Raw genomic sequence first — 72,089 nt, 5'->3', positions numbered from 1 at the left:
AAATGCACGCATGGAGCCGTAGAAGCGAAGCTAGGAAGGTGTGGCTGGGTCCGCAGGTGCGGACAATCTCTCACAGAAGTGATGCCAAAGGATTGTAGGTTTGATCATTTTCTCATTTTGGGAGTTGTGGAGCTCTGCTAAGGGCGGATTTTGGGAGATGTTTGCTGCAATTTAAGAGGTAAGTGAAGTTTATTGAATTTTGATGATAGATATTGATTACCCATATATTATTACACATAGTTTATCTGAATTTAAGGTGACATTTGGAGATTTTAGACTATGTTACTGGAAAGTGAGATTTGATATTTTGAGGGTCGATTGTGGTTAGAATTGGATGAAACACACATATTTGGACTCGTATCGTAATGGGTGTTCGAAATTTATGAGTTTTGTCGGGTTTCAGGGTGCGGGCTTGGGGTTGACTTTGCATATTTGATTCAATATCTTAGCTTTATCATATAAAATTATTTCTGATGGCTTCTATTGATGATATTAAGTTGCTTTGACTAGATTCGAGTCGCTCAGAGGCCGGTTCACGTGGAAATAGCTTTTTGGAGTATTGATCCCCGCATTTTGAGGTAAGTAACATATCTAAACTTGTATTTGAGGGTAATTATCCCTAAGAACTAGATAATCGAGATGCTTTGGGAGTGACGCGCGTTTGTGTGCACCGGGATATTTGTGATCCATGTGGATTTTATTCTATCATGAGACTTGTTTTGCGCTCATGCCTCATTACACTCATGGTTTCTATACCTGTATGATTATTTCGGATCTGATTCATGTTAGAAATTATGTTTAGGCTATGTGCTTATTTGTTTGAGACATGATAGGGCTATTCTTGTTGGTTTGAGCTTTTTGCCTTAATTTTACACATACCCTCAGTCATGATACTATAATATCTCCGTCTAAGTATTTTCTTAATTTGATTCCTCACATGTTCTTGGTACATCATATGTATAACACTATTGAATTGAGTATTGTGTGATGTGGTTAACTAAGCCTTGAGCAGTTGATGACTGAGCATGGGCCATAGAGCCTAATTGGTAATGTTTTTTAGGTGATGTGTATTCCAGGCCCATATTGGGCTAATGTCACGACCCGGAATTTTCACCGTCGGGACCGTCATGGCGCCTAACATTTCACTTGCTAGGCAAGCCAACGTTAGAGAATTATTAAACCAAATCATTATTTCCATTCAGTAAATAACAATAATTAGCTATGATAAAATATAATAAGTGTGGAATAATATAAAGACTATATCAATTACTACCACCCGGATTTGGAGTCGCAATTCACGAGTATTCTAGAATTTACTACAAGTAATAGTCTGAAAGAAATACAACTGTCTGAATGAAAGAAACAGTAGAACAGAAAATATAGATGGGGACTTAAAGGTCTGTGAACGAAGACAGATCTACCTTGAGTCTCCGTATAGCGGTCCAATAGCAATATCTCGATCAACCCGAGCCGGTACCAAAATCTGCACAGAAAGTGCAGAGTACAGTATCAGTACAACCGACCCCATGTACTGGTAAGTGTCGAGTCTAACTTTAATGAAGTAGTGACGAGGCTAAGGCAAGGCACCTACAAATCAACCTGTACAGTTTAACAATGTATATACAAATAACAGTAATAAAGAATTAGACAGGAGATATCGGGAGGGGGAAACATGATGGGGGAAATATGAGATAAAGAACTACAGCAGAATGATAACTGGAACAACCAATATATTATGAATCAACAGGAACATGAATACAGTAAAGAAAAAATGCACAGCATCACCCTTCGTGCTTTTACTCTCAATCTCACTATAGATCAATAGAAACGGCACGGCATCACCCTTCGTGCATTAACTCTCATATCATGGCACGGCATCACCCTTCGTGCATTAACACTCACAATATGGCATGACATCACCCTTCGTGCTTTTACACTCACAATATGGCACGACATCACCCTTCGTGCTTTTAACACTCTCTCTCTCACCATAATGTAATGTATAAATAACAATAGGGAGATAGAATAATAAGTACAAGCCTTACTTCAACATTTGGTTCCACAATATCAATCTCAACTTTGAAATAAATTCTCAATTATCACCAGAAAATATGTAAACATGATAAGAACGATTAAATAACACTAGTATAAACACGTAGCAATTAGGCATAGGAAAGAGACAATATAAGAAAAATGGAAGAAATATGGAAAATAGGTAAATTGGCGGCGCATATGTACTCGTCACCTCACATATACGCCGCTCATATAGAAAATAGTCTAAGGTTCCTAATTCCCTCAAGTCAGGGTTAGACACAACACTTACCTCGCTTGCAACCAAATTCAAGAATCCAATAAACCTTTGCCTCGTGCATTCGTATTCGAAATCCTCAAATCTAGTCATAAACAATTCAATATACTCAATATAAATCGTAGAAATTAATTCCATATAAATTTACAAATTTTTCGGATTAAAATCCAAAATTCATGTTAAAATTCGACAGTGGGACCCACATCTCGAATCCCGGCAAAACTCACAAAATCTGAACACCCGTTCCGATACGAGTTCAACCATACAAACATTTTGGAATTCCGACATCGGATTGACCTTCAAAACTCCGTTTTACATTTTTGGAAGAATTTGTAAAAATCTGATTTTTCTTCCATAAATTCACGGATTCATGATGTAGATGAGTATAGAATCATGAAATATAATAAATATAGGATAAGGAACACTTACCCCAATGCTTTCCCGTGAAAATTGCCTAAATATTCGCCTAAATCGAGCTCCCCAAACTCATAAATGAGTAAAAATGGCTAAACTCCCCGTTTTATGGGGTCTCTGACGTTTTCAAGCGCCACAGGTAGCGTGACGCGCTGCCTGTGGCGCACTTTCCAGAACACCAAAAATTTCCAGCGCCCCACGCTACCCTGGGCGCTGGCGGCTACGTAAATCCTTTCCCGATACGGAAATGGGCATAACTCTCTCATACGATGTCCGAATTCGACGATTCTTTTTGCTATGGCTCCAAAATTTCAATACGGATCTAATGCTTCCATCAAAACTGAATTTGGGACTCATTTTATCAATGAGATACCATTTATTCTTGAAGAAACGACGTCAAAACGTTCTTGAAATGCCCAAATTAAATTCCGTTAACCATCTGAAATCCACCCGAGCCCTCGGGGCTCCAAACCAAACATGCACACAAGTCTAAAAATATCATACGAACTTGCTAGCGTAATCAAATCGCCAAAATAATACCTAGAACTACTAATTTAGCACCAAATCAAATGAAATTCTCAAGAACACTTTAAAATTTCTGTCTTCTCAAATGGACGTCTGAATCACGTCAAATCAACTCTGTTTCTCACCAAATTTCACAGACAAGTCTTAAATATTATAATGAACCTGTATCGGGCTCCGAAACCAAAATACAGACTCGGCACTAACAACGCCCAACATCAATCAATTCTTAAAAATAATTAATTTTTATCAAAAACTCATAACTCGAGTTGGGGACCTCCGAATTCGATTTCAGGCATACGCACATGTCCCATAATTCGATACGGATCCACCGGGACCTTCAAAACATGGATTCGGGAACATTTACCAAAATTGTGACCGAAGTCAACTAAATCAAATTTTAAGGTATAAATTCTTATTTTCATCAGTTTTTAACATAAAAGTTTTCCAAAAATACGCCCGGACTGCGCATGCAAATTGAGGAGGGTAAAAATAAAAATTTTAAGGCTTAAGAGTACAGATTCGAGTTCTAAAATATAAGATGACCTTTTGGGTTATTACAGCTAAGTAATACTGATTTGGGGCGACTTTTGCACCACGTCCCACTATTGGGCTAAGTGATATTGATTAGCGCCTAGGCTAGGATCTGCCCCTCCGGAGTCTGATATTACAGTGAGCGCAGGCACAGGGATATATGTGCTTTGGTGATGGGCATTTGTGTCAGACACCCGTACAGTGTTGAGTGATTGTGTGTGTGATGGTGAGGGAAGTTTGAGTCAGGCACCCGTACAGTGCTGAGTGGTTGTTTGTATGCTAGAGATGGGTATTTGAGTTAGGCACCTTGACTGTGCTGAGAGTGAGTGTACTGGATAATTTCACTGTGATATTTTTTCACACGACATGTATATTTCACTGTGAAGGGCATTTATGCCAGGCACTCGTACAGTGCAGAGTGTAGCTATGTGTGATGGTAAAGAACCTTGTGCCAGGCACCGTGAGTGTGCTGAGTGTGGTTATTCTTGATGGTTCACTGTGGTGATATTAAATTGATATGTATATTTGACATGTCAGCATAGAGATGTACTTTCCTCATGCTAGCCAATAGATGAAACATTTTATCCGTGTTGGGCTTTAACTGTTATATTTGAAAAGCATGTCTAAATGCCTGCAATATGAATGAGCTGAATATGATATCATTGATTTAATTACTTATATTGTTTCCTTTACATCCTGAGCTTTTACTGATTATTGATATTGGTCTCTGATTATTTCTTCTGTGCTCGTCATTGATTTCAGCCAAGGTTAGGCTTATTAATTATTGAGTAGATGGGATCGGTTGTACTCACACTACAATCTACACATAATTACTTATATTGTTTCCTTTACATCCTGAGCTTTTACTGATTATTGATATTGGTCACTGATTATTTCTTCTGTGCTCGTCATTGCTTTCAGCCAAGGTTAGGCTTGTTAATTATTGAGTACATGGGATCAGTTGTACTCATACTACAATCTGTACATCATGTGCAGATTTAGGTACTTCCGGATTTCTAGAGTTGTGTTGGTGCCATCTTTTTGGTAGACTACGAGGTAGCTATTATATCGTCCGCAGACCGAGAAGTTCTCTTTCATTTATCTGTGTTATTATTGTTCTATTGTTCAAACAGTTGTATTGAGGATTTGGCCTTATATTTGATATTCATTGGTGCTCATGTACTCGTTGACACTAGTTCATTGGGATGGTTGTAGTAGTATTACTGTAATGAAGACCTTGCTCTAACCCTTCAATCGCCCAAATCCAAGCCAAACATTATCCAAGGAAGTCAACAATGCTTTAGGGAGCGATCCCAATCCATAAAGCTTCGATCTGTAAGAATTCCCAAAAGTCAACAAAAATTAATCGAGGCCCGCATGTCCGAAATGCGAAACCAATACCAGAACTCGACCCATAACTTGTCGGGTCCAAATATATAATTAATTTCCAAAATCGAGTCCAAATCGGTACTCAAATTTCCAAATACACTCTCTTAAAGTGTAGAGAAAAATCTCAAATTTCTTTTCAATAAATTCATGGTGAATCAATATATAAAACCAAATCCAAGTAAAAATTCCTTACCTCCAATGTAGTAGTGAAATTGCTCTTCAAAATCTCTTCTTCTCAAAGTTTAGGGCTCAAAATATGAAAGAATGAGGAAAATCTCGAAAATGGCAACTTATATATTCTATCCACCAGTACTCTTTGTCATCGCGACACAGGCATCGTGATCGTGATGCACAAACCAATGCTGCCTCTGACCCTTATACGCCAACACAAAAAATACCATGCGAACGCGAAGGGCAACTGGCCTCTCAACTACGCGAACACGAGGGACCAAACGCGAATGCGGAAGGCTACTGCCCGACCTTCTCCAGCCTTCGCAAATGCGAAGCCACACACGCGAACGTGATGGCAATCTCCCACAACACTACGTGAAAGCGAACGTATACTCGCGAACACGATGCACTAATCACCATCGACCAAAACACTCTACGCGATAGGGAAGCTCCTTCCGCGACCACGAAGCTCATCAGATACACCAGAAAATCAGCAATGCAAACTCATCCGAAATGATATGAAACCACACTGAAATTTTCAAGCTCCTCGGGACCCCATCCAATCATACCAACAAGTCTAAATACATCTTCCAAACTTATCCAAAGGATCGAAACATCACAATTAATTTCAAAACCAAGAATTGAAGATCAAAATCCTTATCTTAACTTTCAAACTTCGCCGAACTCGTCTGAATCATATTTAGACACTCTGGATCACAATCAAACTTTGCACACAAGTTCTAATCAACTAAATGAACCTAAGCAAGGTAGGTCTCAAAATCATAATAGGAGTCCTATAATACCGAAGTCAACTTCCGGTCAAACCTATGAATTCTCCAATTTTTTAAATTGCCAACTTTCGACAATGGAGCCAAAACCTTCTAGGAACATCACATACGGCCAAGTCCAAAACCTCCATACAAATCTATTGAAACCAAAAGTCAAACCTTGGTCAATATAATTCTCCCAGCTTTAAGCTTCCAAATTAAGAATCATCCTTCCAAATCAATCTTGAACCCGTCGAACATCGAAACTAACCATACACGCAAGTCATAATGCATCATATGAAACTATTTAAAAATAAAATACTAAAACTCAAAACGACCGATCGGATCGTTACAATAAGTGCCACAATTGAACTTGTGTGCTGGATGCCTATGAGGCTATCATAACTTAGCATAGGATAGACATGGTCTAAACTTGCATTGACTAATTCGAATGGGCAGATCACAAGAATTGGTAATCTGCCCAAACCCAGCCCTAGCGATGAGCCTCATAATGGGCATGAGTTTGTTGTATTGAACTCTCAATTTCCCTTGTCCCAATTCACTCCCTAGCGACACGAGGCCATCGCGAGTTTGTTGTAGTGCCAAGGCAAGTCATCCAGCAGCGAGGCTATTGCAAGAAGCACCTGATGCTTCACTTTCTTTCCTTTTCTCAACTATAGCCTTCATATCCGTTGCCAAAAGTTGCAAGTTTAACAATGCATTTAACACGATATAACCCTCATCTTAGATTTAATCAACATACATATTTTTGCAGGGCGATACACTTCTGTGATGTAAATATCCTTCTGTCCCATTCTATCTAATCACTTTCATTTTGGACTGTCTCAAAAAAATACCTTTCTATATATAAAAATAATTTAATTTTGTGCTTCTCATTTAACTCACAATGACATTGTTGATTAGCCAAAAAATCTCATGAGCATGTTTAAAACCAAGAATTTTAAAAGTAACTTTTTATATTTTAAATTTTGTGTCCAATCAAACACCTTCAATTCACATAAAATAGGATGGAGCGAATATATTTTTCTTTAGCATTTAGTAATTACTTAGTATATTATTATGTAAAATATTTTATTAATATTCTAGATACTTAAGTTAGTTTTTCTATATTTTGTGCTTTAGAATTTATAATTCTTAAAATTAGTTTTCCATTAATTTTTTATAACATACATTTATAATTTTTATTTGCATTTTTTATAAAAGTATTTGAAAAAAAATTTTGTGGAGCTCACGCACCATGCAGGCATGCTGCTCTATACATCCACCTTTTAAAACACTGATATTTATATACGCCAAATGACCTAGTAAGTAGGGTAGTTATGTTCTGCTTGAATGAGAGAGCGATTATATATATGATACAAGCAATATCCGAATCTTTAATTAGCGGAGACTTGCTTAATTAATCGATGGGTTTTATTAATATTCATGTGGTATAAAACGTATGAGTTGAAATAAAGTATAAAACAGGAAACTATACAACCTTATAAGAATGTCGTTGTGCAATTTAATATAATAGAAGAGTAAATGTTGTTTATCGACTTTTTCTATGATGTTCGAGAATGATTAAATAGATTGCGTTATAAATCCATTGAATGTGGATGTCACTTTCAATATATGTAGATGTTATCTTCGTAACTGTCTTTGACAAATTCAATACCAAACGAATGAGTTCATTAATACATGTAACTTGAGAAGAGATTTGTAACCTATAAATAGGATGTTATTCTCCTATGAAATATACATAAGAAGTATACTTGAAATAAGACGAAAAGTTCCCTCCTCCTCTCTACATCTCTTATCTATTCTTGTCTTCTTCTCTTTTAGTGTTTTAGTTTATAATTATAATATTTATTTTATAACACGTTATCAGCACGAGTCTCTAACTATAGGTGTTGAGTTGATATTCTTTCCGACTCAGTCTGGCCGTATTTGAAGCTAGAGGTTTCGGCATAAGAAATTCAATTTATAATAAAATTATAAGCAGATAATGAGGTACGTTGCTGGCCTCAAGTTATATTTACTTTGATTTTGCTGGCAGGATACAATGCTATCATTAGATGAATTAGGTACGCATACTACATGGTAAATTAATCTTTAATCATATATTTAGCTCTAAAAGCGTGACTATAAAGTAAATAAAGAAGATGGGATACCGATGGAATAGAATCATTATACACGACCACGATTCTTCGATTTTATTCACTTCTAATTGAATTGCATGATAGTTTAATATATGCATGTAGTAAATTATATTCGATAATAGTTTTGGGTTTCTAAGGTAGTGCTTGTATTTTTTTTTCATAAAAAAAAAAATGACTGAAATGGGTTAATTTATCTCATAGGTTTTATACATAAGTTTACCGATTTTTATAGCACTGCAGAAAGTAGAGTCCTTCAATAACTTAGCTATTCTCTGACTCTAGAGACAAGTTAACTCAATAAATAAAAGTCACGAGAATGTAAATCTTTAATTAAGAGTATTTAAGAATTTAGAAAACCGTTGTTCACATAGATGTTTTGACAAATACATTGATCTATGATAAAAGACTTTATACGTGACTACAATTTTCATTAATCTATGCAAATGATAGCAATTAATTGCATCTTAATGATCTTTTATTTTATTAAGGGAGTATGATCATCATATTTATTTGGATCTCAACATTAGATATATATCTCCAATAAGTTCCAAAGGCATTGGTTTGTGTCACATGTGTTCGTTTCATTAGCAAATATTGGTTACATAATTATAATAAATATATGACATTTAGAGTAATAATTAATATTCTTAAAGATTCATTATGACTAAGCATTTATGCTTATAACTGCTAAATTAAGTGATAATATATTCAAAGTATTGTTAATTATGATTAGTTGTTATGATCATTAAAAGTGATAATATTTTCAAATGCTAAATTTATTATTGATGAAGACGTGTTAGAGAATTATTCTCTATGTTACATGCCTCAAATTTGCTCCAGAAGTAGCAATATTTCGGAAGAGGTGTTCAGACACCGGATTTGAGTCCTGGTGCATTATGATGATAAGACATTGGTTTTGAGTCCCAACGTATTGTGGCTTAACATATTTTTATGAGGATAAGACATTGAGTTTGAGTCCTAATGCACCACATTAATGATATAATGATGACTGAGGCAAAATAATATGCTTTTAATAAAGCCCGTCCCTCTAGATCTGCTCCATTCCCTGAAGTAAATATGATAGCAATAGATCAAAGTCTGAAAGAAGACTAAATAATTATCGGGGCTGCATGAATATACGTGGACGTGACAATAGACGAAATAATAATCGCCATCATGATTTTAATTATAAAATGGAGAACAATAAGGGTTCTCATATTAAAATTATCCTTCAAAATGTGAAGGTAATATTTACCATGATGTGGTATGAAAGGGCATTGGATACAGGAATATAGTACACCTGAACATTTTGCGCAGTTTTAATCAATCCTCTATCAAAATAAAGAAAAATAAATGCATACTTAACCTTACAAAATGATATTAAGGAGGGCCATAAAAATAAATATGATAAATGATAAGGCAACACAATAAGCTTATGCTGAGAAATCACGAGACATATTCAGATGATTATGATATATTCCAAAAGTGAATGTGACCGTATGAAATAAATTCATGAACATGGATACGCTCTTGATTGTTGAAATCTCACAACTCACCTCTAAAGAGGTTTGAGAGAAATAAAGAGGATGAATATCATTATATGGCCGCATGATTATGGCATTGGTCGTATACCTATTTTACGTCAAAAATATTTTGCCAGGCATTATTAAATATTATTAAAGGGCAAAAGTAAAGCAAAAAACAGGTCTTTCTTATAATGATTTTGACCATGACAATAATGATAATGACTTTCTTCTAGAAGGAGATGTTTCGCCATATGGATGGTAACAAATATGAATATGAACATGCGGCTTGTACTATATAAGTAGTATAGTTGGATTGCATGCCATAGTAAACTAGGGGTTACTAATAATTTTAATATTTGGCATGGCCGTTTGGACCATCCCGGATATAATATGATTCGCAAAATAATTAAGAATTCACATGATCATTCATTGAAGAACAAGAAGATTCTTCAAACTAAAGAATTCTCTTGTGCTGCATGTTCTCAATGCAAGCTGATTATTAGATCATCAATAATTAAAATTGGGAGTGAATCCCCTGCATTTTTGGAACGTATATAGGGTAATATATGTAGCCCATACACCCTCCATGTGGACTATTTAGATATTATATGATTTTGATAGATGCATCTACAAGATGGTCACATGTGTGCTTGTTGTCAACTCGAAATTTGGCATTCCCGAGGTTGTTGGCCGCATTAATACGATTAAAAGCACGATTTCCAGATTATGCGATTAAGACACTTCGTCTTGCTAGTGAGTTTACATCACATGCCTTTAATAATTCTTGTATATCAACTGGTATAACAATTGAGCATCTGGTTGCTCATGTTCTTACTCAAAATAGTCTAGCAGAATCATTGATCAAATAATGCATCCAATTAATTGCTAGACCAATGCTTATGATAACAAAAAAATTCATCTCGACATGGGGTCATGCTATATGCATGCACCAGCTCTTGTATGGATCAGGCCACAAGTTATCATAAAGTCTCCCTTTTACAATTGGCTTATGATCAGGAGCCAAATATTTCTCATCTTAGAATATTTGAATGTGTGATATATATTTCAATTACTCCACCACAATGCACAAAGATGAGTCCTCAAAGAAGATTGGAATATATATTGGTACACCCAACATTAGGGGAGAAAATGAGCAGCTGGAATAAGAGACAGATTAAAATGCATCGTCTCCGAGATATCAAATAAAGTTTTCATCAGGGGGAGTATAATACGCGTTGTACTCTTTTTTCCTTAACCAAGGTTTTGTCCCAATTGATTTTCCTGGTAAGGTTTTTAATGAGACGGCACTCAATGTGTATTACAAGATGTGTGTACTCTTTTTCCTTCACTAGGTTTTTTTCCATCGAGGATTTTTTTTAGGAAGAATTTAACAAGACACATTATCTATGGACATTCAAGGGGAGAGTGTTATAAATTCAATGTATGTGGATGTCACTTTTAATGTATGTAGATGTTCTCTTCGTAACTGTCTTTGGCAAATTCAATACCAAACGAATGAGTTCATTAATACATGTAACTTGAGAAGAGATTTGTAACCTATAAATAGGATGTTATTCTCCTATGGAATATACATAAGAAGCATACTTGAAATAAGACGAAAAGTTCCCTCCTCCTCTCTATATCTCTTATCTATTCTTGTCTTCTTCTCTTTTGGTGCTTTAGTTTATTATTATAATATTTATTTTATAATATATTGTTCGTTAAAAAATATTATTGTTTGGCCAAACAATGTGTGAGAGAGAGAGAACCAACTAATTATAATATGAGATAACTAATAAATTGTAGGAAAATTCAGGTAAGAATTACAATATTTCTACTCTTGGATCATAGTTTAGTTTAGTGGAGATGGTTCACTTGCATGAGGTTGAGTATAGAGCAAGGTCAATATTTTATATAATTTGTTAGCCCACCAACATTCATTCATTAGAGAGGTCACACACACAAATATTGTTAGGTCGTGTGTTTATTATCCAAGCTGTTGGAGACAGAGGAAGAAGAGAGGGATGGTCCTTATCTAATTTGTTGTTTATTTATTTTATGTCTTTATTTTATTTAATTTTTCCTTTAATTTGTCTTATTCATACTGCAAGTCTTTGTTTTGTTGCTAATATGTCTGATCCTTTTTAAAAAAGAATTGGATTTATAAAGGACAAAGACGTTACATCTGGTTAAAGAGTCCCTTTCTAGGGTCTTTTTAATGTATTAAGAGATTCCCTCGAATGTCTGATAAATAAAAAAGTTTATTCTTTTGCTTTATTTTAAAAGAAGAAACAGAACAAAATCATTCTCTCGAAGATCTTATGAAAAGCATGGAGTATTTCCTTTTCGTTGTACCAATGTTTATGCAGTTTGAACACATTTGTATATCTTGAAAAAAAAAAAGAGAAAAAGAAAAAAAAAAAAAAAGCCTTGAAAAATTAGCTGTATTCCAAAGGTAAATTCTCAAATAATTTAACCACTATAAATTTTGTCGTATTATCCACCTAAAATTGATAAATTTATCGGAAAATTGTGAAATATTTAGTTAAATGTTCTTTATCTCAATTAATTTATTATTGAATCCAATTTCATGGTGGAACAATCTTCAACAATTATATGATAACATAAATGAAACATTTAATATATTTGGCATGAAGTCCATATCAATATAATTAAAGTTTGAACGAGAAAATAATAGAATGGAGTTCCACATGGAAGCATTAAGTTGATATAAAGGAGAAAAGAGATGTATAAATATATGTTAGTGATAATAATCCCACTACAAACATGTATATTTAAAAGTAAAGAAGAAAGAAGAAAGAAAAATAGGTGGTGGGACTTGTAGGTTTCCAAACAACACTACCACATCATATGGATTATAAGACACCACAACATAGTGATGTCAATTGGTTGACTAGGATGTTGATTGAAACAATCTAACTACATTTTCATTTATGTTGTGCAAAACAATGGGCTCATAGTCCATTAACTTTTGGTGCTTTTTTAGAGTTTCAATTGTATGGAGTCTTTCGCTAAAGTTTAAGTTATGTAATCAATGCGATCTAATTAGTTATAATAGATATTATTTTATTTTCTAGATTATTTATCAATTTTAATGGGGAAATAGTTACTCATTAGTATAGGCCATTAATGCAAACAAATCTATGGTTTATCTCCAAAAATAATCCCATTTCCTTATAGTTACAAATTTGGATTCGCATTAAACATTCATGATATCATAACAAAATTGTGGTTTCCGCACAATTTCATCTTATTATTTCATCGCAGGTCTGAAGACGTTATGACAATTTTAAACAAGCGTAGAAATATAATAATAGAAATGTGATTCTCACCTTTAAAATTTTAGTAATTTGTAACATAAACCAACATTTCTCAGTTAAAGAGAAAGAAAGAACGAAAGAATATTACAAGTTAAGGTTAGAACTGGGTCAACACTAGTGCAAGTAAATCCTGGTAATTATCTTTTTCTTATTGTAGGAGAGGATTAAAGTTTTATTCTACTCTAAATATCTTCGATTGTGTTATTGACCGGAAAAACAAAGAGTGTCGTGCAAAAAAAGTTCCACAAGAATATTTCAGGTAGAACCACCAATATGATATTAAAGCTTGTCCACATTTTTCTCCACATTACAATAATTAAATGATTGTCTTTTCTTTGATACATTCCTAAGTTGACTAGAAAAGATTAGATATAATCAAATGAGAATCATGATTCTTCAATATTCTGTCACTTTACCTTCTTTTGGTTGTTGAACTTTCCCAAACATAATGATGAAAAATTAGGGTTTTTTCTTTTATTTTCTAACCTTCGTTTCTTAATGAAAGTAAGATTTTGAATGATGGTAGTGGTAAGGTAGAAGAGAGAAGGATTTATTAGTCAAATAAAAAAGTAATACAAAGTCGAGCTCAATTATTAGCATGCAACGCAAATGTATTGGCATTAATCAGATTTTTACCAAAGGAGCTTCCTTCTTTTTTTTCACCACATGTCCTCAAAGGGACCTCAGAAAAAACTTCTTTCAATTAAATCGTCTACCCCACCCCCCTCCCCCCCCCCCCCCCAATTGACACTGTTCGTGAAATTCAAAACTAGCTTTTAGAATTAGTCAGCTAAATTTCAAAATTCAAGGAAATCAAAATTAGAAGAATCATATAATTATCTACTTTGCAATGACATTCACTAAATCGTTTAACAAATTAGGAAAAGGCAATTATTTATCAAAATTGTTATCAGCTGCAACTTCCCCATAATTTGACCTTTTCATGGCTCCAATTATTTCCTATGTTTTCTTTTTCTTTCTTTCAAGTTTCAAGAGCTGTTGTTTGTTTTATTAGACTAAAACAACCTCAAAATACTTTAAATATGGTGTGATATTGTCCGCTTTGGATTAAACCTACATGATTTTGTCTCACACCATTAAGAGTTTCCAATACATTATAAGTAAAAACAAATTCTGCTTTTCATATATATGGGACTTTGTTCACATATACTCAATATATCTTGGATTATCAAACTTATTCCTAATTACTTAAATAAATGATTATAATATAATATATTAGAGTTACAAATTCTAGTAAAGTGATATTCTAAGTCTTTTATACAATAACCAACACTGTTATTACCAAAATTAATCTAATCAGAAAAATGATTAAGTTAAAGAAGATACCTAGTCCAAGCCAAACATGCATTCACAATGTCGTTTTTTTTTTTTTTTAAACTCTTAGCAACTACTCGTAGTGATATATATTTTGGGAAACTTTGGTAATGAAGTTACGAGTTGTGGTGAAAAGTACAAAAAGAGTAAAATGTTTAAGAAAAGTGCCAATTAGCATCTTTTTGTTAAATGAATATTATTGTTTAGAATTATTCAACTTTTATTACTCTTAAAGCGCATAAAACTTTTGACATAACTACCAATGTTTTACAATGACATTTCACTCAATCATATGATAAATATAATTATTGATAGAACAAAACCTGACCGGCGAACTAGCTAGTTCAACTAAACCAACAGATATCTTTGTTGTTATATTTATTACGATTATTTTTCTGCATCGTTACCTTAAAGATTGGCACTATTTGTTTCCTTAAAAATCATGGGTTATAAAGTAATCTAACGGCCGATCAGTTTGGCTTATGTAAAGAACACATACTTGTGTCACCATTAGCTTGTACTTTGTAAGATATCACTTTAGTGGTACCTTGGTTGAATCTCCCAAGCACTAATTAAAAAATATAACGTTAACAGGGTCAAATTTTAGTTGGCAACATAATCTTTGTTTTTCTTACACGGAACTTAGATTTAGCATATCATGTTATCCCTTTTTACTTTCTCTTTGTGGAGGCTGATAATTATGGGAGTGGGAATTTATACTTTATACTTGAGTGGTCGTGTGTATCATATAAATTTATATGTTGTTTTATATATTACTTCACTTTTCTCTCCCTTCAATGTGAGATTTTCTTCCGGTGACATAGTCACTCCTTTGTAAGTTTGCATGCCTAGAAGTCTGTCAGTTCTTCTCCTTGACCCATCTTCATCAGCTCCCGCTCCGTCCATATACCCTCCTTAGGGAATCTGTTGTGATTATTCCACTATTTTACTGCAGGAGTCCAACTCTGATATTATATTAGTCACAATACATGCCAGCATGTGTTTGGCCCAACATGCCTCGTAAATTTGTCCCTAAGATTATATCATCATTAAACCCAAAAGCACCCATACCATGTAAACTTGTGTTTACCTTTCGGATTCGAGATTTGCCTAAACTACTATGTGCAATCCCTTTTTCAGAAGCTTGCGAACCTAAAAACTTGTTAGTCCTTCTCCTTAACCCGTCCACATTTTCCTGCCTTTCGCCTGGGTACAAGAGTAGTGTGTACGGGTAAAATCGGGGATAAAATTATCCCTGATTTCCCGATGACGAAATAGGAAACAACAATGTTCATCGCATGCTAAGGCAAAGATGAGGGCTCCCCAAATCAGAGGTCGGGACAAATGACGCACCAAGATTCGCACATGGCCAAACATGAGAGGAATCGAGCTCGAGCAGAAGAAAGAATCAAGGCTAAAGGGAAGACGGTTAGAGAGAATGAACGAGGGGCCGAAATATCCACCATCAAACCGGATATTACGGCACAAATCTCGCCCGATATCAACTGTGGATCATAATTTACTAGAAGAGAAGGATTTTTACCTTATTTAGATTTGTACTAGGATTGAAACTCTCCTACTATATAAAGGGGAATTGTTCAAAGTGTTCTTCAGATACTCATTTCTTTAGTTGCAACCAAGCTCATCTCGAAGGCTCAATCGGAATCACTTTCAGTGTTCAACTGAAAGTCAGGCTTAACTGTTCCATCATGTTCGATTAGATCATTTTGGTTTCTCTTTAATTTAATTATTTGTTGTTCTTAGATCATTCGGGTTAAATTAAAGTATGTATCCTTTAAACCGCGTATAAATTTAATTGTTACTCATTTTAAGGGTAAACAGTTTGGTTCACACCATTGGGCTAAGGATAATAGTGGTAATTTAATACGAATCTCTATAACACATCCTATTTTACACTTGCTCTTTGATGTTTAATTTCAGGTCTACTCAAAATGTCAAATTCTCAGTCAGCTCACTTGAACGTTGAAGCCGAGTCAGGCCACAATGGTGAAAATAATAATGTGGTCCCAAGCAATAGCATGCCCCCTTGCTGGCGTTCCAATCACAGACCCAGTCGACACCCATTCACAAGTTGATATCAGTATCAACCAACCAACTAACCACGAAAATAGCATTCCCGGGGCACCCCCGCCATCGGTTCGAGAAGCACCCGAAGGGGGAGTTGATGGAGTAGCTTACGATTGATTTTTGAAATGTTACAAGTTCAACAAGTGGCAATAGCACAACTGCAGAGTCAAAATCACGCACAGAACACGGTCGAACCTGAGCAGGTTGGAGAAGATGCTCGAAGAGACGAATGGATTATGACAGAACCAGATGGGTTCGGACCCGGAGAGACTTTCGAGGTGATGAAAACGCTTGAAGAACTAACAAAACAGGTGGAATCCGGTGAAAAGAAGATAGAGGCAAATAATAAGAAGGTAGAGACTTACAATTCAAGAGTCGATCAGACCTCGGGAGCGCCTCTAATATTGAAAGGACCGGATTCCAAAATGTTCATTTAGAAACCTTTTCCCCTGAGTGCGGCATCGAAACCAAATCCGAAGAGGTTCCGAATGCCCTATATTCCCAAATATAATGGGATCACAGATCCAAACGAGCATGTAACCTCCTACATGTGTGCAATAAAAGGCAATGACCTCGAAGACGATGAGATCGAGTCGGTATATTTAAGTAATTTGGGAAAACCTTATCCAAAGAAGCGATGATATGGTACCATAACGTACCTCCAAATTCTATTGATTCATTTTCTATGCTTGCATATGCCTTAGTTAAAGCCCATGCCAGCACTACCAAGGTTGAGACGAGGAAATCAGACATGTTCAAAGTCAAGCAAAGGGACAACGAAATGCTTAGGGAGTTCATGTTGAGGTTCCAGATAGGACGGATGGACTGTCACGACAAAATATTCTCACCTTCGAGACCGTGATGGCGCCTAACATTTCACTTGCTATGCAAGCCAACGTTAGAATAATATTAGCCATTTTAAAACAATTTTTAAAATTTAATTAATAACAAAGAAACAAATGCGAAAATAAAGTGAATAATCCATAATAATAGCGATGTCTGAATACCATCCCAGAACTGGTGTCACAAGTGCACGAGCTTCTATAATAATACAAAGAAGGGTCTGAATATAATAAAGTTGTCTTAAAGAAAGCACACAACTAAAATAAAGTAGAAGGGGACTTCAGAACTGCAGACGCTGTGCAGTTATACCTCAAGTCTTCTCTGGGTAGCTGAAATCCGAGCAAGTCTATGGTACGCCGACCAACTCCAAAATCTGAACAAGAAGTGTAGAGTATAGTATGAGTATAACTGACCCCATGTACTCTGTAGTGCTGAGCCTAACCTCAACGAAATAGTGACAAGACTAAGGCAGGTCACTTACATTAACCTATACGCAATAATAGTAATAACAACAATAATAGAAATAAAACAGATAACTCATTTCAACAGTTGAATCCAACTCGGCAGGCATAACCAATTATTATTTCAATCAATTTTCGTTGCGGCGTGCAACCCGCTCCAACAATATAATTCTTCAATAAATTGCCGTTGCGGCGTGCAACCCGCTCCAACAATATAAACTTAAATATAATATGTTGCGGCGTGCAACCTGCTCCAACAATATAATTTAACAACTCTTAAATATGATAAAAATACTCCCATAAATACCACTTTCAGTAAGAAATTATTAGGCAACAAAGCACACAATATTTATAAATTATTTAGGAAACAACTAATGATAAGTAGCAATTCATTGTGTAAATCAGAGAGAAAATAGGCAATTTCATATTTAATATGCTAAATGTCAAGTAGCAATTAAGACACATAAATAAAATAAGCATGTAACAATTATTGCATAAATTCAAGAATTAATATTTGACAAGGAATATGACAGAAATAATTATTATAACAATTAATTCATGTCTTAAAATAATTTATGATTTTTAAATAATTATACAAATAATTAATTTGACGGTGTATAGACACTCGTCACCATGCCTATACGTCGTCCACGTGAATTTCACATAACAAATAATTCAAGGGATCTATTCCCTCATGTCAAGGTTAACCACGACACTTACCTCACTTTGCAACCAAATTCAAGATTCCAATAAACCTTTGCCTCGCGAATTCGTGTCCTAAATCCTCAAATCTAGTCATAAACAATTCAATATACTCAATACAAATCGTAGGAATTGATTCCATATGAATTTACTAATTTTTCGGATTAAAATTCGAAATTCATTTTAAAACTCGACCGTGGGACCCACATCTCGAATCTCAAAAAAACTCACGAAAACCGAACACCCGTTCCGATACGAGTTCAACCATACAAAAATTATCGAATTCCAACATCAGATTGGTTTTCAAATCTTTATTTTGCATTTTTGGAAGATTTTATAAAAATCTCAATTTCTTCCATCTAAATCCAAAATAAATGATAAATATAGACATGGATTTATGAAATATAATCACTATATGATAAAAGAACACTTAGCCAGTTCGAAATCGTAAAAAAACCCTTTGAAATCACCCCTAAACCGAGTTCTAATTGAGGGTTTGTGAAAAATATGGGAAAATCCCGTTTGGGTCTGTTTTAATCACTGGGCGTCAGGACTTCTTCGCGTTCGTGAAGGGCCTGTCGCGTTCGCGAAGTGCTACAGCCTAAGTGGCCTTCACGTCTGCGATCCATCCACGTTTTCACGAAGGCTGCTCCCCCTGGCCTCCGTGTTCGCGAGCCAATACTCGCGTTCGCTTAGAAGAAATAACGATTCCCCCCCCCCCCCCAAGGTCACAAGCTTGCGCTTTCGCGGGCAGCTGGTCGCGTTTGCGAAGGGTAAGACCCTTATTGCTCTGCGTTCATGACCCAGCTATCGTGTTCGCGATGAAGAAAATTCCCTTATCCCAAACTACTCTTCGCATTCGCAAGAATGGCTTCGCGTTCGCGAAGCCCGCGACACCAGAAACCAGAAGAACTCCCAAAAACTAGATATTTTTTTTCTAAGAACTAAGGTCTGTAGGCTATCAGAGACTCATCTGAGTCCTCGGGGCTCCAAACCGAATATGCACACTAGTCCAAACACCACATACAAACTCGCTCGCATGGTAAAAATACCAATTTAACACCTAGAATTACGAATCGGACGCAAAATCAAATGAAATTTTTAAGAAAATTTTAGAATTACTATTTTAACAACCGGACGTCTGAATCACGTCAAACCAACTCCGTTTCTCCCCAAATTTGACAGACAAGTCATGAATAGAGTAACGGATATATACCGGGTTTCGGAACCAAAATACAGACCCGGTATCAACAAAGTCAAACATTAGTCAATTCCTTTAGTTATTAAACCTTTAAACTTCTAAATTTCGACAACATGCGATAACTCGAGTTAGGGACCTCCGAATTCGATTCCGGGCATATGCCCAAGTCCCAAATCACGATATGGATATACCGGAACTATAAAAATACTGATTCGGGTCCGTTTGCTCAAAATATTGACCAAAGTCAACCCAATTAAATCTTAAAGCTCTATTTCACATTTTAATCAATTTTTTACATAAAACTTTTCGAAAAAATTTACGACTATGTACGCAAGTCGAGGAAAGCTGAATGGTGATATTTGAGGTCTCAGAAAATAGAAATAATTATTAAATTTAAAGATGACCTTTTTGGGTTATCACATTCTCCACCTTTAAAACAAACATTCGTCCTCGAACGGAATTAGAAAAGTACCTGAGCTGGTGAAAATGTGTGGATATTTACTCCTCATGTTGGACTCGGACTCCTAGGTAGCTGCCTTAACCGACTGATCTCTCCATTTCACTCGAACTGAAGGATAACTCTTTGACCTCAACTGTCGGACCTGCCGGGCTAGAATAGCTACCGGCTCATCCTCATAAGTCAAATCTTTGTCCAATTGGAGTGAGCTGAAGCCTAACACATGGCACGGATCACCGTGATATTTCTGAAGCATGGACACATGGAACACTAGATGAATTGCTGATAAACTAGGTGGTAATGCAAGCATGTAGGCTACTTCACCCACCCTTTCAAGAATTTCAAAGGGTCAAATATACTTAGGGCTTAACTTTCCCTTCTTTCCGAATCTCATTACGCCTTTCATAGGTGAAACGCGAAGTAATACTCTTTACTGTCGCCATAGCGCTTTTGCCTAGATTGAGTTATGCGAAGTCGATCCTGAATAATCTTGACCTTATCCAAGGCATCCTGCACCAAATCGGTACCCAACAACCGAGCCTCTCCCGGTTCAAACCAGTCAACTGGCGAACGACACCGTCTCCCATATAATGCTTCATATGGAGCCATCTGAATGCTCGACTGATCGCTATTATTATAGGCAAACTCCGCAAGTGGCAAGAACTGATCCCAAGAACCTCCAAAGTCTATAACACAAGCGCGAAGCATATCTTCCAATATCTGAATAGTACACTCTAACTGTTCGTCTGTCTGTGAATGAAATATTGTACTCAACTCAACCCGCGTGCCTAACTCACGATGTACAGCCCGAGGTAAACTGCGTACTTCGATATGAAATAATAGACACGGGCACACCGTGAAGGCGGACAATCTCATGAATGTAAAATTTCAGCTAACCGCTCTGAAGAATAGGTAACTACCACTGGAATGAAATGTGTTGAATTGGTCAACTTGTCCACAATGACCCATACTGCGTCGAACTTTCTCTGAGTCCATGGGATCCCAACAACAAAATTCATAGTGATACGCTCCCACTTCCACTCAAGAATTTCTAACTTTTGAAGCAAACCACCAGGTCTCTGATGCTCGTACTTGACTTGTTGACAATTTAGACACCGAGCAATATATGCCACTATATCCTTTTTCATTCTCCTCCACCAATAATGTTGCTGCAAATCTTGATACATTTTGGCGGCACCTGGATGAATAGAATACTGAGAATTGTGTGCCTCTTCAAGAATTAATTCACGAAGTCCATCCACATTAGGCACACAAATACGACCCTGCATCCGCAGAACTCCATCTTCCCCCACAACAACCTGTTTGACTCCACCATGCTGTACCGTGTCCTTAAGGACAAGCAAATAAGGATCATCATATTTTTGCTCTCTGGTACGCTCATATAAAGAAGATCGAGCAACTGTGCAAGCTAGAACCCGACCGGGTTCTGAAACATCTAACCTCACGAACTGATTAGCCAAAGTCTGAACATCTGCAGCTAACAGTCTCTCACCAACCGGAATATACGCAAGGTTGTCCATACTCACAACCTTTCTACTCAAAGCATCGGCCACCACATTAGCCTTCCCGGGGTGATATAAAATGGTGATATCATAGTCTTTCAACAACTCCAACCATCTTCTCTGCCTCAAATTGAGATCTTTTTCTTTGAACAGATACTGGAGGATACGATGATCAGTAAATACCTCACACGAGACATCGTAGAGGTAATGCTTCCAAATCTTCAGTGCGTGAACAATGGCTGCCAATTCTAAGTCATGAACAGGATAACTCTACTCGTGAACTTTCAACTGTCGTGATGCATACGCAATCACCTTACCATCTTGCATCAATATTGCACCAAGACTAACGCGAGATGCATCACAATACACCATATAAGATCCTGAACCTGTGGGTAATACCAACACTGGCATCGTAGTCAAAGCGGTCTTGAGCTTTTGAAAGCTCAACTTACACTCGTTTGACCATCTAAATGAGGCACCCCTCTGTGCCAAGAGATAATCTATATTAGGTGGTGTCATTTTTTCTACTTATTCGTTTCCTTGCAGTATTAATACAGATATTTAGTAAAAAATTTCGACAAAGAGGTGTCGCCTGACACGGCTTCGTTGAAGGTGCATCCGCCCATGTATGGTTAGATGGGGTCCCAGGGGCTTCAGGTGCGGATCAGATTGGAATCGGATCGAGTTTTGGACTTAATGAATTGCAGAAGCTTAAGGCTTCTGGTGCGATCACACCTGCGGGATTTTGGCTACAGGTGCTAGACTGCAGAAGCGGCCCAGGGCTCGCAAAAATAGTTGGGGTTGAGGCTGGATGGATTCGCAGGTGTAAGGAATTTACCGCACCTGCGAGCTCGCAGATGAGGGTAAAGGAGCGTAGAAGCGAAGAGGAGAGGAGGCGTGATTTTTTGCAGATGTGGAGGTTCAAGCGCAGGTGCGAAACTTGTTTCCCAGAAGCGTATATGGGTCATGGGATGAAGACGCGCAAAAGGGGAGAAAATCCGCAAAAGCGAACTCATAGAAGCGGATCCTTGTTCGCAGAAGCGAAAACGCTGAAGGCGGAGGGTGTTCGCTGATGCGATCTTTGACTGCACCTGCAGGAGCGCATATGCCGTCAAGTGACCGTAAGTGCGATGATCGTTGGGCATAAATGAGTTTTTTATTTCGGGACATTGCCCATTTCTCTCACATTTTTACTTGGTTGGGCAATTTTTAGAGCTCTTGAAGAGGAGATTTTCATCATCTATCATGAGGTAAGTTATTCCTACTTGTTGTAAGTTAAATACATCAGTTATATATGGATTTTAACATGAAAATTTATAGAAATTATGGAAATTTTTGGATTTTGACCACGAAATTGGACATGGAATTGGGAATAAATTATATATTTGAGTTTGCGGTGTTATGGGTAACGTTTATCTTCGAATATTTTCGAAATTCGAGTATGTGGGCCCGAGGATTGACTTTGTTTACTTTTTGAGTGAAGTTGGGAATTGATATAAATTGATTAATTATGAGTGTTGAGTATATTTTTATTGGTTTGCATGTTATTTGATTAGTTTAGAATTGATGAGCATCGGTTTGAGGTGTTAGAGAGGCGTTGGAGCTGGTTATGGAACTTTGGAGCAAGGTAAGTTTCTTTTCCTACCTTGTGAGGGGAAAAACTACCCCATAGGAATTAAATTGTTATGTGCTATTAGTTGTGGGCGTAACGTACGCGCGAGGTGACGAGAGCTCGTACGTAGCTAAAAGCATGTTTATGTGCTGGTAGACCTAGGACTTTATCATGTAATATTTGAATTATTTGAACTCAATTTGATAGTTTAATTACTTGAATTTATAATTGAATTTGATTTGGGAATATATTAGGCCGAACATTACCACTTTGTGTTGTTTGGCGAGATATTTAATAAATGGTAAAAGTCATGTATACTTTATGTTCATGTACCTGTGTTGTAAATATGTGGCTCGTAATTTGATAAGTTTTTTCCTTTCATGTGGATTGGGACGAACGCCTCGGTAGTATATTGAGATGCATTTATGGTTCATGTTGGTCGACCCTCGGCAGTGTACACACCACTCTTGATCGGGCCATACGACCTCGACAAAATAATGCGTGATACTGCTAGTAGTCCGAATATTTGTGAGATTTCCCTTTATTGAGATCTGGCAATCACATGACATGCCTCTTTGTTTGAGATAGCGCATGATGTCCCTTACCCGTTCAGTTAGTCTTTGATTCTTCTATTTGTTGAGATAGTAGTTGAGAATTGAGAAATTTATGTCGTCATCACGTTGAGGATTATGTTAGTAACAGATATTACCTCACCATTGTGTTTCATATCTGTTTATAATTTATTATGTTATTTTATTGGACCACTAGTAAGTGTCGATGTCGACACCTCGTCACTACTTCTCCGGGATTAGGCTAGATACTTACTGGGTACGCGTTGATTTACGTACTCATACTGCACTTCTGCACTAAATGTGCAGGATCTAACAGGTTCATTTGGTGGTCATCTTGGCGCGTAGGCGCAGCTACTAAGGGAACTTTACGGTGAACTGCATTTCATGCTACGTGTCGCAGCCCATAGAGTCTCCATCATATTTATTTACTTTATCCTATCTGATTTACTTTCCAGAGAGATGGTGTATCATTATTTTACTCCTTAGTAAATGCGCATTCACTTGTGATACCGGATTTTGGGATTTTCTTGCTGATGTTAATGATTTTGCTCTAATATTATCACCTTTTAATTTATGTCTTACTAAAATTGTATGCACTTATGATTTTAAAAGTAATGAAATGAATAATTGGTTAGATGGTTCACTGTTGGCTTGCCTAACGGCGACGTTGGGCACCGTCACGACCTATAGTGGGTTTTGGGTCATGACAGAGATGATTTGTACATGTGAAGAGAATGGACACAGCTGCCCCAGTAATGAGATGCGATAGGTTAACTGTGGTGGCCATAAGGAGAGTAGAGGTAGGTCAGAGAAGTCGTAAGGGGAGGTGATTAGGCAAGACATAGTGCAACTTCAGCTAACCGAGGACATAACCTTTGATAGGAGGGTATGGAGCTCGAGGACTAGGGTAAAAGGTTAGTAGGTAGTTGAGCGTTTATTTTCCATACTAATAATATTCATATTGCTCTTATATTCTTTTAGGCTTAATTTTCTTTTACCAAATGTGGTTTTGTTTCTTACTCCTATCTCCCTATTCTTGTCTCTTTCGCTTCGGTTTATCTAGTATTGTGTTGTTCGTATTATTGCTTTTCCCATATTGTTTTTGTGCTAAAGGTTTATCGAAAATATTTTTTTTGTTTAGCCACATAGGTAAAGATAAGGTCTACGTACACTATACCCTTCCCAAACCTCACTTGTGAGATTTTCACTGAGTTTTTTTGTTGTTATTGCATCTTAAATCGTGGTATCTCTCTGAGCACAAATTTGCCATGCATATTCAACTTGAGCTATACTCAATTGTGTTTCTTGGGTACGTTTCACAATTTAATCTTCTGTACATTTTCCTCTTTTATGACTTTTGTAATATTGTCTTGTAAAAGAGCATCATTCTATATTATTTGAACTACTAATTACCAAATACATCTATTTCCTCCATAAGAATCTATGATTTTATAGGGATCGAAACTATATCCCTCAATTTTTTGAAACAGAAAAGGAAATTAAAGTCTCGTTTAATTCAAAATCTTGAAAAAATATTTTTGCGAAAGAAATCAAGTTTTTATTTTTAAAACAATGTCTTCTTATCAAACTCAAAGAAAAAATAGTTTATCATATTCTCTTAAAAAAAAGCTTTTCAAAATAATTTTTCCCCTTCAAAAAATTGAAAAATGATTTTCTTTCTTGAGTGCTAATGTGCTATTATCACTAATACCATCATGTGCGATAGTTTTCCAGACAAAAAGTAAGAGGTTGACCATAGGATTAATAGGATATCTAACTATAATTAGCTGACTTTTGGTTACTACTAAAGTTTTACCTTCGGACAAAACAAAGAAGCCGATTTTAAGCGAGGTGACTTTAATAGGTTTTATCATTGTAACGACCCGATCGGTCGTTTTGACTTCTAGAACCCCGTTCTTCTAATTAAGATTCATCGTATGTGCTTTTACTATTTTATGACTTGCGGGGATGGTTAGTTAGGGTTTGAAAAGGTTCGGGTTGAAATCGAACACTTAGTTCCTTAATATTGGCTTAAAAGAGTTAAATTTGACTTGGATCAATATTTTTATTAAACAACCTCGGAACCGGAATTTGACAATCCTAATAGGTGTATGATGATTTTGAACTTGGGCGTATGTTCGGATCGGGTTTCGAATCACCCGAGAGCGTTTCGGCGCTTATTATTGAAAGTTGGCGCATTGAAGGTTTTCAAGTTCTTTAAATTTGGTTTGAAGTAGGATTCGGTATTATCGAGGTCCATTTGGGATTCCGAGCCTGGGAATAGCTCTGTATGGTGATTTGTGACTCGTACGCAAAATTTAATGTCATTCCGAGTAGTCTAAGTATAATTCGGTGCGTTCGGAGTAAGTTGAAAGAACATAAAGTTCATAAGTTGATTCAATTTGGTTTGGAGTATGATTCTTAATTTTGATATTGTTTTACGCATTCCGAGGGTTCAAGCGAGTCTGTTTTATATTTACGAACTTGTTGGTATATTTGGGAGAGGCCCTGGGGGCCTCGGGTGTTATTCAGACTATACGCGGATCAAGTTCGGGCTTGAAAGAATTGCTGAAGCAGCAGGGTTCTGGTGCAATCGCACCTGCGAAGAACCTACCGCAGGTGCGAGCTCGCAGAAGCGAGCTAGTGACCGCAGAAGTGGCCAGGCGTGAACTGGTCATTGGTCACAGAAGCGGAGAAGGAGCCGCACCTGCGAACACGCAGGTGCGAGAGGGTTAATCGCAGACGGGGACGGGGATCGCAGGTGCGGCACATTCGCCGCAGAAGTGGGCTCGCAGAAGCGATCCTCCGCCCACAAAAGCAAGAGTGGCAGACCTGGGCATGGTCCGCACCTGCGAGCATTTATCCAAATAAGTGGAGCCGCAGGCGCGATAGTGTGATAGCAGGTGCGAAACCACTGAAGGCAGTGAGGTTCATTTAATGTCGGGACTTAGGCTATTTTGGCTCATTTCTTTCATCTCTTGGGCAATTTGTGAGCTATTTCAAGAGGGATTTTCACCTAGATACTAAAGGTAAGTAATTCCTACCCAATATAAGTTAAATATATAGGTTGTGGGTAGATTTTAACATGTAAAATTATGAAAATTATGGGTTTAGTTTAAAAGCCTATGTTTTGGATAAAAATGAGATTTAACCACGAAAATGATTATAGAAAATAGGTAAAAATTATGTATTTGAGTTCGTGAGGTTATGTGTAACATTTATATTCGAAAATTTCTGGAAGTCGGGCACGTGGACCCAGGGGTGAATTTTAGAAATCTTCCAATTGGGGTTGGGTAATTACTCTAATAGCTAAATTATTAACTTTTGAGCATACATTGATTAAATTATGTAATATTTGGCTAGCTTCAGATTGTTCGACACCAAGTTGAGGCCTTAAAGTGAATTTGTGGGCCGGAAAATGAGCTTTGAGACGAGGTAAGTCTCTTGCCTAACCTTGTAAGAGGAAATTTACCCCATAGGTATTTTAAATTACTCTTCGCTTCTAATTGTGGGGGCTACGCACGCACGAGGTGACGAGAGTTCCTACGTAGCTACTAATTATGCTTAAGCACGGGTAGTTTTAGGACCCAAATCATGAAATACTTGTATTGTTTGCACTCTACTTGTTAATTTAAGTGCCTAAATTATATTGAAACTTGATAAAGGATTAATAAAGGCCGAATTTCACTTACCTTGAGTTTTGGCGGGTTACTGGACCGTTAATAGAAATTGTGCTTCCTTGTGTATTAGGCTTGTAATAGCTTTTAAATCGGATGTTCATAGAGTATTCTCTCTTCTTGTGGAGCGGGCTAAACGTCTCGACAGGATAATAGATGCATCTATGGTTTGTGCCGCTCAACCCTCGGCAGAGTGCACATTATTCTGGATCGGGCCGTACGACCTCGGCATAAATCGTGCGTGTTAATACTTGGAGCCCGAATACACTTGATATTATTTTTATAAATTGAGAGGTTATAAGTTATTTATTGGCCCGAAATTTATTTGGAGTTAGTATGTGTTGAAGACTTTTGGAATTTACTATCAGTTAAAAAGTCAATTAATCACTGCTTGCTATTGTGTTAGGATTATTATTCACATATTCCATGCCTATTTAGCATTCTTGTATTTTATTGTTGGCCCATAGTAAGTGTCGATGTCGACCCCTCGTCACTACTTCTTCGAGGTTAGACTAGATACTTACTGGGTACATGTTATTTATGTACTCACGCTACACTTTTGCACTAATTGTGCAGGACCTGAGGCAGATGCATCTGGCAGTCATCCAGGCGTGCACCCACTTTACCCCAAGGCTTAGTGGTGAGCTGCTCTCTGAGGCCGTTCTGCAGCACCGCAGTCTCTCTATTGTATTTACTTTCTGTCTACTTTATTTCAGACAGTAGCTTAGTGTTTTGTATATTTTACTAGTTGTTCATACACTTGTAATACCATGTCTTGGAAACATGCTAGTAGACTTTATGGCTTTTGAGCATTTATTTCACTGCATTTGATCTTTCATTAGTTTTCGCTTTACTTTATTAAATTTTCCACTTCTAACTTATTTAATAAATAAAAACCAACTACGATGAAATTATTAAAAAGAATTAATACACGGCTAATTCACTGTTGGCTTGCCTAGTAGCGTCGTTGGGCGCCATCACGACCTATAAGGGAAATTTGGTCGTGACAACATAGTATTAGAGCACTAGGTCCACGTAGGTCTCACAAGTCACGAGCGGGCCTAATATAGTCTTGCGGATCGGTGCGGAGACGCTCGTACTTATCTTCAAGAGGCTATAGGGTGTTAGTAAATTTCTCTTTCTTCATCTCCTATTGTGCAATTGATGTTGTGTTAAGTGTCTTTCTCTTATTCTCTCACAGATGGAGAGAACGCGCGCGACAGATGTAGCCGGCGATAGAAGAGTTGCTCCCCCTGTTGCTAGAGGCTGAGGGAGGGCTCTAGCTCGTGGTAGAGGATGAGGGCATCCTAGAGATGATATAGTTATGCTACCAGTGGATCCAGTGGAGGATCCTATTATTGAGGAGCAAAGCGAGGTGCCTGCAGCAGAGCAAGCCCTAGAGGACTTCATGTCCACACCGGGATTTCAGGAGGTCATGGACCGTATGCTGCGGTTCATGGATTCAATGACTCATGCTGGTTTATTTCCAGCAGACCTAGCTACGTCTTAGGCGGGAGGGGGAGCACAGACCCCTACCGCTCAAGCTTCAGGGCATACAGCTCCCATATATCAGACCCTGGGTGCACTACCAATGGACGGAGCTCAGCCAGTTGCAGCAGCTATACCTGAGCCTAGACCAGTTGTGACCGGCGAGCCGCAGAAGCTATTGGATAGATGGACCAGGCTACATCCTCCTGTATTTGGAGGTGAGCGATATGGGCCCCCAGGACTTTACAACAACAACAAGGATACTGGAGTCCCACGGGGTGGATATTACCACCTTTCAGCTAGAGGGCAGGGCCCGTAGATGGTGGCAGTCATATCTTCTCGGCAGGCCAGCAGGTTCTCCTCCCTTGACTTGGGACCAGTTCACATGCCTCTTTTCTGGATAGATATATTCCACCCTCTCATAGGGAAGATCTACGATTTCAGTTCGACCAGCTTCAGTAGGGCCAGATGTCGGTGACCGACTATGAGGCGAGATTCTCTGAGTTATCTCGTCATGCACTTATGATACTTCCTACTGATGCAGAGAGAGTGTGGAGGTTCGTTGCGGGTTTGCACTCTGGTATCCAGGCCAATATGGACCGAGAGATTGAGATGGGGACTTCGTACGAGCTGGTTATGGAGATAGCTTGGAGGATCGAGGGTGTTCGTCTTTCGAGCCGAGAGCAGGTGACGAGGGATAAGCAATTTCGATATTCTAGAGGGTTCAGTGGTGCTCCAGTTGGGGGGAAAGGTCAGTTTGTGATGGGGTCAGTCTAGCATGCCCACATATACAGCACCGCTGCCTCCTCGGGGTGCTCTAGTGCGGCCCTATTTCAGCATTATTCCAGAGAACTCCTACCGTCCACCAGCTAGTCAGGGTTCTTCCAGTGGGCCATCAGGGTCAGACTTTAGGCCAACAGTCCACCGTACCGAGAGGTTGTTTCGAGTGCGGAGATCTTGGTCGTGTGAGGAAGTTCTGCCCCAGGCTTCGGGGCGAGGCAGTACAGCAGGGTCAGCAACCTATGATTATAGCACCAGCTGCCACACCAGTCGTCTGGCCGCCCAGAGGTGGAGGGCAGGTGGGTAGGGGTCGTCCTAGAGGTGGAGGCCAGTCAGGTGGCGCTCCAGTCATATTCTATGCCTTTCCGGCTAGACCAGATGCAGTAGCCTCAGATGCCGTGATCACATGTATTATTTCTATCTGTGGTAGGGATGCTACAGAACTATTTGATCTAGGGTCTACATATTCATATGTTTCATCTCTTTTTGCTCATTTTCTGGGTGTTCCTTGTGAGTTTTCGGGTACCCCTATTTATGTGTCCACGCTAGTGGGCAATTCTGTTGTTGTGGATCAGATCTATCGGTCTTGTATCATGACTTTCTGTGGTTATGCGACTAAAGTGTATCTTATGTTGCTCGATATGACCGACATTGAGGTCATCCTAGGCATGGACTGTTATATATATATATCACGCCATCCTTGATTGCCATGCCAAGACTCTTACCTTGGCGATGCTAGAGTTGCCTAGATTAGAGTGGAAGGGTTCGTCTGTCTATGCATCTAGTCGGGTTATCTCTTTTCTGAAGGCTCGATACATGGTCGAGAAGGGTTGTTTAGCTTATCTAGCTTATGTTCGGGATACTACTACAGAGACTCCGGCGATTGATTCAGTGCCTGTGGTCCGAGAGTTCTCCGATGTGTTTCCTTCTAATCTTCCAGGCATGCCACCAGATCGTGATATTGATTTGGCTCTAAGTACCCAGCCTATCTCTATTCCACCGTACCGCATGGATCCGAAAAAGTTGAAGGAGTTGAAAGAATAGCTTGAAGAGTTGCTAGCAAAAGGGTTCGCTAGACCGAGTGTGTCGCCTTGGGGTGCACCGGTGTTGTTCATGAAGAAGAAATATGGGACTATGCGGATGTGCATTGATTACCGCCAATTGAACAAAGTTACCATTAGGAACAAGTAACCGTTGCCGCGTATTGATGATTTTTTTGACCGGTTTCAAGGTGTCAGGGTGTTCTCTAAGATTGACTTGAGATCGGGGTATCATCAGCTGAAGATTCGTGATTCGGATGTTCCGAAGACGGCTTTCTGGACCAGATATGGCCATTATGAGTTTCTAGTGATGTCCTTCGGCTTGACTAATGCCCCGACGATATTTATGGATTTGATGAACAGGGTGTTCATGCAATATATTGACTCATTTGTCATTGTATTCATTGATGACATTTTAATATACTCGCGTAGCATGGAGGAGCACGAGCAACATTTGAGAGTGGTGCTTCAGACCTTGCGGGAATAGAAGCTATATGCTAAGTTCTCCAAGTATGAGTTCTTGTTAGATTATGTGGCATTCTAGGGGCATGTTGTATCAGGTGAGGGTATTAAGGTAGATCCCAGGAAGATCGAGGCAGTTCAGAGTTGGCCTCGTCTTACCACAATGACCGAGATCAGGAGCTTCTTGGGGTTAGCAGGTTATTATCGCCAGTTTGTGAAGGGCTTCTCATCTATTGCAACATATTTGACTAGATTGACCTAGAAGGGTTCTCCGTTCCGATGGTCCAACGATTGTGAGGCGAGCTTTTAGAAGCTCAAGATCGCCTTGACTCCAGCACCGGTGTTAGTGTTGCCTTCTGGTTTAGGGATTTATACTATGTATTGCGATGCTTCACGCGTTGGCCTAGGTTGTGTATTGATGCAGGAGGGCGAGTTATTTAATATGCTTCACGTCAGCTGAAGCCCCACAAGAAGAATTACCACATACATGATTTGGAGTTGGCCGTGATAGTTCATGCTCTCAAGATCTAGAGGCATTATCTTTATGGGGTGTCCTGTAAGGTTTACACCGATCATCGCATCTTGCAGCATTTGTTCAAGTAGAGGGATCTCAATTTGAGGCAACGGATGTGGCTTGAGTTACTAAAAGATTATGTTATTACCATCCTTTATAATCCGGGCAAGGCGAATGTGGTTGCGGATGCCTTGAGCAGAAAGGAGGAGAGTATGGGTAATTTGGCATTCATTTCAGCAGAGGAGAGGCCATTAGCTTTGGACATTCAGTCCTTGGCTAACAGACTTGTGAGGTTGGATATTTTAGAGCCCAGCCGAGTTCTTGCAAGCATCATCGCCCATTCATCACTATTCGAGTAGATCAAGGCTTGTCAGTAAGACGATCCACACTTATTGGTTCTCAGAGAGACAATACTACAGGGTGGTGTCAAAGAGGTTAATATCGGTGAGAATGGTGTTCTGCAACTCTAGGGTCGTCTATGTGTTCCCAATGTTGATGGATTGAGGAAAACGATTCTAGAGGAGGAACGCAGTTCTCGGTATTCTATTCATCTAGGTGCCACGAAGATGTATCGTGACTTGAGGCAGCATTATTGGTGGTGGCGGGTGAAGAAGGACATAGTTGAGTATGTAGTGGGGTGCTTAAATTGCCAGCATGTTAAGTATGAGCATCAGAGGCCAAGTGGCCTACTCCAGCAGATGGTTATATTTGAATGGAAATGGGAGCGCATCACTATGGACTTCGTAGTTGGGTTGCCACGGACCTTGAGGAAGTTTGATGCAGTTTGGGTCATTGTCGGTAGATTGACAAAGTCGGAACACTTCATTCTGGTTGTGACCACGTATTCTTCAGAGAGATTGACCCAGATTTACATTCAGGAGATTGTTCGGTTTCATGGTGTGCCTATTTCTATCATATCAGATAGAGTCCCTCAGTTTACTTCGCATTTCTGGAGGTCAGTACAGGGTGAGTTGGGGACCCTGGTAGAGCTCAGCACAGCCTTTCATCCGCAGACCGACGGGCAGTCAGAGCGGACAGTTTAGATCTTGGAGGATATGCTCAGAGCATATGTGATTGACTTCGGAGGGTAGTGGGATCGATTCTTGCCTTTGTCCAAGTTTGCTTACAACATTAGTTATCAGTCGAGCATTGAGATGGCTCCGTTTGAGGCTTTGTATGGTCGGCGATGTCAATCGCCCATCGGATGGTTTGAGCCCGGTGAGGCTAAGTTATATGGTACCGATTTAGTGAAGGATGCCTTGGAGAAGGTGAAGTTGATTCAGGAGCGACTTCGCATAGAACAGTCTAGACATAAGAGTTACGCGGATCAGAAGACGCATGATTTATCATTTATGGTGGGCGAGAAGGTCCTCTTGAAAGTCTCGCCGATGAAGGAAATCATGAGGTTTGGGGATAAGGGCAAGTTGAGCCCAAGATTTATAGGTCCATTTGGGGTATTGAGACGAGTTGGGGAGGTTGCTTATGAGCTTGCTTTGCCTCCCAATCTATCGGGAGTTCATATGGTTTTCCACGTGTCTATGCTCCAAAAGTATGATGCCGACAGGTCGCACGTGTTAGACTACATCACGGTTCAGCTAGATGAAAGCATGGGTTATGAGGAGGATCTAGTTGCTGTATATGAGGTACAAGATAACTTCTGCAGTAAAGGTTCAGTGGAGGGGTCGACCAGTCGAGGAGGCGACTTGGGAGACTGATGAGTACATGCATAGCAGATATCCATACTTATTCAGCACTCCGAGTATGATTCTAGACCCGTTCGAAGACGAACATTTGTTTAAGAGGTGGAGAATATAATGACCCGACCGATCGTTTTGCCTTCTAGATCCCCGTTCCCCTAATTAAGACTCCCCCTATGTGATTTTATTGTTTTATGACTTGTGGGGATGGTTAGTTCGGGGTTGTAAAGGTTCGGGTTGAAATCGGAACACTTAGTTTTTTAATATTGGCTTAAAAGGGTTAAGTTTGACTTGGGTAAATATTTTTAGTAAACGACCTCGGAACTGGGATTTGATGGTCCCAATAGGTTCGTATGATGATTTTGTACTTGGGCGTATGTTTGGATCGGGTTTCAGATGACCCGGGAGCGTTTCGACGCTTATTATTGAAAGTTGGCGCATTAATGGTTTCAGTTCTTTAAGTTTTGTTTGAAGTAGCATTTGGTGTTATCAAGGTTCCTTTGGGATTCGAGAATGGGAATAGTTTTGTATAATGATTTGTGACTCGCACGCAAAATTTGGTGTCATTCTGAGTAGTCTAAGTATGATTCGGCGCGTTCGTAGTAAGTTGGAAGAACATGAAGTTCATAAGTTGATTCGATTTGTTTTAGAGTATGATTCTTAAATTTTATGTTTTTTACGCATTTTGAGGGTTCGAGCGAGTCCATTTTATGTTTACGAACTTGCTGGTATATTTGGGGGAGGCCCCGGGGGCCTCGGGTGCTATTCGGACGATGCGCGGATCAAGTTTGGGATTGAAAGAATTGTTGAAGCAGCAGGGTTCTGGTGCAATCGCACCTGCGAAGAACCTGCCGCAGGTGCGAGCTCTCATAAGCGAGCTAGTAACCGCAGAAGCGGCCTGGCGTAGATTAGACAGTGGTCGCAGAAGCGGAGAAGGACCTGCACCTGCGAACGCGCAAGTACGAGGGGGTTGATCACAGAAGCGGAAGGGGATCGCAGGTGCGGCACATTCGCCGCAGAAGCAGGCTCGCAAAAGCGATCCTCCGCCCGTAGAAGTGAAAGTGGCAGACTTGGGCGTGGTCCGCACCTGCAAGGATATTTCCGCAGAAGCGGAGCCACAGGCGCGATGGTGTGATCGCAGGTGCGAAACCACTTAAGGCAGTGTGGTTTATTTAATGTCGGTACTTAGGCTATTTTGGCTCATTTCTTTCATCTCTTGGGCGATTGTTGACCTCTTTGAAGAGGAATTTTCACCTAGCTACTGAAGGTAAGTAATTCCTACCCAATGTAATTTAAATATATAGGTTGTGGGTAGATTTTAACATGTAAAATTATGAAAATTATGGGTTTAGTTGAAAAGCCTAGGTTTTGGATAAAAATGAGATTTAACCACGAAAATGATTATAGGAAATGGGTGAAAATTATGTATTTGAGTTCGTGAGGTTATGAGTAACATTTATATTCGAATATTTCTGGAATTCAGGCACGTGGACCCGGAGGTGTATTTTAGGAATCTTCCAATTTGGGTTGGGTAATTACTCTAATAGCTAAATTATTAACTTTTGAGCATACATTGATAAAATTATGTAATATTTGGCTAGCTTCGGATTGTTCGACACCAAGTTGAAGCCTTAAGGTGAATTTGTGGGCCGGAAAATGAGCTTTGAGACGAGGTAAGTCTCTTGCCTAACCTTGTAAGAGAAAATTTACCCCATATGTATTTTAAATTACCATTTACTTCTAATTGTGGGGGCTACGCACGCACGCGGTGACGAAAGTTCCTATGTAGCTACTAATTATGCTTAAGCACGGGTAGTTTTAGGACCCAAATCATGAAATACTTGTATTGTTTGCACTCTACTTGTTAATTTAAGTGCCTAAATTATATTGAAACTTGATAAAGGATTCATAAAGGCCGAATTTCACTTACCTTGAGTTTTGGCGGGTTACTTGACCGTTAATAGAAATTGTGCTTCCTTGTGTATTAGGCTTGTAATAGCTTTTAAATCGGATGTTCATAGAGTACTCTCTTCTTGTGGAGCGGGCCGAACATCTCGACAGTATAATAGATGCATCTATGGTTCGTGCCGCTCGACCCTCGGCAGAGTACACATTATTCTGGATCGGGCCGTACGTCCTCGGCATAAATCGTGTGTGTTAATACTTGGAGCCCGAATACACTTGATATTATTTTTATGAATTGAGAGGTTATAAGTTATTTATTGGCCCGAAATTTATTTGGAGTTAGTATGTGTTAGTTGAAGACTTTTGGAATTTACTATCAGTTAAAGAATCAATTAATCACTGCTTGCTATTGTGTTAGGATTATTATTCACATATTCATGCCTATTTAGTATTCTTGTATTTTATTGTTGGCCCATAGTAAGTGTCGATGTCGACCCCTCGTCACTACTTCTTCGAGTTTAGACTAGATACTTACTGAGTACATGTTGTTTATGTACTCACGCTACATTTCTACACTAATCGTGCAGGACTTGAGGTAGGTGCATCTGGCAGTCATCCAGGCGCGCACTCACGTTACCCCGAGGCTTAGTGGTGAGCTTCTCTCTGAGGCCGTTCTGTAGTACCGCAGTCTCTCTTTTGTATTTACTTTTTGTCTGCTCTATTTCAGACAGTAGCTTAGTGTTTTGTATATTCTACTAGTTGATCATACACTTATGACATCAGGTCTTGGAAACACGCTAGTAGACTTTATGGTTTTTGAGCATTTATTTCACTGCATTTGCTCTTTCATTAGTTTTTGCTTTACTTTATTAAAATTTTCATTTCTCACTTATTTAATAAATAAAAACCAACTACGTTGAAATTATTAAAAAGAATAAATACACGGCTAATTCAACGTTGGCTTGCCTAGTTGCGACGTTGGGCGTCATCACGGCCTATAAGGGAAATTGGGCCGTGACAACCATCTAGTAGAAGACTATAGAGGTTGACCCCACAACCCCACCATGCTAGTTAGTTAATTAATGAGCATTAATTTTACTGATTATGGAATAGTAAAGATTAGTGCTCAATTAATTCTCTGTCTTTTGCTATTAAATAACACGAATTTGATGTTTTAATTGTTCATGGTTGGCTGAAGGTCAAAAACCTTTTTTTGAAGGAGACAACTCCACTCGCTTTCTTGACGATGTCTAACACGAATATTCACCTATTTGTACCAACTTTAAGAAGTCGAGTCCTATTATTCTTTCAGTACTAGTAATTGTGTCCAAAATTTAATTTTTTTTACTCATATTCGGCTAAAAGTTCATATATTTAGTGTATTTTTATCTCATATTTTGAGAATATTTGTGTGACTGAGAGAGTGATTTCCTTCAATACTTGAGTACTTAAGTTACATTTGAATTCTTATTTGTGTGTGAACTAGCTTCTCTCTTGATGGTTAGTGAGGGCACATGATTTGTGAAGGATCGGCGAGGTACTTGGTTCTTGAGTTGCATAAGTGAGTAAGCCATAAAATGGAGTATTTTGGAGTCAATTTTCGAGGTTAGGATATTAGAAGAGATCACTAGAATATTTTAAATAGTCTTGGCATGTTAAAACTTGAGGAAGGACATCAATAACATATACGATGAGTTCTACGTGTAGATATAAGCCATTATCATTAGTTGTGATATTTGAGAATGTTTTTGAAGCTTGTTTCTTGCCATGATTTTGAGTTTTGAGTTACTTGAGGGAGAACAAGAGTCTAAGTGTGGGTGATAATATTTGGCTAAAAGTTTATATATTTAGTATATTTTCGCCTCATATCTTGAGAATATTTACTGTGGTTTAAATTATTATTAGTGTATTTTATGCCCATTAAGTGTTTTCTATGTATAGGAGTGATTTTAGATGAACATGGGATCAAAAGGGATGATTCGGCACAAGAGAAACTGAAGCTAAGAAAGGGACGTCTGCCTTGCTCGCGTCACGCGAGCTGACCTCTTAAGAGGGTTCTTCAGTTGTGCAAAATAGTAAAGTAAGGTCAAGGTGACAACCATCGCGAGGTTTGCTTTTGGAAACCTAGAGGTGGACGTTTTCCGGGACTCGTCTCGCGGAGTCCGGAACCTAAATGTGATCTTTTTAGACTCAAATGATCGAAATAAGTGAAAAAAAATATTATGACTGAACTATATATAGCGCCCTTTTAAAGGGCACGATACTTTAATGTGCGTTTTGGACGTTAAGGTATAGCGCCCTTTAAAAGGGCGCTATATGTATAACGCCTTTTATAAAGGCGCTATGGTACAAAACTACCAGGTATAGCGCCTTTATAAATGGCTCTATACATATTTTATGGGCCCACCAATAAAATAACTCTTCTGCGCTTAAATGACATAATAATAATTCAAATGGGTACAATGCCCTTTTAAAGGGCAATAAACCTCAAAATATTCGACCCTCCGGATTGGGCATTGCCTTATTTAAAGGCGTTAAGGATTTTGCAAAAATTCATTTAGAAATATTCTCAACTCCTATTAAATTTTTCTTCTTGTTAAATTCTCAAGCATTTTGTCATAATGTCTGAAGAGCGAAAAGTAAGGGTTTCATTATATTGGGGGAGAGAGGTTGTGGTGGCGAACAACTCAGTGAGCTATAGTTTATCTCCACAGTGTCATGTTAAGTTGCCACTTACAATGGAGTACGATAGACTGGTATCGTTGTTGTGTAACAAAATGAGTGTGAGCAAACGTTCGGTGAACCTTAAAGTAACCGGAAGATATCCGTATTCTGTCACTTCGCAAGGGGTTGCTTGTTACGTTGAGTTTAACATCGAGGATGATCAAACTTTGAGTGATTTTTTGAGGACTCCGGATGAATACCGGGAATTTCTTTTGATAAAAATGTTGGAAATGTACGTGAAAGTTGAAGACGTTCGCAATAATGAGGTTGCGCAAAGAAGGGATAACCCTCAGTTATCGGGTGGTTATTCTGGAGCAGTTTTTGCCGAACAGGTTCCGGCTGAAAGAGTTTGGCCTGATTTAAACTTATTTCCACGGGCGAATAAGGAGCGAGGAAATAATTTTTCTCCTACTTTACATAATCCACAAGACGAGTGGCAAACTTCAATTTTCCTTTGTGTTACGATGTTTATTTTTGTTGTATTGAATTTGTATTTACACTCATATATTCCACAGGGGGTACCGGCCAGATATGAATTTAACAAGTTATGAACCCACGCCTAGTTGAAATATGCGTAGTTCTGATATGTTGGATTATGGTGGTCCATCCGGGAGTCATCACCAACAAGATAATGTCCATCATGGGATGTCAACACATTACGACTTGTAAGTGAAGTGATATAGCTATATGTAAAGTATTTATAGATTTGAGTAGCTCATTATTTTGTTGTTTGTGCAGTGAAAATGAGCAAGTTGAACTTCCTGTCCTGACTCAATTTCCCGAAGAAGACATATTTAATCGGGATCTAGCAGATGCACAGAGTCAGGAAGAGAACAGTGATTATGACAACAATGCTGATGAGTCCGGAGATGACACACCCTTCCCTGATGAGGGTGGTGATGAGGAGGAAGAGAATGTTGGACCTGATTTGACAAGGGAGCATGCTCCACCCCCCATTAGACCAAGAGTGTACGAGTCCCAAGTGTCGTTTCATTCAAGAGAGATTCCCTATCTTGGTTGTTTGCCAAGTATGCCGGATGTGGATACCCTCACAAGGGATACTGACAAAATTCGGACAGCAATGCGGGATGAGTCTACACCAACGGTGCTGGAAAAGGGCATGTTTTTTCCTGATAAAACGCGCCTAAGCAGGGCGGCAAAAATGTACAACGTAAAAGAGTGTCGTGAGATGACGGTATGGGAGTCAACTCCAGATGTATACAAGGTTGTTTGTTGTAGATGGTTTACAGGTTGTCATTGGATGTTGCGTGCGAGCAAGAAGAAAACAGGTATATGGAAAGTGGGTAAATACATTGGCACCCACACTTGTGAAATGGACATATTCATTGGGAATCACTTCAACTTGGATGTTGACTTGATTTCTCTTGTCCTGATTCCATATATTGAAGCGTCCATAAGGTAAAAGATCAAAGAGTGCATTACATCCATCCACCAGGAATATGGTTGTACCATTACCAAAAGAAAGACATTTCTAGGGCGCAAACATGCGTTTGAAATTGTTTATGGTAACTAGGATAAGTCATTTGCAGCTCTACCCAAGTACATGGCCGCATTGCAACACTTTAACCCAGGGATAGTTGTTGAATGGAAACTTGAGCGGAGTCCGGGAATACCAGAATATATATATTCAAATACATGTTATGGGCATTTAAACCAGCAATTGATAGTTTTCTGCATTGCCGGCCGGTAATATTCATAGACGGCACTCATGTCTATGAAAAGTTTGATATTAAGTTGTTGATCGACATTGCAGTAGATGCTAATAGAAGTATATTTCCTTTAGCTTTTGCTATTTGTGACAATAGAAGCCAAGAGACGTGGACATTGTTTTTGAACCACTTGAAAGAGAACGTTGTCAAACAGCGTTCAGGTATTTGTCTAATATCTGATCGGCATGGTGGTATTATAAGTTCTGTAGAGAATTTGCCTGCATGGCAAGAACCATATGCCTACCACCATTACTGTATGAGGCACCTGAAGGCCAATTTCCAGAAGGCACATCCCAACAAGGATTTGCATGATTTAATGTGGATGGCTGCAACAGATCACTAAGAGTATAAATTCCAGAGGCACATAAAATCTATCAGGCAGGAAGACGAGGCAGCCTATCGTTGGTTGATGCGACATAAGCCTGAAAAGTGGACTTTGCATGCGGATGGTGGCATAAGATGGGAAATTCTGACTACAAATATGTCAGAGTCTTTCAACGGGTTATTGAAGTCTGCACGAGGATTGCCTGTCACTGTCATGGTGCGAATGTCATTCAAGCAGATGGCAGAGAGGTTTGTTGGAAAGGGGCGTTGAATTTATGCCACAAACAATGAAAAAATTTGAGAAATACAGGCGGCGAGCACATTGGCATTCATTTTTATAGTATGATCACGACCGAAATATTTTTGAAGTTTGCACCGCTATCCATCAAAACCGGGGGAATAGTGTATATACCATAAATGAATCTAGAAGGTTATGCTCTTATGGGAAATGGTCCATCTACCATATGCCGTGCTCACATGCCATCAAGTGCTTTCAACATACAGGTTTAGGGCCAACCAACTATGTTGATAAATAATATAGTGTTGTTGCATAATTAAACACCTATAGTGGGCAGTTGCAGTTAGTGGGTGCTGAACATTACTGACCACCGGAACCATTTAAAATGGTGTGTAACAAGGAGTTTTTGCGTCAGCGACAGGTGCAAAAAAGAGCGCGTATACAGAACCAAATGGATGTTGGTGATATCGTTAATGCGTGCAAATGTGGTATATGCTCGCAAACAGGACACGACCGTCGAATATATATATAATTAGTCCTAGTCCCGTATGTAATAGGATAGTGCGGTTAAATACTATGTTATGTGTGTTGTCTTGACGACCTGAAAAGCTGCCCGCCTGCAAAAGCTGTATTATACTCGAAAGAATCTTTAACACGCGAAGCATAGCGCAGTTAAATACTATGTTATGTCTGTTGTCTTGTCGACCTGAAAAGTTGCTCGCCTGCAAAAGTTGTATTGTATCCGAAAGAATCTTTAACACGCGAAGCATAGCGCGGTTAAATACTACGTTATGTGTGTTGTCTTGTCAACCTGAAAAGCTGTCCGCCTTCAAAAGTTGTATTGTACCCGAATGAATCTTTAACACACGAAGTATAACGCGGTTAAATATTATGTTATGTGTGTTGCCTTGCCTATAAATAACTAGCGCATTTTAGCTATTATCTGCGCTTAACCAAAACAAATACTCTAGCAAAACCTTCCATAAAAGCAGGGTTTTTTTTTTGCATTAACAAATGTCTGGAAGCAATTATGTACCAATGTGCTATTGTGGCAAACGCTGTATGGTGAAGGATTATTGGTCCGATAGTCATGTTGGGCGCAGATACTGGATGTGTGTAAACAGGTTTGGAGGCAATGACGAAAATTATTGCAATTTTGAGGTATGGCTTGATGAACCCATTAAGCAGGAATGCTACAAACGATCTTTGCAGTATATTTGGGATATGAACTGTGAATACCAACGTCGTGAGTCTGAAATGAAATGAGAAATTGCGGCATTGCATGAGAAACTAAAAGAGGCGGAAGAAGAAAAAAATAGGGTAGAAGAGAAATTAAAGTGGTTGGAGCAGAGAATACTAGGCGGTAGTGACTAAACAATGACATGTATATGTTGAGTGTAGTATTTTATATTTATGCTTTCTGTGTCATGTATTTTTATTAGTTGTACTGAATTTAAATTATGTTAAGTTGCTATGTTTGTGTTTGTGTTGTAGTATTAAAATAACGAAGAACCGGAAAAATAAAAACATAATGCGCATATAATGTAAACAATAAAAATTGTTGCTATTATTTACATAAAATACAAAAAAAAATCAATGCGTCCCACGGCTTGTGTGCTTCAATGCAGCCGTTGGTCTGAGACGCATCCCATCTCGCCCGGCTACGCTATCAGGATCATCCTCATCGCGTCGCCTCTTTATCGCAGGATGCGCTGCAGCATGATCGTCAGTAGTGCTGGCAGGCTCGGTATAAGGGGTCGTCGGTCCAGCAGTAACCTACAGAAGAATAAGCTAGCTCAATATATGAAAATATATAGTAGTAATGTACATGTTAAGTCACAAAAATTTAAATTGTCTTAACATGGTCTCGCCGGGCTCCTGAATATAATCATCCGTCGCAGCCAGGTGAGCATCGCACAAAGTGGCCTCCATGACGGGCGGGGATGAAGCCTTAATAAGAAAACCATAAAGATATTTATGGCTAATCAATGAGATAAAAACAAATTTAAATTTAATTATAATACAAATATACATGCGCCTGTGAAAGATCCCCAGTACCCCTCGATGAGGAGCCATAATTCAGTCGGTGCTACTATCCACATCTCGGGTCGGCCGATCGTCAACAGCGGTCGATGGGCCTGGAAAGTACTGATCCCAATCCTCTCGTGTAATGCTCGTGCCCGTGATCAATAATAGATCTGACAGGGTAAGCTGCGAAGACCCTGGAGTGAGCTGAAACTGAAGGCTATATGACAGCATGCTGCTTTGATGGTAGTCTGGCTCATGGAGGTCACTCGACTGAACAGGTGCCTCAACGCCCACTTGCTGGGGACCACCTCCTCGCTGGCCCCCATAACCCCATGGGACAACCCTACCTCGTGAGACAGCCCTACCTCGATAGTACTGCTCTGGCGCCACATAAGCAGGGTCGTGTCATAAGCGCTCATCCTCTCAGGCTCGCCGCAGTGTCAGGCAGCCAGCTCTGTAACCTGCCGGCCATACTCGTGCAAAGTGGTCGCTCCCTCGCCGGCATGCTGCTGCATCTGCAGTCCCAACTGGTGGAACAAATGTAGGCCAATAGCCTGCACAATATGTAAAATATAAATTATAGAATGCTAGGTTACAGTTATAAGTAAGAATACCAATTACAGTGCCTCGTGCCTCCCGGCGTATAAAATGTACCGACCGCCAGTGCGATGAATGGGATTCCCGACTAAAAGTCGGGTAACGTCGCGGTACCAGCCCATATAATCATACTCAATATCCGTCCGGCGCGGTGAAGGGCAGCGGAATCAGGTCAAGTCGCCGGTCCCAAGTATCGATCCGTGCCTCTAGCCATGCAACATATGCCTGGTCCACCCTGGAATGATCATCCCTCTGGAAATGTATGGTATGCCAGGTGGGCGGTGGCGGTACAAGCTGTGGACGGCCAAACTGGCGAAGTACCTGCTCGGTGGCATGATGCTCCACAATATCAAGGCACATCAACGGGACGGAAGAGCTACAAATAAGTCGGTCGGCCAAGCAATAATCGGGCAAGCCAACTATCAGCGCGTCGCTATATGGCGTCCAGATGAACTATTAAGTAACAACAGAAAACGTGAGTATATGCAACACATGTGAAACTAGGCAAAGTAAACTTAGGTATACATTTACCTGTGCGCCCTCCAGCAAATCCAACAAATCTCTGCACAAGGGGAGATTATGTCGAGCCTCGTACTCTCGTCCATATCCCCGCCGAAGAACCCACCTCCTAGCTAGAGGGAGAAACAGAGGTAGTACACCCGGAGATAATGGTGGTAGAGGTGGCTGCAACTGTATGAACCACTCCTAGGCCCAAACCTAACATAAAAAGTGGACGTAAAATTTAAGATATTATTTTACTGGGTATGTTATAATGAATAGAGTATTCGAATATATTTTCACCTGTAGCAGCGGCAAGAATCCAGCAATGTCACGCTAGTTGCCCATGGTCGCCCGGCACATCTGCCTGAACAAGTAGGTGAGAACAGCAACGCCCCAGCTGTACCGGGGTAAATCATCTAGCCGCTTAAGATGATGAAGAAATCTCAAGCTTACTAGGTTTTCCGAAGTACTCGGGAACAAGACCCCTCCAAACATAAGGAGCAGCATCAACCTCATGTACCGCTGGACATGCAGCTCCGGTGTATCGCCTGTGATGTCAGGGTGAAATACCTCCAAATGGTCTCGGATAGTCATCAGCTGCAGACGACTGGCCCCAGCCAGTGCAGTCTCCTCCTGTGGCCGAAAACCAGTGAGCTGCTGTAGCATGTCCAGGTATTGCCCACATGTCAGCTCTCTCATGGCCTGCGGCAGAGCAACAGGGTGTCCATCAACTGGCAGCCCATATATAACCTCCACGTCCTGCAGTGTGATGGTGGCCTCACCAATGGGCAAGTGAAATGTGTGCATCTCCGGTCGCCACCGCTCTATCAGGGCCGTGATCAAAGACCAATCGAGCTGCAGCCGCCCGATCTCTAAAATCCTATAGAAGCCCGTATCCTGCAGGCGTCTGGCTACACGAGGATAGAGAACTTTACCCTTTAGAAAGTCCCACATGTCATCCACTCTCCTGACGCAGAGAATCTAGGCCAGTAACTCTCCCTCCCATATGTGGGAGGACCTATGATCGCCCTGTAACGACAGTAGCTCATCGCTAGAAGGTCCGGGATGCATAGGCGGGACCTCCATGTCGTCTACTGTAAATTAAATAACATTAATTACATGTTAGTTTTATAATTTTATATGTTTGTTTGTAAATTAAATAATTAATTTTTATAATTATACAAGATTTAATTATTAAGTATTTACATATGAGTTTCAGGCTCAATATTTGAGGCCTAGTAGCACCAAGATATCCTGAATTCTTGTATGGGTTAGTTTTATTATTTTACATGTTAGTTTTATAATTTTATATGTTTATTTATAAATTAAATAATTACTTTTTATAATTATACAAGATTTAATTATTAAGTATTCACATATGGGTTCCAGGTTTGATATTTGAGGCCCAGTAGCACCAAGATATCCCGAAATTCTTGTATGTGTTAGTTTTATTATTTTACATGTTAGTTTTATAATTTTATATATTTGTTTGTAAATTAAATAATTAATTTTTATAATTATACAAGATTTAATTATTAAGTAATCACATATGGGTTACAGGCTCGATATTTGAGGCCCAGTAGCACCAAGATATCCGAAAATTACTGTTGTTTTCTCATGTTATTTTCTTACGATCGTTGACTAGAATCGGACAGAGTTTGTGTTTGATCTATCAACTATTTTAACGTATTTTTGGGTATAAGAGATACTTAAATGATTAATTTCAATAACTACAGAGATACTACGCTAAAAGGCACTACATTTTACTACGCTAAAAGGCATTACATTTTACTACGCTAAAAGGGCACTATATTACCAGTCTTTAAGCAAATAAATAATTTAAACCAGATAAAAACAATAAATACATTTAATCACAAAATATTCACGAAAATATATATACAACAGTAAAAAGTAACTTATTAACATTTTTTTGAACAAATAATAATGATTTCTCAATTTTTACATATTTTTTTAGCACACTAATATCTTAGTCCGGATAAAAATAATATACTAGTTTAATAAAAGAAAAAAAAATACAAAACAACATAGAACACATTTAAAACAACTAATATGCATTTTTTATACGAGTTTCAACAAAAACTAAACTGGAATACCTCGATTTATGTTTTTTTGAAAGTTGAATATTTGAATCCGAAACGAGCAACCCACAACGAGAGAAGGCTTAGCTAGGATGTGGGACCAATAATCTTTACTTTTTGTGGGATGGGTGGGGTCCTCTCGAGTTTTTTTGGGTCGTTAATAGGGAGGACCGCTGGTTTAATTTTAAAATTGGGGGGGAGGGGGGGGTTGTTTTGGTTCTGTAACGGGGAAAAGGGGAGGGACAGATATTTGAAGGGGTATAGAGTCGTTTATTAAGGCGCTATACATATAGCGCCTTAATAAACGACGCTATACTTGGACGTCTAATCAACTTCATATATAGCGCCCTTTTAAAGAGCGCTATACCTTAACGTCCAAAACGGACGTTAAGGTATAGCGCCCTTTAAAAGGGCGCTATATATAGTTTGGTCACAATATTTTTTTTTCATTTATTTCGATCATTTGAGTTCAAAAAGACTATATTTAGGTTCCGGACTCCACCTCGTGAGCGTCTAAGACCTGTGCTGCAGGTTTTTCTAGCCTACTTGAGATTGATTAAAGTAGCCTCGCACATGCCATGAGTCTTATATAAACACCATAAAGCATGGGGATACACTATTTAGGAGGCAAAGAAAAGCGGTGGAGCTTAAGTTTATCTATTCTTCGGCCAAACTAGCGATTTTTATATTTCTTTGGACGATTTATCATTTGATTATCATGTCTATGTGGAGATAAATTGCATATTCTACGATTTTGGTTCTTTCATTAATGTATTATTTGGATTTTGATTTTAATTTATTGATTTATTGCATTAGTTTATTTATTCAATCTTGGACGAATAGAGCAAGTTTCAGAACCTGGGCCTTAGGAAATAATTTCGCAGTTAGGATAGGATATACCTGAGTAGGATTCATACGAGTAAAATTAACCCTATGATAGACAAATTAAGAAGCTGAATCAATTGAAAAAGACAACAGGATTATTAAATAGCCTATAACCCAAGATCATTTTTATCGCATTGATAACATAAAAAATCTACTCTTTTGTCTAGTGTACATTCTTTATTTTCTTTCCCTTTTAATTAGTTTAGTCCCAAACACTTTTCGTTTTAATTCTTGTTTAGAGAATAATGATAGTTTAATAGTTAATAACAAGTCATTGCAGGAACGATACTCTCCTTACTACTTTATTACTTGTCGATCGTGTATACTTGCTTGTGCATTTGGCTGCAATACTTGCTATTGTACTTCAATAAGGGAAAAGTGGATACACATCAAATTTATAATACTAAAATAAAATATTTGTTACTTTTTTTTTCTATTTTATAAGACACTATTTTGATGTTAGTCTATTTAAGGAATGTCTCATTTTTATATTTAAAAATAAATTAACTTAAATTTTTTATATTATCCTAAATATCTTGATATGTTTAATACCATAATTATTTTTAAATCTTTTTAATCTTTTTAAAACTCTGTACCAAGTTAAATATTGCCACCAAATTGGAACGTAGCACAGAGAATATGACTCATTATTGATTATTTTATAGTGGTATGATTACGATGCTTGCTCCGAATGGAAGAGAGATGACTTTCCTTTTGGATGTTGCAAATGCACAAACGAAACATCTTAGTTAGTGTAATAAGTCACCACCCCCAATTTAATCTAGCAAGAAATTCTTTACTGGTAAAATAAAGCAGGAGACAATCGACCCTTTCTTAGGGTTCTATCTGTATAGGGTAAAATATGTTCATATTAAATGCTCGCATGATAAGGCGATACGTGGAGCCGAAGATAGAAGACAATCAGGTCTGAAGGCAATGATCTCGTTTGTTATCGGAGAAGGGTATTCATTAAGGCGAAATAAATGCTTGTCACTCGGTGACATTTAATGGAGAATATTCTACAGCATTAAGTATATGGTCCGTTACAGAGAATATGGCATTCACTGCCTACCGTTACATATTCTTCAATGGCCCTCATAATTGTCATTAAAGAGGGGGCTTGATCCTGGGACCTTGTTCCCTAGGTGCAACTATAAATAGGGAGCTCTATAACTATTGTAAAGGAGACGAATTTTCTGACAAAGCTAATACTATACTTTGTTCAAAAGCTCAATAATATTTTACCTTCTTGCTTATTAATATTATTACTATTGCTTCCGGAAGCGCTGCTCCCGGAATCAAGATCCCTAGTGTCTTATCTCGATTTCAACGCTAAATTTTACTTTCTTGTTTAATTTATTTATCATTATAGGATCAAATCGATTCACTTATCTATAAACCACGTATAAATTCAATTATACCGTTTTACGGATAAACATTATCTAATTCAACTAATGCCAAAAAAAGGGGATTTGGTTGTAGAATGAGGCAGGAGAGAGCAGTTGGCACACCAAATAATCCCTAGGATATTAGTGTTGGAAAAGGGAATAACTCAATGCCGCTACTACAGGCATAATAATCTTGACTAATGAAAGAATTCTGAGAAACAAAATAAAAGTTTTTAAAAAAAACAAAATTGATTATCTCATTAATTTTACAACAATTAAAGAAGTCCAGCGCGTGTTGATACACGAATCATGGAGTAGGATAGTATATTATAGAATATGAAACCCTATAGAAGAATGAGATCAGTTATTAAACTTAAAAGTACGAATTTACTCGCAAGGTTAAGTACTTGGAATCTTGCAAAGACATAACCATTGAAAGAGCTTCCGCAAAATCTCCCTTACCAAATCTCAACTTCTCCCCTCCGGGTGACCAACTGCCCTTTTCAAGAACAAACGAAAAAGGAAAAAGAAAAAAGAATTCTGATGAGAGCATTTTTTTCCAGAGAAAAAGAAAAACACAATATATATATATACTAATGTAGTAGAAGCAGGTGCAGGAGTACAAGTATATAAGGAGTGTATAAAGAAGTGTGATAGTGTCAATTTCATAAGCAATCAGCCTGCCACCCTCTCTCTGGTCGGCAACGAAGCTTCAGGTGACTGTTGAGTGTATGTGGTTTGTGTGTCTCTTGTCTCTGTCTTGTCTGTCCCCATCAACACACTCTGTTCTCTCTCCCCACCCCCCACTCCCCTCTCTCTCTCTCTCTCTCTCTCTCTCTCTCTCTCTCTCTACTGTTATTTATGTTGTCTAAGCAACCCTCCTATTCCTTCACTCTCTTCAAATAAAAGCACATTTCTTTTTTCCCTATTGCATTGATCTGAGACAAGTTTAAGCAATGGAAGCTCTGCTTTGTATTTTCATGTCAAAACCTTTATTTTGAAGGTAAACGTATCTTCCACCTTCTCTCTTATCATGCTTTTCCTCTTTTTCATTTTCTGAAAAGTAATGGGGTTTCTCTGGAACAACTAACTAAGACATTTCAAGAGTCTCTATGTGAATTATTCCTTATTTTAATTTGTGTGTTTTGACTAGATATGTGAGTAATTGTTAGTGTAAATTGAACAAATCCTAAAGAATTGTATCATTTTCTTGCATTTTTCTTCTCTATCTCTGTTTCTCTCCCCCCCCCCCCCCCCTCCTTGTTTCAAAGCTGTGATACTTTGAACTTTTTTTGTGGTTGCAGAATTTTGAGGTGAAAGTACGAGATTTGGAAAAAGTTTGCATTTTTATGTGTAAGAATAAGGGAGAATGATAAATATTATGAATCCAGTGAACAAACCTATGAATGAAGTGGAGAAAGGATTGGATCCTCAGTTATGGCATGCCTGTGCTGGTGGTATGGTCCAAATGCCACCACTGAACTCAAAAGCCTTTTACTTTCCTCAGGGACATGCTGAACATGCCCACAAGAACGTTGATTTTGGGGGTTTCCCTAAAATTCCACCACTTACTCTTTGTAGGGTGTCATCCATTAGGTACTTGGCTGATACTGAGACTGATGAGGTCTATGCCAAGATAAGATTGGTTCCATTGAAAGGTAAAGAATGTGATGTTGAAGATGATGCTGGATTTCTAGGACTTGATAAGAATGAAAATCAAGAGAAACCTAATTCATTTGCTAAGACATTGACACAGTCTGATGCTAACAATGGTGGGGGGTTTTCTGTGCCAAGATATTGCGCTGAGACCATATTTCCACGGCTGGATTACTCGGCTGAGCCTCCTGTCCAGACCATTTTGGCTAAGGATGTTCATGGGGAGGTTTGGAAGTTTAGGCATATTTATAGGGGGACACCAAGGCGGCATCTTTTAACGACTGGATGGAGCAACTTTGTGAACCAGAAGAAGCTTGTTGCAGGGGATTCGATTGTGTTCTTGAGGGCGGAAAATGGGGATCTTTGTGTTGGGATCCGTAGGGCGAAGAGGGGGATTGGTAGCGGACAGGAGGTGCCCTCCGGATGGAATACTGGACCAGGGAATTATGCCTCTTCACTTTATCAGGGGTTTCCTGGGTTCTTGAGCGAAGATGAGAAGAAGTTCATCCGAAATGGTCAGGCAGCAAAGTCTGATGATGGTATAAGGGGAAAAGGTAAAGTTATAGCTGAATCTGTCATTGAAGCAGCAAAACTTGCTGCCTGTGGCCAGCCATTTGAGGTGGTTTACTATCCCCGAGCAAGCACTCCGGAGTTTATCGTCAAGGCCTCTGCGGTAAGAGCTGCAATGAGAGTCCAATGGTCTTCTGGGATGAGGTTCAAAATGCCTTTTGAGACCGAAGATTCCTCAAGGATTAGCTGGTTCATGGGGACCATATCTTCTGTTCATGTTGAGGACCCCATCCACTGGCCAAATTCTCCATGGCGCCTTCTCCAGGTAACTTCTTAGTCTTTTTGTATATGTCCTGGTTTCCATTTACAAACATTCAGATTCTTTATGTTCATTCTTAAGTCATTGTAGTTCAGAAAGTCGCATTCTAGTATGCAGTTTGATTGCCTCTTGTATGATAATGTTTAGCTCATCTCAAGTTTAACTAATTCAAAACATAAAGGGACAAAATTTCTAGTTTTTGACCTTATCAAGCCTTTATTTTTTAGTTAAGAATGTCCGCGTTTGATGAAGTGACCTTTTAAACCTTTCTAGTTAGTGTTCGTCTAGAGTAAGTATTTAATAGTCAAGGGAGGATGCTAAAAGCTCTAAGTCCGCAACATTCCTGAGGTTCTAATAAGAATCCGCAAGTTCCTTTCTTTTTATAGTTTTGTTGTGATCCTCGGTTTCTCATTTTGCTAATTGCTGAGCAGGTGCACTGGGATGAGCCTGATTTGCTTCAAAATGTGAAGAGAGTGAGTCCATGGTTGGTTGAATTGGTATCAAATATGCCTCCCATCCATCTCTCTCCGTTCTCACCCCCACGAAAGAAGTTGAGGCTTCCACAACCCCCTGAATTTCCCATGGTTGGGCAACTCTCAATGTCTTCACTTCTCAACAACCCTTTAAGCCCCAGCAGCCCTTTGTGTTGTATATCGGACAACATTCCTGCAGGCATACAGGGAGCCAGGCATGCTCAGTGTGGATTACCGTCATCAGATGTCCACTTCAACAAACTGCAGGCAGGGCTACTGCCATTTGGATTCAAAGAACTCGAACGTTCTGTCCCGCCTTCTAGACTTCTTAAAGGCGGCAGCTTCATTACCAGTTTTGACCATGATAAGAATATATCTTGCCTATTAACCATGGGCAATACTACTCCCACTTCAACGAAACGTAAGGAAACACAAACACCATCGTTCAAGTTATTCGGTAAACCAATTCTTACCGAGCAGCAGATGTCCCTGAGCTGCTCTAGTGAAACAGTTGGCAACGGTTTATCTAATGGGAATCCAGAGAAGATGATGAATGTCTCCGAGGGTTCGGGATCAGCTGTTATTCATAATGGTCCACCAGAAAATTCTTCAGGTGAGGTACTTCCTTGGTATAAAGATCAAAAACTTGAATTTGGAATGGAGACTGGTCACTGCAAGGTTTTCATGGAATCCGAGGATGTAGGCCGAACACTTGATCTTTCAGTCCTTGGCTCGTATGAAGAGTTGTATAAAAAGGTAGCTGACATGTTTGGTGTTGGAACATCAGAGATGCTAAGCAATGTGCTTTACCAAGACTTCACCGGCGCTGTTAAGCACACTGGAGATGAACCATTCGGGTGAAGTTCTAAGCCACAGATTCCTTTATGTTCGTTTTAATAATGTTCACATGGACGGTTATTGACATTGTCCTTTGACTTGTTTTTGCGATTGCAGTCAGTTTGTGAAGACAGCTAGAAGGCTTACCATCTTAACAGATTCTGGCAGCGATAACATACGGAGATAGAGACTGATGGATATTGATCCTTGTTAATGATTGCTACAACAGTAGTTTCAACCTGCTTCTTTTTCCAGCTTTGAGTTGTTTTTAAGAGTTGAAGGGGGAATCTCTCCTTCAACCAGTGTTTAGCAAATTGTAGACTGAAGACAGATTCAGCTTTGTTTAATCTTTTCAATCTATTTGGGTTTCATCTTGCAGCTTTTTTTGTTGATCTTACGCGAATGCAGTTTATTCATTCACCTTCTATTGACAATGTAGAAATTAAAATTAGTAAATGGAACATGATGCTATCTTTACAGATTAATGTGTACAAAACTGAATATGCTGGCGATATTTCTATTTTCTTCATTCTTACATTGTATACGTCCAAAATTTTGAAACTCATCAGTTGACTTGTCACCTACCTCACCCACACTCCATCCCCAATCCACAGGGAAAAACAAAAAAAGAGTTAAACAAAAGGAAATATTTTTAGTGTGTTTAACTTTTTGGTGGGCTTGTACTATAGGGAACGCCACATTATCCTATTCCCCCCCCCTTCCCCCCCCCCCCCCCAACCCACCCACCCACAAACAAGAAAAAAGAAAAAAAAGTGCTCGTGACAAAAATTTACAAGGAAAAATTACAAAGATGAATGGTTTGGGGTGTCAGGGAGTGGGGGAGAGTCTACAAAATCTGTGAGAAAATAATTTCTTTTTTTTAAAAAGGAGGTAAGGAAAATGTGTGAATGGAAGAGAGAGCAGAGGTTGCAGTGGAGAGTTGAATTGAACGTTACAGCGCCAACTGGAAGTTACAAGTGTTTGCAGGCCTTCAATAAAGTCAACCTAATTAATTAGTAAATTAATTATATATATGGCATATAACTAAACTTAGCCTCCAGGCTTCTCCAATTCAAAAGCATTTTTTTTTCCTAAGAACAATTTTTGAGCGAAACAATTTTGGAGAAGCAGAAAAATTAGTTTCTCTCCAAAAGTACTTTTTGAAAAGCACTTTTGAGAAAAATATACTTAGAAACAGTTTTTAAAATCATGGTCAAACATTAATTGCTGCTCATAAGTACTTTTCAAATTAATTAGTCAAACACAAACTGTTTCTTATCAAAAGTATTTTTGAGAAAATAATTTTGAGAAAAAGCATTTCTTAAACTAAACTGATTTTTACAGCTTAGCCAAACAGGTCATTAGCTAATTATGTCGTCCACGTGAACATCTTTAAATTAAGCAATCTTCTGTAACCCTCATGTTTCACATATGGAACCTACTTGTGAAAGAGACACATGCATTTGCACTTTGATATTGATTGTTTTCTAATCCTAAGAGCCACAATTATTAGTGATTTTCTAGTCATACATATTAGGAAAATTCACTTGCACAACATTATAATGACTATTATAGGTCGTTGAGGCAATTCCTTTTGAATGAAATATATTATAGAGGTATATTTTTAGAATTTTTATGACCGAGAGGAAAAAGTTATTTTTCCTTATGTCCTACTTTTCACCCCCCAAAAGTAGTAAAATAATTTGATCCTTCATACTGTTGATAAAAAAACAAATGAATTCGGCTTTAACAAGGACAAATTCTATTTTCGCTAAAGGAAAAAAAATGCATCATTCAGTTTAGAGTAAAGCTAAAACTGCAGCATATACTCCAACTATCGAAGCATTGCACTCTCAAATTTGAAGGGTCAACATAAGTAAATTTTACCACTAACTTTTTAAACACTTTTTTTTATGTAAAAAAGAAAAGATCTCCTTTTACCTTCTTTGAGTAGTTTGTAAGACTCTTATCTAAGATGATAGATTTATCTATATACACCGTATATATAAGGCAAAATCTGTTTTTTACATTTATATATTAAGTTTTGAATCCTCTTGACACAACCCAAAAGTGTAGTTTAGTGGTCAAGGGGGTTCAAAATCTTTGAAAGGTCATAAATTCAATTCCTACTAGCTACGATCTTTATTTTTTTGAACCCCTTCGTCCAGATCTTGCCTCCGCCCCTGCCTACAATATCTCATTTATGTAATAGAAAGGTAGTGTAGTTGCACAGTTTTACTAATAAGAAAACTAAAACAGAACCTATCGAACCACCTTTAAAAAAAAAATACAAAACGTAACATCGATATTTTCTTTTTAATCTGTTCAATTGATCTTAGTAAAACGAGTACACCCTGTATGCACTTATAATTGTTCAGAGAACATTGATTATGCAATAAAGAAATAGATCAAAGGAGCACTAATCCCAAGTGCAGAAATGTTTTCAACTTTCCAACGATAAGAAAGCCAGTTTAGTGCCGCAAGTGTAGGTAGAAAACTAGAAATCAGATATAACAATCGTAAGGTCGAATCCCAATTAATTAAACTATAGTTTGGGCCTGAAATAGAGGAATTTAATGAGAAGGTTTAAGAGGTTGTCGGTCAAAGAGGCAGCTAAGGGCAAGGGCCGCGGCACCTTGGGGAGTGAACTTCTCTAACCTGCCCACCGGACAAACAAAGATTACGGGACTCAAATATATTTTCCAAAAATATAACACCATTCCACGTCAACATAATGCCGCGTGTATACACGCTCCATAATATATTTTTTATTTTTTCTGAAAAAGGTAGTATAAGAATTTAGGGGGAGGTGAAATGAACAATTACAGATTAAAGGTAGTAGTATAAGAACTTAGTGGAGATTCTAAAATTTGCAGATTTTACAATTCTTGTAATTCTATTATCTTTTTTCAAAAAAATGCAAACAAAAAAATTATCAAAGCGAACAAAAAAACTAGATAAAGGAGAAACAAATAGAGTATGATGAGTTTGAATGAAAAAGAAATAAAATATATGCATTTTTTTTCACTAATTAAAAAAATTCAGTTAACTATATACATGCATGAACCTCTAGTATTATGCGACCAAGTACTTCATCCGTCTAAGTTTACTTGTCCAATATATTAAAAATAAATATATACTTTTAATTGTCCAGTTTAAAAAACTAATGAATAATTTACCATTTTAATTATACATATTTTATCCTTCTTATTAAGTATTTACTATGTATTTCTAATTTATTTTCCAACATATAATAAATAAAAGTGATATAGTAAAATTACTATATTACTTATTATTTCCTAAAAAGTGTGCCAAGCCAATAATGAATAAGTAAATTTGGATGAAGAGCGCATGCGAATGACTATTGATTTGTTCAGACTTCATTTTGAAACGCTTCAAAATTAGTTGCTTTACAGAATCTAGCTAGAAAACTTAAATTTTAAATTTCATTGTTGAGCATCCATATATATTGACAATAATTAGTTTGAGGTAACATTTTTAATTTAGCTATTTAAAATGAAAATTCAAAAGATAAATATGAAAAAGATGTTGGCATGCATTAAGGAAATATATAAGAATTACAAATTCACTTAATTATTTTATTTGACACTTAGTTAAAGAAATAAACCATAACCATGTATCTTCTTTGAGGAAAGTCATCATGTTTGCAATAAAATGGCAGTAAGTATGACAATTGACAAAGAGTTTTAAGTTTGTAATACGAGGCATTGACCTTTATAAAACTTAAGCTAAACTTGTAGAGTAGGATGCGAATCCTCAATAACAAAGATTGACAGCAAAAGAACATAGATAATAACTTTATCCCAGCACGGCCTACTTAATCTACCCTTTCCCACTGAAGTCTGAAATTGGGAAGTGGACTTAAATGTCTCTGGTTTTTGCTCATGGTTGACTTCAATTTGTTCAATATTTTGAGTGTCTTATTTTGTCTTTTTGACCACTAACTTAAACAACTTCTATTCAATATTTGAAAAGGCGTTCTCTGGGCGAGTCCTGAAGCGAGACGTACCAAAAACGCATTAAAGTACATTGGTGGAACGTAAGTATCGTGGAGCGTAAGCCCAAACATTCCAGATGTTCATTTAAGCCGTAAGCCCCGAAAACTTTTCCAAATTTGAGTCAAATTTTCTTAATAAATAATCTTTTCTAATTAACTTAAACATCAAAAAGTTAATTCATAGTAAATTTTCAACTAAAAATCTCAAAAGCCAAAGGTTTTTTCTAGTTGTTTATCTCAATTTCATGATCTTTACTTTTTATCGTTTAATAATAAATAACAAATACACTTTAAACTTTTGTCTGCAAAGTACAGACTACAAAAAAAGAGTTTTGTCCTCCAATTCTTACTTTGCTTCTATGCTAGTATTTATGATTTGTTATCTAGTTTTAGGTTTTTAAACAATACTAGAATATCATTTTTATAACTCTAAGTTTGTTCAATAGTAGTCATGTTAATTATAGGTGTAACTCATCTTTATGTCTTTCGCTTTTTCAAGTAATTTTTATCCGTATGGTTCATGCACATGTTAGCATATCATTTTGGATTTTTTTTTTTGTAATTTTAATGTATTTTTTTATTTATATCTTTATTTTATTAATTTATAAAAATATTAAAAAATTAAATACTCATGGGGCTTACGTCCCGCACCTTAGGACTTTTGCTTCGCTCCGTGTTAGATAAAATGTCTTGCCTCTTGCCCATGCCTTTTAAAACACTACTTCTATCAAATCATGAGTGAATTAAATTTTAACAAAAAAATTTAATTTAAGACGCAATTATATGAAAATCTAATATAATTCCAATATAAATCTGCATGCAATTAATTTTAGTTTAAAAAATGAATTATAATAATGCGCGTGATGCCCAAAAAGAAAGGGCAAAAAGTGGAACCAAGAATCCGTAAAACGTAATCAGTTTTGACAAAACAGTGAGAGACAAACAGAACAAGCAAAGCCAGAAGCCGATAGATGGATCGATCAAATAACTTTTTAAAAGAAATACTATTTCTTTTTCTTTTTCGTATTAGTAACAAATATAAGCAGTGTATTGGTTATTACTACAGACATACGACACAATCCTCACACACGGAGCTCATGGGACCCATCCAGCAAGGGTCACGTGAGGGAAAAATTATCCACCACCCCCCTAGGGTAAAACAGCGGTGGTCAACCCCTCTTTGCGCCGTGTTGATGCTTGGGCTTTCTCCTTCTTTGTCTCCTCTTCCTTTGTTATTTACTTTTTGCTCCTTTACTTTTCTCATATTTCCTCCTACCCCCCTCTACTTCTTTTTCTTTCCCCTCCATTTTCCCCTACAAATTTTGTCTTCTTTTTCTCTATTTTTTTCCTTCAATTCAATCTTCGATAAAAGTTACTGTAATGTACATTTTTCATTTTTTATTGTACCTTTTAATATAAAGAACACGGACATAAACACAACTGAAACTAGAAGGATTTTAAAGAAGAAATCTTGTGGATATAAAACTTCCTTTATTAAACCATTAGGACTAATGCCTTATTGGCATGAGGTTATTAGTAACGTTGATAATGTGAGTTTATGAATAAAATAAAGCTCAATGAATCGTCTCAAGATTTCAAGATTCATTTTTTAATTTGAAACATATCTTCCTTGAATAAAGGTTGTACATATGTAAAAGAACACTTTAGATACATGACTTGATTATGAATATTCAATAACGATTCAAGTATAATTAAATGTCTTGAAATATTATCTAAAATGCTGATAACAGAGTTAATTGATCAGATGGTTATTTTAACCACGCTTTTAAATATTATCTCTGAAATCAATCTTTTAAAAGAGGGTTCATATGGCTCATCCAATCAATCTTTCTCGACTAAATGTGTGTTGAGGAAATGAGTAACCATAATATATATATATATATATATATATATATATATATATATATATATACACACACACTTCCTTAATTAAGATCGCCTAGCTAGAAACAATGAATTAGCTCAATCCTAATAATTCAATTCTTATTGTGCTCAAAGAAACACTTACCAAAGTTAAGGGGTTTAAGTCTCTTTTATCCATTTGTGAACCACTAGTCTTAGGAAAAAGTGTATAGGCAGCAATAACATGAAAGCCTTCATTAAGGCACACATTAAATAGTAGACCATTGATTAGGGGCACTCACATTTGAAAGAGTCGTGCAATTATGTTTCACTATAAAATAAACAAAAAATGCAATTAAGACCATCTTATATAGTTAATGCAACAAAGTAATATGACCAAAGTCCTCATTACAAGGAAAGGAAAGTTGTGCACGAGGAGAAAGCGTTGAATATGAGAAAAGTTTTAAAAGCCATTGCAGAATTTCATGCATGAAGTTGTTCTATATGTTCATTAAATTATTATGTTGTCAAGTCTAGTTTAAAAAATAAAGTACTATAATTTTCAGAGACCAAATTGCAAGATCCGAGGCTTCCAAAGAAATGTTTGGAAGCCACTAATAAAGAGTCAAGAGTCAGCCCTTGATATCTGGTTTTTGTCATGGAAATTTTCAAATCTGTGATTTTCGTTTACCCTCTTTGATTTTAGGGTTTCGACTTTATTTTATTTTATCTATAGTACTATAGACTTGGAAGTTTGCATGGGAACAGAAACTTTTATAAAATAAGAAGATTAGTATTTTTGTGTGTTGTTTTTCTTGATTTCATGACATAAAACACACATTACATCAAACAACATTGTGCTTTGCAATACGGCATCCTATGCTTTCAAATTTTCAAGCTTTTGGATACCAGCTAGCAAAAGAAAGACTCAAGAACTTAAAATACTACTCCCTTCGATCTCCTTTACTTATCAGTGTCATTCTAGAAAATCAACAAAAAATTAATTAATTTTTCAATTTAATCATTAACATTAACAGAATGAGTATTTGCTGGAGAGAAATTAGCGTAATGAAAAATCAAAGCATAAATAAGGATAAATTGATCAAATAACTCTTATTATTAATATTCTTTAAAGGGTTTGTAAAAGGTTAATATGACAAGTAAATAGAACTAAATAAAGCAACAAAAAAAGTGAGTAGCTAGGATTTCTTTGTTTTTCTCAATTGTAACAAAAGATGGAAAAGAAAAAGAAAAAGGAACACTAGAAGGTTGTCAACATAACTTCGAGAAAAGGAAAAGATACCGTTAAGTAAACCTCAAAAACATTATTACGTTTGAAATTGATTTTTGTTTATCGTTGAGGCTCATATTAAAATTAGACAAGTAGGAAATGCAAAATTGTTAGATTATCCAATATCCTAGCTTTGACCTCCTGAAAATGTAAATTTTCCCACTGAATTCGAGTGCATTAGTATAAGATTAGAGAAAAAAGTTACAAATGTTGTCTGCAAGCTAATTTGCTCTCGTTCAAGCATAGATAACTCCACCTTATCAAAAGTAAGAAACCTCACACTCGCGTTTACACTAAATTACATAAGTTAATCATGTATGAGTAGTATATTCCAAAAATATACATGAGCTAATCATAGTCAAATGTCAAAATTTTAAGCAAAATACATATGTTATTTGTTTATTGGTTTGATTTAAACCTCGAGATTCGAGTAACTAAAATTTTTGATCAATGATAAACCAAAATAATTTTCAGAAGTGTGATATGTACTTATATATACGACTGATATCCACTCCACAACACAATATTTAACTGATTACACGAAGTAATTTGAGTAATTAAAAGACTAGGTAAAGTTTGTGGATAAATATTTTCATTAATTAGTGAAAATCCCAATATATACTTTATTAGCAAACATTATAGAGAAAATGACATTGTATAACCTCTCTTAGGAAAAATAAATAAATAAATATATATATATATACAAATTTATACATTTTTTTGGCTACCGAATGTAAATAGTTTCTGACGCGGACTAAAAGTGATAATACTCCAACGTTATATCTCTCTCCGTGCAGCGTACTAACTAGCTAGTTGGGCTTAGAATTGAGTTTGCCAATGTATTAAAAGTTGGCCACCTTTAAAAATTATATCCGTAGTCTGCATATTGATTTTGAATTTTAAACATCAGATTTCATTTCGAGCTTGTATTCTACAAAAGTGTCCAACTTCTAATTATAAGGCCACCAAAGAGGCTATTTTTGTAAATCAGCTGGCCATGTTGGATCGGTACTATGTGATTATAAGTTCATGGACTAACAAGAGGATTGAAGGGCTCGTTTGATATAATAGGCTGCATGAGATGGGAGTGGCCCATATATTCAGAATAGCCCATGAAGTTACCACAATCAAAGGGCCTGGATTATAGGACTAGACTTAGCACAAGTCTTATTTTTCTTGTGTGTGTGTATGTGGGGGGGGGGGGGGGGGGGGGGAGGGGTTGGAGTTGCACAAACAACCATTATTAGGAATGCTATTTATGGATTAGCCGGTACTTATTTTGTCCTGAAAATTTGAACTTAAAATCTTAATTTCAGGAAATTTAGGACATTTTTGTCCCGAAAAATTGAACTGAAAAACTGAAGTTCAAGACACGTTGGCTAATTCCTAAATTGCATCCCTTTAGAGTGGCTACTTCGTGTCATTTTTTCATTTTTTTTCACGGCCTATGTAGTTATGGAAATATTTTATTTTGAGGATTTTGGTACGGTATGACAATTCACATAATTAGCAAGAAAAAATCCTAGTTATAGATATTGGCATTGTGTATTAACAAAAGAATTAATTAACTCAATTTTTTTTAAAGAAGAATAAATGGGTTTATATAAAAAGGATGCTATAAATATTCTGAAATAAGCTATACCGACTGAAAGAACTCTAACCATTTTCCGAATTTCAAGGGTGGGATTTGTGTTTTTTGGACGAAGTTATTTCATTGTCCCTTTTTTCCCTGGTGGATAAATATTATTTTTTCATTAAATGCGTGTGGCGGTAAGTCAAAACTTTTTGGTCTCCATGTTCCTGTCCCGAAAGAAGCTTATTTTTATCGCTATAAGGCATAAGTAGTGAAAGAAGTAGACATATAAAGAGAAAAGAAAGCGATATCCCTCCTACTTATGATTCAACATTTCGCTATAAATGTATATCACAACAATAATGTGTATATCAAAACGTATATCGTAACTTTATTTTTCTTATTTATGTATATCAACATGTATATTAAAATTTTATTTTCTTTCTTTGTATATCAAAAATATGAAATTATAAATATAGTCTTTTAAAATTTATTGTTGTCTCTATATCAATATATATCACACCGAAAATAATTATATTATTTATATATCGTAGTGTATAACATCAAATAATGTGTATATCAAAATGTATATCACAAGATTATTTTCCCCTTTTGTGTATATCAAAATATATGTCAAAAATTTATATTCCTTATTTGCCAATTCCTATGGATATCACAAGTTTATTTTCCTTCGTTGTGTATATCAACAATTTATTTTTGTTATATGTGTATCAAAATGTATATCAAAGCTTCTTCGTATATATCAGCGTATAATACATAATTTCTTGTATATACATAAATATATATGTTAGAGATACATTGATATATAAAATGAGAATTTAAACTATTTATTTAATCAGAAAAAAGAATGAAGTTTTGGACAGTGCCAATTTTTTTTTTGGGGGTGGGGGGGTTTGGGTGGGGGGGGAAGGGGGGGGGGGGAAGAGGGGATGCATCGACTGTATATCATAAAACCTGCCAGTATATTGTGCTAAATTCATGAAATGCTAAAACAAAAATTGGTAATATAGTACCCCACTCTACTAGCCGAAAGCTAAAGTAGGAAAGCAAACCTCCATCCAGAATTTAATATTGTAATAGCATGTGAATTGTTGGTAAACTAACAACGAAGGATGTTTTGTGGAAAAATAAGAGAAACGAGAAAAGGAGAACAATGTGAAATTTGAATTTTATTGTTTTGCCATTATTTAAGGCCGTGCCTTCATTTGCTACATTTTATAAGTGAAAATAAAATGAGATGATGAGAATCAGATCTTCATTATTAAATGAGAATGAGATAGGAGAGATATCTATCTATCTATATTATTATAAAAGTACGAATGTTTCGTGCTAAATGTTGAGTGGCTAAAATATTCCTAAAATATTAATCGACTTTTATATCTTTAATTATTTATAATAGTTTTGACAAGAACTTATAATGGAAGGACACAACTGGAAATAGACACGTTAGGATGAAGAGGTGTAGCAGAATAGGGACTTAATAGTGGAAGAAGTAGGATTATGAATGAATAAGAAAAAGTAAATCCTAAAACTAAATATTCTAAACTTACATCTAAGCTAAACGTGGAACAAATACATTAGAATTGAAGGAAGTTAGTTCAATTGTATATAGTCAGATATTTTCAAAGTACTAAAATTAAAATAATAATTAGTTTACAAAATTGAAGAAAACTTTTAAGTTTTCGTTTGAATTCCAAGATGTGAAAAACAAAGGTTCGACTAATTTTATTTTCTTAAAATATTTTGAATTTGTTATCCGAAACTAACAACACATTGTTATTCAAAAGGATTTCTGTACATTTTATATTGTATTTTATTACAAATCCAACGTACTTAAATGGTTTTGTCTTTGATATTATAGTTTTAGAAATCTGATTTTGACCCTCTTTTCCATGTTCCGGACATTAACTTTTTTATTTTTTATTAATAAGATAACTATATTAATAATTTTAAGATACCATAACTATAGGATCATATTTACAACGCACGATCAAGACTAAATCACATTGGACCGAAAGAAATTGAAATTTATTGGGATTAGGCTTTAATTATTTTTCACATAAATTATTTCACATTGAATAAAATCGTAATACATTAGGACTGTCTAATATTTAATATTTTGAAGTAAACTAGCTAAACATTAAATTCTTTAAATTGAAGCTCTAATTCATATTAATTTACTAACTACAGTAGTTAATTAGATACATTAATTAGTTCATTATATTACTCTAACAAATGATACTATTAGAATATATATGCGATTGAAATTTTAATATCTTTTATACAAATTATGTGATACTTGACTTAAGAGATTTGTGCAACGCACGAGCATAGAGACTAATACTATATTAAAAGCACGAAACCTCTATCGAAATATTGTTCGCCTTTTTTCCCCTTTAAAAATAGATTTCGCACTAGACAAAATAGTAATTTGATGATTTTTCTATTATTTAGGATTCTTAAATTAACTAAAATTTTAGTTATTAAATATAACCTTATTTGAACTACTTAAAGAGTCCTAATATTAAAGACTTTAAAATTCACTAAGAATGTGATATAATGTTAGAGATATTCACGTGATTTAAAGTTGGAGGCTAAAATAATTTAAAGTAAGTCAAAACCAAGTTTGTGTGGGTTTTAGGTTGTGCAAATATTATAGAATACTAGAGTCATGCCAAAAACAGAAGACAAGCATTTATACAACAATTCATGTACGTATTTTCAAAACTTGTCTTTCTCTATTTTTTCCTCCAAACTTATTAGTTTTTTCAATAAGTATAATTCCTTTTATTTGTGGTGTGGATATACACATGTTCTTCCTGAGGCTTAGATATGATAATATATTTTTATAAATTATCCATCTGTAGAATTTGAGATATAAAGTTACTTATGTATAAATTCTTTTTTGAAGAGTCAATGAATGAAAGGTAGAGGTACCATTATTACTTCAAATATGCTTGTGCTTTAATTTTAAAATCGATTTCTTCAGAGTATGCTCCTTTAGATAATTTTTTTATGTATAAAATTGTTGAGTTCCTTGAGTTTAAAGGCCTCTTTTCCGACGGAGCAAGCTAAGTTGATCATCTCGATGGATAGTTATTGACAAGAGATTTAAAAAATATGTCGGAGCGTATTATGTAGTTTTTCCTTATGACATTGCAGATATGGAATTATTTCGTTCAAGGTCTGACACATTCCTTTTCTTCTTTATGGTTCCAAATTTTCTATTGTCTTTTGCATAGACTTTATTATTTTGTAAATTATATGTGTGCAATTCCCGTTTTTATACAATTATAAGGTGCAGGTGAAAGAAAGCTATATAATAAAAAATAAATGGATGATTCCATTATACAAAAATGGTGAGTCATATACAATAAAATTATCTCTCAATTTTAATCTACATTGGAGATAAATTATCAATGTTAATAAGATATTTCAACATTAAATAACTATTGATAATTATTGAATAATAATTCTATCATATAATATAGACATATGTTTTTCGAGTATTCATACCCTTTTAGTAACATTCTATAATATGGTAATATTCAATAAGATATGAGAGGAACTATGTAGGGTACAATTTCTTCCTTTATTGCATTAACTAAATAAAATAAGTATATATGATTTTCTGGAACTTAATTTTTTTTCTTAAAATATTATTGTATAACTCAAATATATTTTTAAATAATATTAAATTTTTTATTCATTTCCTTGAGATAAATGTGCAACACGTACTTAAAAATTATATTATTATTATTATTATTATTATTATTATTATTATTATTATTATTATTATTTATCTATCTATCTATACTATTATAAAAACGTAAAACTCAAATAAAATATTAAACAACTTTTTTATTCTTTAAAAATAAATTTTACATTAAATATTCTTATACATTATATTCGTAGTATCTTGAAGAGTTAAAAAAAAACAATTTAGGACTCAATGAACAAGAAACTATGGATCCCTACTTTCTTGATTCTTTTATCTTTAACTTTTCTTTTGATATTTATTTTATAATTAAAATACATTCTAATAATATTTATTTTTGCGATGTTTAAAAAATTATATTTATTGGTATTAGGTACACGCGCAATGCACGTACACTAAGACTAGTAAGAAGAAATATGGGAAGAGAGAGGGAGACGACAAAGAGAGGTAGAGAGGGGGCTACAGGGAGAGAATAAATATGAAAGTAGGTTTTTTTCGGGATTTAGCTATACAATGCTAATTTTTTTGGGGCTACTTTTGCCAAATGTAATCTAAGGCAAAAATAATTTTTCAATTCCTATTATATGTTGTCACATGGTGCCAATTTATCTTTTTTAATTTTATTTAATCTATATTTTTTTCTTTTTCATTTTAGCTACTCTTAAACCAAGAAATTTCACTAGTGTCCTTCTGCCTGACATTAATTTAGCTTTTATCCTCGTTTATAAAAGTTTTGCAAATATAGGTAGACCTAGGGGTGTCAATGATTCAGTTCGGTTGGTTATTTTATAAAATTTGTACCATACCAATTTTTTGGTTATTCTATTATATATATCTAAAATTAGACTTTTTGAAATTGTCTCAATTATATCGGTTTCTCTTCGGTATCGGTACAGTTTGGTTAATTTTTGGTATTTTTTTAAAATATCATATAAAAGCTACTAGTAGAAATAGAATGCAATAACATACGTAATTTTATAGGGCTTAACAAAACTCTCTAGATATTTTTATTATTTAAAGAGTTATGCATTAAGAAAACCTGAAAACAGCGTAAAAGAAACTAAGCAAAGACACCAAAAATGTAAATCACACGAGTAGAAAGATATTAACCAAGTTTGGACCAAAGAATAAAATCTATAGAAGATTAAATATTCAAAAAGATGAATCCAAATGATAGGAAAGGAAATATATTCAATACATTATAATTTGCTACTCATAAATGCTAGAATACCTTGTGTCTTGCTAGTGAATATGCTAAAATAATTTAGTTTCAACTAGAGTAGCATAATAGGTTGGGAATTAAGATTTTGAGTTTAACTAATTGTCGGCTTAACACCCTGAAAAATTTCGAAGTGTTTTAAGACCATTAAGAAAATTGGCGGGTGCTAATTATATTAATTCGGGTATGAACAAGACTAATAATTTGAATGATATCAATTGATCATGATAATATATGTATGAGGTACATTAAGAATGGTTTATGGTCTAAGAAGAGCCCTAAGGCTAAGTCAAGTAGAAAATTATATGATGGGATAATATTTCAAGTGAGTTCGTACAAGATCTAATTTCAAACGAGCATAACTCTCAAGATATAAAGAGTTATGTAGTGTATAACCTATCAAATTAAATTACTTTGAGTTCAGTTTCCAACGCATCAAACCGTTCATCATTTGGATATATATATATATATATACAGAAAGTTATGGCCATTATACTAGACATGTGTCATATGTGCGCCCAGATGCGCGACCGCGCATATTTGAGAGTTTCCGCCTCAGGTGCGCGGCCACTTGCCCAGGTGCACATCCGCACACATAGGAACTCATTAAATACCCCCCAAGGCCGGGTAGAGAGAGAGCTAAGTCATTTCTTTGAGCTAGGGCTTGCATATCAAGGGGAATCCGTCCAACACCTCCCTCCCATGAACCAAGGTAATATTTTTGGAGTAATTTTGAGTTTATTACTACTCCTAAATACTTGTATTAACAAGGATTAATCTTGAAGATCCATAGATTTCCATTTAAATCCCCAAATTGATCAAGAATACTACAAGTTGGGATTCTCAAGAGTTTCACTATAAGAGGTATGTCTACCATCTCTAACTAATCTATGGTGATTATTTATGTATGAAAAATGTGTTAAAACTTATGGCATGGTGATTGGAAGCCATAAGTTTCCGATTTAAATACATAATCATTGTAGAGATTGAAAGGTGATTATTTGATAGAATTTTATTAGTTGGGTGAGAATGGCTGGTCACACATGTGATGTTAGGATTATAAGTTGTTAAAGAATGATGGTGGGATGAATTGTTGGTAAATAATGGTAGTTGGAAGAACTACTTCTATGTCACGACCTAAAATTCCCACCTTCGGATCGTGATGTCGCCTAATATTTCACTTGCTAGACAAGCCAACGTTAGAATAATATTAACCAATTTTAAAACAATCTTTACATTATTAATAATCAAGGAAATAAAAGCGGTAATAATCCATAAATGCAACGGTGTCTAAATACCATCCCAAAATTGGTGTCACAAGTGCACGAGCTTCTATAATAAATACAAATAAAGGTCTGAATAAAATAAATCTGTCTGGAAATAAACACACAGCTAAAGTAAAATAGACGGGGACTTCAGAACTGCGGACGCCATGCAGTTATACCTCAAGTCTCCTTTGGTAGCTGAAATTTGAGCAAGTCTACGGTACGCCGCTGGGACCAACTCCAAAATCTGCACAAGAAGTGCAGAGTGTAGTATCAGTACAACCGACCCCATGTACTGATAAGTGCTGAGCCTAACCTCGGCGAAGTAGTGACGAGGCTAAGGAGGGTCACTTACGTTACCTGTACGCAATATTAGTAACAACAATAATAATAGAAATAAATCAGGTAACGCCTTTATAATAATTGAAGCCAACTCAGCAGTCATAACCAATTATCATTTCCATCAATTCTGTTGTAGCGTGCAACCCGCTCTCACAATATATTCACATTCAATTATGTTGCAGCATGCAACCCGCTCTCATAATATATTCACATTCGGTTCTGTTGCGGCGTACAACCCGATCCTCCAATATATTCATTTTAATCAAGTCTGTTGCGGCGTGCAACCCGATCCCCCAATATATATATATATGTATGTCGACTTTTAAATAAGTCTGTTGCGGCGTGCAACCCGATCCTCCAATATGGACTTTTAATAAGTCTGTTGCGCGCGTGCAACCCGATCCTCCAATATATTCATTATAATTAATTCTGTTGCGACGTGCAACCCGATCCTCCAATATATTCATTATAATCAATCTTGTTGCGGCGTGCAACCCGCTCCTCCAACATATTCATTTACCAATTCTTATAGAAGAAATTTCTCCAATAAATGCAACAATTAATATAAAATTATAAGACAACAAACATACAATAATTATGATTTAATTATGAAACAAACAAAGGCAGATAGCAAATTATTATGAAAATCAGAGAGAAAATATGCAGTTTAATATTTAACATGCTAAATGTCAAATGACAATTAAGGCACATAATTCAAATAGCATGTAACAATTAATGCAGGAATTCAATAATTAATATTTGACAAAGAATAGGAGAGAAATAATTATTATAAAAATTAATTCATGATTTAAAATAATTTATGATTTTTCAAGTAAGCAGGCAAATAATTAATTTGACGACGTATAGACACTCGTCACCTCGCCTATACGCGTTCACATGCAATTCACATAACAAATAATTTAAGGGTTCTATTCCCTCGAGTCAAGGTTAACCACGACATTTACCTCGCTTTGCAAATTTCAATCAATTACTCAACCATAACTTTTCCTTTTAAATTTATCTCCAAAAGCTTCAAATCTATTCACAAACAATTCGATTTATTCAATACGAATAATAGGAATTAATTCCATATGAATTTACTAATTTTTCGGATAAAAATCCAAAATTCATTAAAATATTCGACAGTGGGACCCACATCTCAAATCTCGGAAAAACTTACGAAATCCAAACACCCGTTCCGATACGAGTCCAACCATACAAAATTTATCAAATTGCGATGTCAAATGGACCTTCAAATTTTAAATTTTCGTTTTTGGAAGATTTTATAAAAATTCCAATTTCTTCCATCTAAATCCGAAATAAATGATGAATATGGACTTAGATTTATGAAATACAATCACTATATGATAAAGAACACTTACCCAGTTCAAAATCATGAAAAACTCCTTTGAAATCCCCCCTAAGCCGAGTTCTTATTGAGGGTTTGTGAAAAAATGGGAAAAATTCCGTTTTGGTTTTGTTTTAAGTCACATGCGTCAGGACTTCTTCGCGTTCACGAAGGGCCTATCACGTTCGCGATGAGTAGCAGTCCATGGCTTTCACGTTGGCGAGTCCTCCTTCGCGTCCGCGAAGGCTTTTTCCCTCCTGGCCTTCGCGTTCGCGTGCCAGTGCTCGCGTTCGCGTAGACCCCTTCCCCAGGCCTCTAAAGCTTCGCATTCGCGTTGAGCTGGTCGCGTTCGCGAAGGGTAAAGTCCTCATAGCTTCGCGTTCGCGACCCAATCTTCACGTTCGTGAAGAAGAAAAATTCAGCCAGCCCAGTTTGCTCTTCGCGTTCGCGAGAGTACATTCGCGAACGCGATGAAGGAAATACCAGAAGCCTGAAGTTGCAGAAAAACCAGATTTTCTAAGTTTAAAACATCCCGTGGCCTATCCAAAACTCACCCGAGCCCTCGGGGCTCCAAACCAAATATGCACACAAGTCTAAAAATATCATACGAACTTGCTCGTGCGATCAAATCGCCAAAATAACACCTAGATCTACGAATCGTACACCAAATCAAAGGAAATTTTTAAGAAAACTTTAAAACTTTTATTTTTACAATCGGACGTCTGAATCACGTCAAATCAACTCCGATTCTCACCAAATTTGGCAGACAAGTCATAAATATTATAGTGGACCTACACAGGGCTCCGAAACCAAAATATGGACCCGAGGTCAATAAATCCAACACCAGTAATTTCTTAAAAATCATTAAGCTTTCAAGCTTTTAATTTTTCATCAAAATTCCATATCTCGGGCTAGGTACCTCAGAATTCGATTCCGGGCATACGCCCAAGTCCCAAATCACGATATGGATCTACCTGAATTGTCAAAATACTTATCCGGGTCCGTTTGTTCAAAATGTTGACCAAAGTCAACACAATTAAGTTTTAAAGCTCTATATCACATTTTAATCGATTTTCACATAAAAACTTTTCAAAAAATTATACGGACTGTGCACACAAGTCGAGGAATAATACATGGTGCTTTTCGAGGTCTTAGAATACAGAATTACTTATTAAATTTAAAGATGACATTTTAGGTCATCACATTCTATGGTTAAGAAATGTATAAATGTATGCCCACTAGGTGTTTGGTAAATTGTCTAAATGGCCTAAACTATGGAATTGGTTACTAATGTTGGTCCCATTAGATGTTGATATTGTAGATTGAAGTTGTTTAATATAGTAGATCATTGTAGTATCATTAAGGGGTGAATTTCAATTTCGGATCGTTGGCATTGAATTGAGGAGACAAGAAGGCATTCAGAGGTGGATACGCGTGGAAGGGGATTTCCTGAGTATTGATTAGCTTGCTCAATGTTGGGTTCATCTTGTTGAGGTAAGTAACTCTTCTAATCTTGGAGCTGAGGGTATGAACCCAGAATATACGTATTATGTGAATTGTTTGGAGGTGACGCACATGCTAGGTGACGGGCGTGCGGGCGTGCACCATCGAACTTGTGACGTAATTGTTCTATAGAATTTTGTAGTCAAATAATCTTGGCATTTTTCATGCAGTTTTATGTGTTAAAGAAAATTGAGGTGAGAATCATGTTTAAAAAAAATCATGTTTAGGCTATGTGCCAGTATTATTGGAACCCACAGAGGTCATATTGCTGTGAATTATTTGTTTTAAATTGAAAATTCATACTCAGTCATATTCATTTCATTACATATCATATCTCAGTCTCTTTTGTTATTTATTGATATATTATATCATCATTTTTGGGCTATTTTCATGACATTGTGAGCCCATGAGAGAGAAACTGGAGAGATTGATGACTGAGGGAGGCCGAGGGCCTGACTGTGAGGATATTTTTGGGATCGAGCTGCACGCCGCAGCAGGTCATGTTGGCTTTATATACATTAATATTATTATGTGGATCGGAGCTGCCTGCCTGCAGGCCTTATAGGCTTTATATAGCACGTGAGTTGTCCGTGCATCACGTGAGTTGTTCGTGCAGCACGTGAGTTATCCGTGCAACACGTGAGTTGTCCATGTGAATCCAGATATTTATACTATAGCACGTGAGTTGTTCATGCGGTTTATAGCGCTTGGGCTGAAGGAGCCTCTCCGGAGTCTGTACACACCCCCAGTGAGCGCAGGTACCTACTGAGTACGAGTGCCGAGTGCCGAGCGATTGGGAGGATTGAGTGACTGTGAGGACTGAGTGATGGGGAGGACTGAGTGAATTAATACTCTGAGAGCATGTGTATGGTATTATCACAGAGATACATTGCATTGACATGCACACATGAGATACATGCATAGAGATGTATTTTTCTCATGCTGTACGGTATCACGTTATTCATGACTTCTCACACATACTGGCCTATGGGCATAATGATGCATTTTCACTGGCTATCTAGAAAGAAAATGAAATATCTTATTTATTGTGGAAATGATTTTTGGAAAAATTACTGTTTTCAACTTACTCATATTTTTGGCAACTTCGGTAAACAATTTGATTTTTTTTTACTGATGTACTTGAAAGTCAGAACTATTTTCAGAAATCATGATTCAGCTGAGCATTTTATATCTGGGTTACTCATTTTATTACTTTCTTTATGTTGTTATGAATTGTTGTTGCTTATGGGAGTTGGACTCTGACCTTGGTACAAGCTCGTCACTACTTTCAACCTAAGGTTAGGTTTGTTACTTATTGAGTATATGGAGTTAGTTGTACTCATACTACACTTCTGCACCTTGCGTGCAGATTTTAGATGTTGATGTTGCTGTGCATGGCGGGAGCTAGCATTGAAGATGTACCTACGATCCAGTCACACCTGCATCTTGTTCTTGGTAGCTTTAGAATTATTAATCTGTTCATGTATATTTCAAATAGATGATGTATTTTATTTCACACCAGCTTTATAAATTCAAATCTTAGATGCTCATGATTTGTACTACCAGTCCTTGGGGAGTGCATTAGAGTCAGTTAAATATTAATTGAATCGTATTGTTGTTATTTGTCTTACCTAGCAGGTGAGGTTAGGTTCCATCACGGCTAGTCAAATTTTGGGTCGTGACAAGTTGGTATCAGAGCTCTAGGTTCATAGGTTCTACAAGTCACGAGCAAGTGTCTAGTAGAGTCTTGCGGATCGGTATGCTGACGTCCATACTTATCTTCGAGAGGCTACAGGGCATTTAGGATATACTTCCCATCTTTCCTTCCTTATCGTGCGAAATTGATTCAGCTTGAGACATAACTCTTTGAATTCCTTCCACGCATTCGTGTACGCATGTGAGCGCTCGGTATCAGCTGTGCATCGTCGGCTTGTAATTCCATGAACGAGGTTCAAAATGTGTATTCTGTATTTTGGTGATTGGCCAGTCTGGAGGACTTGAGGCCAGGATTAGACTGCAGCTTAGGCTCGGTAGTTTCAGTTGTATGAACTTGTACAATTGGACTCATATGTACGGTAGTGTCCCTATAAGTGGAATTTATGGCTCGATGAATGGCTGGATGACCATA

General features: G+C 37.0%; 2 protein-coding genes across 3 annotated transcripts; both read left to right on the top strand.

Annotated features, from left to right (window-relative positions):
- Positions 1-39,871: 39,871 nt before the first annotated feature.
- Positions 39,872-40,288, top strand: LOC138892768 (uncharacterized). Its single transcript, XM_070176505.1, has one exon. It carries the CDS (start codon positions 39,872-39,874, stop codon positions 40,286-40,288), a length of 417 nt encoding a protein of 138 aa, XP_070032606.1.
- An 8,140-nt stretch (positions 40,289-48,428) lies between these two features.
- Positions 48,429-52,178, top strand: LOC104097720 (auxin response factor 16-like). Of its 2 annotated transcripts, none has more exons than XM_009604334.4 (4): positions 48,429-48,721; positions 49,310-50,496; positions 50,922-51,820; positions 51,918-52,178. In XM_009604334.4, exons 2-4 carry the CDS (start codon positions 49,375-49,377, stop codon positions 51,985-51,987), a joined length of 2,091 nt encoding a protein of 696 aa, XP_009602629.1. In that variant the 5' UTR covers positions 48,429-48,721; positions 49,310-49,374; the 3' UTR covers positions 51,988-52,178. The 2 variants fall into 2 exon arrangements, with proteins under 2 accessions (XP_009602629.1, XP_009602628.1); XM_009604333.4 differs by lacking the exon at positions 48,429-48,721 and adding an exon at positions 48,756-49,008.
- Positions 52,179-72,089: the final 19,911 nt, after the last annotated feature.

Source organism: Nicotiana tomentosiformis, chromosome 5 (genome assembly GCF_000390325.3).
Source record: "Nicotiana tomentosiformis chromosome 5, ASM39032v3, whole genome shotgun sequence".
In the NCBI taxonomy this organism is placed as follows: domain Eukaryota; kingdom Viridiplantae; phylum Streptophyta; class Magnoliopsida; order Solanales; family Solanaceae; genus Nicotiana; species Nicotiana tomentosiformis.
This window is presented reverse-complemented; position numbering and strand designations above follow the sequence as displayed.

Excerpts from the sequence above, each read along its gene's own strand:
- LOC138892768 (XM_070176505.1), top strand. The coding sequence starts at position 39,872 with ATGTTATGGGCATTTAAACCAGCAATTGATAGTTTTCTGCATTGCCGG.
- LOC104097720 (XM_009604334.4), top strand. The coding sequence starts at position 49,375 with ATGATAAATATTATGAATCCAGTGAACAAACCTATGAATGAAGTGGAG. Across the intron at positions 50,497-50,921 it reads CTCCATGGCGCCTTCTCCAG|GTGCACTGGGATGAGCCTGA; the intron begins GTAACTTCTTAG and ends ATTGCTGAGCAG. Across the intron at positions 51,821-51,917 it reads ACTGGAGATGAACCATTCGG|TCAGTTTGTGAAGACAGCTA; the intron begins GTGAAGTTCTAA and ends TTGCGATTGCAG.